Genomic DNA, 60,948 nt, shown 5'->3' with positions numbered 1-60,948 from the left:
ACCACATAATCACAAAATAAGCTGTCCTTGTCATCTTCTTCTGAATCCGAACTTCCTTGTTTCTCCAGGGAGTTCACTATCGCCTTATTGTTCCGGGTATCGTTGCGATCATAGCACACCTTAGAAATGTGACCTTTTTTCCCCACACTTTTCACAGGTAGATTTCCTCTTGGGACATCTAGGTCTGGTATGCCCCTTTTCACCACAACAATAACACGTCAGTTGATTGATCATAGTTGCAGCCTTCTCACGTACCACTCCATCTTGCCGTCGAGCGGCTGACTTAGGTTTAAATTGAACTTTATTCACACTTTGGTTCTGATTCACTTCAGAAGCATATCTCACTGCTGCTTCCACGGAAAGTGCTATCTCAGAAGCCCTGGCCCAGCTCAAATTATCACCTTCTTCAAACTAAAAGAGGATGCCAAACCAAAAGCAATGAAGTTCAGACATCCACCCTATGCGTACAAACCCCTCATTGAAAAAGAAATAGATCTAATGGTAAAACAGAACATCTTAGTGAAAGTAGATAACAGTGAATGGGCTACCCCAATTGTTCCAAGACCTAAGGGAGTGGATAGAGTAAGAATATGTGGGGATTTTAAGGTAACTGTTAACCCAAATTTAGTGGTTCCCCAATATCCATTACCAAGAATAGAGGACATTTTCAGTCATCTTGAGGGTGGGAAGAAGTTTACCAAGTTAGATCTAAACTCAGCATATCATCATCTAAAGATGAACAAGGATTCACAAGAAATTCTAACAATCGCAACCCACAAAGGACTGTATCAGTATACAAGGCTAGCGTTTGGTATTGCTTCTGCTCCTGCCATATGGCAACAATGTATGGATCAGATACTTACAGGGATACCGAATTGTTTCTGTTTTCAAGATGATATATTAATAACTGGTAGTTCCGATTCTGAGCACTTGAAAAATTTAGAGTTACTCTTTCAAAGACTACTAGAAAAGGGATTGACCATAAACAGAAACAAATGTATTTTTATGGCTGAGTCTGTAGAATACTGTGGACACATTATCGATGCCAAGGGGATACACAAAACAAATAAAAGAATCAAATCAGTAACAGATTGTCCTCGACCACAGAATGTATCAGAGGTAAAAGCATTTTGTGGTTTTGTTAACTACTACAATAGATTTCTGCCTAAAATTGCAGACTGTATCCCATGTATAAACTCTTAAAAAAAGGAACCAAATGGCATTGGTCTCATGAATGTGATAAGGCTTTTAAGAAGGCAAAACAATTGGTGGCATCTGACAAAGTTTTAGTACACTACAACCCAAATTTAAATGTAGAATTAGCATGTGATGCCTCAAGTTATGGCATTTCAGGGACATTATCGCATGTATTTGAATCAGGGGACGATAAACCCATCTCTTTTGCATCAAGGTTACTAAGTGACAGTGAAAAAAAATATGCCCACATTCTTAAGGAGGCTTTGGCCATCATATGGGCGATAAAAAAATACGATCGCTACCTCAGAGGTAGGCACTTTACAATTGTAACAGATAGCAAACCGCTTGCTTCTATGTTTAATCCTGCTAAAGCTGCTTCTACCATTGCGGCAGACAGGCTGCAGAGGTGGGCATTGTTTCTAGCCAACTATGATTACAGTGTGAAATACAAACCAACACACAAACACGCCAATGCAGATGGGCCATCGAGGTTACCAGCAATGGATGAGGAGGATGATATTAATTGTGATGTTGAGGACATGTGTAAAGTAAATCTGTTGGAAATGGATTTAAGTCCTGTAACCTGTGAGGAAATTAATAGGGAAACTAAGAAAGACAGGGTATTGTCCAAAATATTCCGTTATGTTATTTCAGGATGGCCTGAGACCATTTCAGAGGAAACTAAACCTTATGCCAGGAATAAGCATAATTACTCAATAATAGATGGTTGTATTACAATGCATGGAAAAACTGTAATTCCAAAAGTATTACAGGGCAAAATTTTGAATGAATTACATGAGGGGCATATGGGGGTAGTGAAAATGAAAGCGGTAGCAAGAGATTTTGTATGGTGGCCTGAGCTTAGAAAAGACTTAGAGAATATTACAAAAACATGCACAGGTTGTCAAATCACGCAAAATTCTCCGAGTTACTCAAAAAAACATCACTGGGAATGGCCAGAATATCCTGGAATAAGATGGCATTTGGATTTTGCAGGTCCTTTCCAGGGTAGTATGTATTTAATTGTCATTGATGCGCATTCCAAGTGGCCTGAAGTGTTTAAGATGAAAAATATAAGAACAGATAGCACAATAGATGTACTGCACACACTCATTGCTAGGTGGGGCATTCCAAAAACTATTGTCACTGATAATGGGCCTCAGCTAACTTCCAGTGAATTTAAGAAATTTTGTCATGAAAATGGTATTCGTCATTTATTTACAGCACCTTATAATCCATCCTCCAATGGATTGGCTGAAAGAGGGGTGCAAACTTTCAAAAAGGCTCTCACTGCAGCAACTAATGATAAAGGGTCAAATAATCAGAAGCTGCAGAGATGGCTTCTCAAGTATCGTTCTACCCCACACTGTTTCACTGGGAAACCACCTGCAGAATTGCAAGTGGGGAGACAACTTCGAACAAAATTAACTATGTTGAAACAAAGTTTCTCTGAGGTATTGAGTAATAAGAAACACACAGATGTATGTACTTATAAAATATATCATCCTGGTGATTTAGTGAACATCTTAAACTATGGAAAAGGGGACAAATGGATAAATGGAGTGGTTGTGAAACCCATTGGTAATAAGATGTATGTAATATGTACTAGTGAAGATGTATATTGTGTTAGGAATTTAAAACAGATCCTCTCCAGAGAGGAAGGTGACGGTAGAACCCCTATGAAGAACTTAATAGACTCAAAGACTGCTCATACTAGTGGAAGTCAGGTTTCAGATCGTGAGAACTATCTAAAAGGGGATGGAGTTATAGATTTAGGTTGTGAACATCTACTCAAATCGGCTGTGAGTCCACAGCCATCAGCTGGTGATAGTGGTTTCAAGGAATGCATGGATACATCAATAACACAGGCTGATTCATGTATGGATTCTGAATGTAAGAGCTCCCAAAGTGATCTAGTGACCCCTAAAACTCCTGAAGGTGGGACTACCCAAATTTCACTCAGACGTAGTCAAAGAGTGAAGAAACCCAAGATAGTGTTTGATTTGTGACTTTAATTTTTGTTTATGCTGGTATTTGTCACCAAATTTTGTTTGAAGGTATGACATTAATGTTTTTCTTTTTTTTGCAAGGAGGGAGGTGTACTATCTCTATGTTGGTAGCACTGCAAATAAGTGAGTAGTACGGTGCGCAATGTAAAATGTAAGAGTGTAAAGTAACATTGTTTAATAAACAGTTATTAAGTACCATGTGACCATGTCTGAACATAACACCTTGGATCCAAGGTCTTGAATAGGAAGAAGGGCGAGTCCATCGGTCTTCCTTTCCTCCATCAACCATCCAGGTTCATTAAATAGTTGCCAATGATTTTGGTAACTTGAGGCTGTTATAACGTATTGATAGCGCAATTTACGAAATCGGTTATCGTAATTTTAGCAGATTACCAAGTCAAAGAAAAATAGAGGGTTTGAAACTAGGGATAAATGATACTAGACTTGAGCATTTATTTTTGCTTTAATTTAAAATATACAAAAAATATGTACAGTAAACATTACGTATAATTGTGCCCACATAATTTGAACCATTTTGAGAGTGCCACACCACCTGCCTCTACTTGCGTCCTTGCCTTGTACCTTGGCGTCCTTGTGTGCGGCAGTAATGAGAATATAAATGGTCGTCTGCATCAGCGGTGGAATATTATCTTGCTAAGTAATACTGGTGAAATGAAATGCACTTAAATGACGGTGGGTGAAGTTGTTGTTTGAGTTGTTGCAAGCACGTAGATGTGTTGATCACTCACGATCTGTTACTTCTCGAATCGAATCACTTGAAATGGATCATCGCCCCGATAGACGTCACGAGGTAAGAGGTGAAAACTTGGCTCTACTTTTCAACGACTGAAGGTAGAGGGGGTGATATTCGTCTCCGCTGGAGACGAGGGATGCGAGGAATGTTTATCCTTTTCCTTTGAAAGTTGTGCGTTTTGAATAGTAAAAAATAATGATAAAAATAGGGAGACCTCTGCAAATTTTCAGGATAGAATGTGCTCACTTTGCAGCCGCTTCGAATGGAAAATAAATCACCCTAGCAAATGTGTAAAAAGGACCCCTCACGCGCCTTGACTGAAATTTAGGAGATAGGCATGCTTCTAAATTTCATTTCAGCAGTTAGCATCTCCACCCTTTGTTGCGTAATTCCTTGAATATATATATATATATATATATATCGATGGCTAAGTTCTAACAACACGTATCTCAAATTCGGCCGGTTTGATACGGGTATCTTAAACAAAGTGAGATAACATTAAAAAATAAAATACAAGCGAAAAACAACTCTTTGTTTGCAAACGAATGCTTCTTTTTCAATTTTATGAACTTTTGGTTTTTAATTTCAGTGCGCAAGTAACAAAAATATTAATCGTTTATTTGCTCTCCTGAAAATCTGCTATTTTGAGATAGGTACGTGTTGTTAGAACTTAGCCATCGATATTTATATAGTGCCTATATTCGAGGGCAACGGTGCCCTCATCCACTTGGTCATAATTAGGAAGCATGTGAAGAGATTTGCGTTCATACCCATTACATTGGCGTCCCACGCATACGCACCGGAACTAATTTTTAAGGTGCCTTTCAACTTTTTCCTTTTACGAGTAAGCGTGCCAATTTCGCCCCATGCCCTATCCCTCTGTGGACAGGGCCCCGTGCCTTGATCGAGGCTCTCATCCCCCCTCTTCCCGCCTCCTCGCCCACAAAAATGTTTGGAACCGAGTGTGGCACTGTGGAGTATCACTGCGCGGTGGTCTCCTCTGGGATTGCGCACGCGTGCCCGTTGACTGCAGCTCCGAAATCGAACACGTCCTGCTCGTCCTGCTGTCCGTCTTCGTCGAGGACGACCATGGGGGACACGCCGTCGTAGAGGCTGGTCCTGGATGCAGACCGTCGGAACATGTCGCGGGAGACGCTGCGTGTGAAACTGAACTGTCGGGTGAGCCTGCGCAGGATTGGCGGTTTGCCGGGCGAGGAGGGCGAGGCGGGCTGCGCGGCGACGGACTCGGCCCTGCGCAGCACGCCCTTGCTCACGACAACACCGCGTGCCTCCAGGAACTCCTGCGTGATGGACGATATGACGGACCAGGCGTGATCTGTGGGGAGAGGTCAGAGATGTGATGAGAGGTCGCTGGATGCCCGCTATCTTTACTTGGAGAGGGTAGGGGAGAATTCTTTCTTGTGTTTTTTGTATCCCTTTGCTCAATTTCCTATTATTTTTTAATTGCCTAAATCGAAAGATTATGACTCCTGGAGTACTATTTTACGCTTTTAGATTTTTAGATGACGATATCTATTATTAGCGTTTAAATGAACAGTGAAAGTTTTCAAGCGCGCGAAAACGCGACGGCTAAGTATGAATGCTGGGAAAAGCCCATATGAGGTCATTCTGGTTCCCTCTGCCGCCATGTAAGGTGACCTTGGGGCGAGGACATGTGCGCTGCTGCTATCCAGGCTGCTAGCAGGTAGCAGAGTACCCTAATATCTGCTAGTGCTTGGCTTAAATAAGGATTATTAATACCTTATCAAGGAAGGAAACTTTCCGACCATAGGCAGTTTTAATAGGTGATTATTAAGACATGTTATCTGAGCTCTGTGCCTCATGCATGCATTGGTAATCTCAGACGATGTAAAACTCCTATCTACTCGTATAGAAACTGGGTCCCTGTGACGTCACGTGGAGTGGCATCTTATGGGCGCCAATCTGGCCTTTTTCAAATGAGGATAAAATTGACCATTGTCATTCGTCTAAACTGGGATTTCTAAAACCAAATAATTTGTATATTATGAATACACTAATGGTGGGTAACGAATCGCAATCAATGCCTTTCGTTTTCTTTGATGAAGGAAACTATTATATAAATTGGGGGCTAAGTAATTCATTTGGGCAAGCGTCAGTTTTTCTGACAGTCGGCTCCCTACGACAATGTATTTGACGCTATGGAATTTACATACGTGACACGCAAGAGACATAAAAAGGTCACGGCATTTTTTTTCGAGGTTTTCTGATAGATGTGATATGCACAATTGGTATTGGTTCCTTTAAAACATGCGTTACCTATTGGATTTATTCTGATTATAAATATGAACAGGATGCATTCTTTACTGAAATTGCCTAAAAGTTTCCTGAAGTGATGATAAAGATAAACTTAGGCATTAGACCGAGGCGTGACTATTTTTAGCGATCAGGAACTGACCCTCCTATCAGGGTCCATTTCAGTGGGCAACTCTACAAGCAAACTAGACGCCATAGATTACATTACTATACGGCGCTCCGCTAGGAAGCAGTAACCTCGGTAACCGCGCATTAAACCGCACTCCAGCTAACGACACTGGTGGCGCAAGGATCGGTAGATGGCAATGCATTTGTCTTTAAATTCTCTTCAAAAATTCAATTTCCGCCGAAAATTTGATTTTTATGCGAGGAAATTTTTTGTTTACATGCGGCATCAAAGGTTTTCCTATCATTTCTCACGGAAGCTACCTATGGATTATTTTATTCCCCCGTCGCAACTCGATGCATTTTTAAGCTGCACAAGTACCTGGTTTCCTTCTATGTTTCAGTGAGGTATATTGGACTCATTCTTACAATTCAAACCTAGTTTTCTAATCGTTGGAAGAGAACCGTTGAAATCCAGTGAGGGCGAGATAGGGAGGGAAAGGCCTTTTCCCCCAGAGTTGGGGACGGTCAACTATCTTTTCAACGAGCGGTCACTCACCTAAATAATCATCAATTCTTATGGTTAAAGCTTGTTTCTTTCCCGTTGTTTCTTTCGTACTCCACAGGGTGTTGAAATTTAAACTAATAACGCATTACGATTCGAAAACCGGGCTTGAATTGTAAGTGTGAGTCCACAATATTATATTGCAACATAAAAGGAAACCAGTTGCATGTGTATCTTAAAAATGCGGCGTGTTTCGATACGGAAATAAAATAATTCAAAGGAAGCTTCCGTGCAAAAAAATGAGAGGACATGAGACGCCGCCCGCCCGCAAAAATATTACCTCTCACAGAAGTGAAATTTTCAGTGAAAATCGTGGAAATAATCGATCTTGATACTTTGACATGCGACTCGACCATCGTCATCACTGGACCACAACAACGCGAACTTATTGTTTTGAAGGGAATACATTTTACTAGTAAATGTACAAATGCGCTTTTCGTTTAAATTATTGGTGATATAACTGAGATTAATTGAATATATATTTACATTAATTTAACGATGACATTCGCCTCGTAGTGTACCTCTTGCGGGCTAATTCGTATGTTAACATGTAGATATCCAAGCGACTGGAGCACCACTATTTTCGGCGACCCGTGTGAATCAATGGAACCGCGGTAGTGGAGAATCCTGAGTACAATATTTATGCAAGAGACTATCTTCACTGACGTTTCGAAGACTGACAGGCTACTAGTTTAGAGAGCCATGGAGACCTGAAGCCTCATGCTTGAAGATGTAATAGTTTAACTCAGTTGATGACCCGATAACATTTGGCATGGTATATTATGGCCGGGTGTCCCAGGAGAAGTTCCTGGTTGGAGGCGTGCGTCATACTCACCGATGTCGTTGTCGGTGGCTGTCTCGGCCACGACGCAGAAGCGAAGGATGTATCTGCCCTTCGACTTGGCTGGGATGATAAAGAGCTTCCCTGAGTCGTTGATGGTGTCCAGCAGGTCCTGGTTGAGCTTGTCCGCCCCTTTCAGCCGGAAGCATACTAGGCCCATCTGTTCGGAGGAGAAGGTCGGTTCCACCGTTACGCTTCAGTGTGCATTTCAAGGCCAAGATTGGAACATTGAGATCCCGCGAGCATATTGCTTCGCAAGGCCTCTAGAAGGGCGGGCAATGAGCGAATATTGATGAGCGAGGCCACGGGTCTCAGCTCTCGTTAAGCATGCACCATTCAACCACTACCTGTGAAAGTACTTATTTAAGTGGACACAGGTGGCCATGACTCACAAACTCTAGGAATACATGAAAATTAGTCTTAGGTTATGTGGTAGAATTTTTTCAATGTATATATTGTTGAATGAAGCGCAAATGTCCACTCATAAAATATTTTTAAGACGACTTCTTTCCATGCATTATCGAGTTTGGACTAGAAAATGGTCCAGTGTGTTGCAATTAACGTCAGTAAATTAACTAAAAGAGTGGAAATTTTAATTTAATTCAACAACGCATGATACAGGAATAGTAGCATGTATATGTTCGATTTTATACCTCTGGGTATAATGTTAGGTTGGTAACATTAAGTTAATAACTAACTAATTGTCAGTAACCAAACTGTCCATGGATGTTTTTATGTTATTCGGACTTTTTATCATTCTCGGGAAGAATGAATGGGCGTTGCTGTTGTATTTCCCTGAGTCTGGGTGCATCAACTGTATTACGGTAGGATCTCTCAAAATATCCTCGGTTCGCCTGCAAACATTGAACTTAAAAGATGGATTACTTCTATTCCTCCCCTATTCCCACTCCTATTCCTTCTTTATATAAAAGACATTGGCGAAGTAGTACACAGTAACCTACGATTATTCGCAGACGACGCTGCAGTTTACAGAGAAATCCGTTCCAGCAAAGATATAGGTGAATTAACGAATGACCTTGCTGCTATCCAAGCGTTGTGCGATGCATATTTAGGAGTTAGTCTCAATAATGATCTATCGTGGGATAAACATATAAAAATAGCCGGTCAAGCTAATCTTAAAATTTTTTTTTAAAGGATATTAGGTAAGTGCGACGACAAAGTGAGAGAAATTAGCTACTTTTCCCTCGTTAGACCACATTTGGAATACGATGCCAGTGTTTGGGACCCTCATGAAAAAGACTTAATTACAGAGTAGGAACGCGTGCAAAGAAGAGCTGCCAGGTATGTGAAAGGTCGTTACGATAGTCTTGTTAGTGTAACTGACCTCTTAGATAAACTCGGATGGAAATCTCTGTCGGACCGTAGATTGAAAAATAGACTAAACACCTTTTAGATAAATTCAAGAGCAGTGTCTTTCCTGACGAAGCTAACCATATCTTACGGACGCCAACATACTACGGAAGACCAGATCATATAAATAAAATAAGAGAGATAGATTGTAGAACAGACAGATTCCGAATGTCATTTTTTCCACGATCAATAAGAGATTATAACGGCAGCAAAAGAACTCGTAAATAGATTGCATGACTTGTAGTGTAGCCTACTAACCTATGTAAAACTTACTGCATGTTTCTGAATTCAATTATTAATTTTAACAGCATATAGTAGTATAGTTTGTTAGTATACGGGACGTTTTTGGACGGTGTGGTGTGCATGTGGGAGTCCAAATGCATGCTGCATGCTGGTGATGGATCACCCCCTGCCAAACACCCTAGAGGTAGCTCGCAGGGTATTATGTAGATGTAGATGAATGTAGTAAAATTTTTGTTTCGATGGAGGACTGAAGCATTGGTAAATACAAATGATGACCATAGAAAAACATTAAGAGTTGATTGGTCGGCGGTCATACTGAGAGCAAGTGTCGAACACCAATTACGGGAATATGATTGCTTGCAAGGCTTGGTGATGAAGGATTTCCAAAATGATGGTCGTGAATTCCTCGATGTTGACAATGCTGCACTGCCTTCGATTTTTGAAGTTGTGACACTTCAACAGGGTGGTTTCCTATTACTTTTTTATTGCCTTTATCGAAAGATTATTACTCCTGGAATGCGTATTTCATGCTTTTAAAAATTTTAAATGACGATATCTATTTTTAGCGATTAAATGAACAGTGATCATTTTCAAGCACGCGAAAACGCGACGGCTAAGTATGAATGCTGGGGAAACACCGTGTGTCGTCATTCTGGTTTCCGCTGTCGCCGTGTGAGGTGACCTTGGGGCGAGGCTTTGAGCGCTGATACGACGCAGGATGCTAGCAGGTAGCAGAGTACCCAGCTAGCTGGTAGCGCTTGGCTTAAAGAAGGATTATTAATACCTTATCAAAAGAAGGAAACTTTCCGACCATAGGCAGTTTTAATAGGTGATTATTAAGACATGTTACCTGAGCTATGTGCCTCATACATGCATTGGTAATCTCAGACGATGTAAAACTCCTATCTACTCGTATAGAAACTAGGTCCCTGTGACGTCACGTGGAGTGGCATCGCATGAGCGCCAATCTGGCCTTTTTCAAATGAGGACCATTCCCATTCGTCTAAACCGGTATTTCTAAAACCAAATAATTTGTATATCATGAACACACTAACGGTGGGTAACGAATCGCAATCAATGCCTTTCGTTTTCTTTGATGTAGAAAACTACCCTATACTTATGAATCCAGCTTGATGAGTATTATACTCTCCCTCAAGCACAGCGGTTATTTCACGCAAGAGACGGATAGGATGTTTTGCTCTCTAGAGGGTTCTTGTGATGGACTAGGTATCGCATATAACGGACCATACAAATCTCACCTCCCTCTTCAACAATCCTAATACTTATGACAAATGCCCTAACGGCCTCTGTGCAGTCTATGGTTCGTAGGAGAAGGCAAACTCCCCCTCCACGCCGTGGAAATGAATTTTATGCTCTGGTGTTTGTAAGGATGCGTTGCCTCCGCAACAATCTACCTTCATAAAATTGAAGCAGGCATTCAAGGGAATCACCGTGAACCTATTCTGGTTTAATTGACTTTGTCTACAAGGTGGATGAGATAGTGAACTCACCTTGACCTCGTTGCAGACCTCGAACCTCGGATCATCCCTGACCAGTTTCTCGAACCTCTTGGCCAGCTTGCAGTGGTTTCGGATGTAGGCCCTGAGGCCCTCGAGGCCGTAACTGCGCATGACGAACCACAGCTTGAGCGCTCGGAACCTCCTGCTGAGGGGGATTCCCCAGTGACGGTAGTCGATGACCTCGCTGGCGTGGCTGTGCTGCAGGTACAGTGGGTCGACGACCATGGCGCGTGTGAACTTGAAGCGGTCGTCCACCCACAGGGTCGAGCAGTCGAAGTTGGTGAGCAGCCACTTGTTGGGGTTGGTGTTGAAGGAGTTGGCGTACTCGATGCCGTCGAACAGCGGCTTGAACTCGGGGCAGATCATGGCGTTCCCGGCGTAGGCGCCGTCCACGTGCATCCAGGCGCCGAAGCGGCGACAGATGGGCCCGAGCGCGGCCAGGGGGTCGAAGGAGCAGGTGCCAGTGGAGCCGAAGGTGGCCGAGAAGAAGAATGGACACAGGCCGTCGTCTGCGTCTTCCTCCATTGCCTGAAATCCAAAGAGGATCATGAGCTCACGAATCATTCAAAGTCTTCTTTCATTCAGGAGAGGGGCAGTCGTTGTAGGATGCATGGTAAGTATAACTTTTTATACCCTCCTGTGACAGACAAATTTAGTTCATGGGTCGCCTATGGGACTAGTTGGACATAAAAAATTTAGAATTCACATTGACCAGTTAAGCATCCAGTTTAGCGCAGAGTTTCGCGTTTTATAATGTGAGCCCTCTCTTCTGGGCCCAGATTTAAGCTAATGGCTTTTTGCTAAACTTTATATATCTGAGTAAATGACCCAAAACCGATTGGAATATGGTATAAAATATGTAACACTGGCTGAATTGGCATTGGCTCCTACCTACGTGGGGAAGTAACTCCTAATGTGCCTAGCAAACGTTTGTCTAAAGTTAGCCAGAAAATAAATATGATTCAGGAACTGCCATAGAGCTGGGTCCAACTCCATTGCCCACAACGTTTCGGCTAAAAACTCGAACATCTAAACGTTTGCAGCGACGAAGTTATGGACCCGGCTGTGAAGGTGAGCCTTTTTCAGTGGTGCCTTGACTGTTGAATACTGTGATCTCGAAGGTGTCCTAAGACTTGCAAGGCACCCCGGGTGTGTGGTACTGACCTTGGACAGCTGTCCGGCGCTGAGCGAGTGTCCGTCCTCCGGTTCGAGGATTCGCAGCTTGACGAGGCAGATCTTGGCGGCCTTCTCGACACACGCGTGCGCCTCCTGCGAGCAGTAGGCAATCAGCTTGGGCAGCAGGTGTCCGTCTTCCGGACCCTCGTCCTCCTCACACTCCTGCTGCACCTTCTGCTGCTCACCGCCCTTCTTCGCCACCTCTTCTTCGCGCAATCGCCTCAGGGCCTCTGCCCTCGCGGCAAGCATCGTCGTCAGAATGCAGTCACTAGCTGAGCCCTGGAATCGGGGCGACACAATAATAATGGCGAGGGGAGTGAGAGCGAACAAGCTATGGGGGGGGGGATATTTTATTTCATTTTAACCCGGAAAGTTTGCTGAGTCATTACACCCGGATATCAAGCAAATCCACCAAGTAAGACCTGACCCATCAAGTTAAGGAATCGAATCCTTTCCTGATCTGTCATGGTCACCCCAAAAAGGCGCCTCGTAAAAATAATGGGCGCTTCTGCTTCCGTCAGAACGACGGCTACAACTGCGGTCAGAACTATGGAACGTGTAGAAACATTTTTAACCACTATGTCAGTGATTCAACCAAGGGAAAGTGAGTTCAAAGCAAGGGAAATGAGTGACATGGGCGCGGAATTCCGAGTGGTTGAATCTCGTATTACAGCCATGGAATCCTTTAGAAAGCACTTACTCGCAATCCCTGCCCAGGTCCGTCTATGAAGGGACAGCATTCATTTTTTAAATTGCATTTGAGGCAAATGACATATTTCAAAAGCTAGAATTGAAATTCTCTGGCGAGATTCGATGCTACCTGTCCACCCGCAACCACCGCTCTCACGCGCACTGCGCAGTGCAACAAGCTTTCGCGGGAGCTGGGTCCTCCGTCCCTCACTCACCTGGATGACACCGCCGCCCTTTGACCCTTCAGCATCGTTGAGAAACTTGTCCGGCAGGCCTATGGCTTGCCCTGGAATTGAAAGGAAGGATTCACAGTTATTATGCGCACTCTTCATGCCGAGGCATTACATTAGAGCCGGAAATTACGTATGATTGTGTGGTGCCCGCGAGAGTTTATTGGCAGCATAAAGTAAACTAGAAACTGTAAAAACCGTCTCCTTATGACGGGTCATATTCAAAAGGCCCGCTCCAATTTGCTGAAATCCCCAGCAACGAAAGGCCCGAGCCAAAATCCGTGCGGCCTTGTGTCCTCAGGGGGTTTTGTCACTGGGCCTTATGTCGGTAACCCCTCCTTGACAATCAACAATGTGCCAACTATGACGTATGATTTTGTAACGCACAAAACTCAGAAATACATCAAGCATAGTACATCGTAATAGAAAATACGCTTTTTAATTTACAGTTCTTGATCGCCTTGTGGAAAAGAATTTTAGCAATGGTAATTGTTTTGTTCTTTGTTTTTTTAAATGCTAGAAATTCCAACAGGTTATCAATACCCCAGAAGATATGTATTAAAATTTTTTCGATCTTCAAGTGAGTGGACTCCAATAATATATGACAGTCGAGATATTCATATTTCGTGAAAGAGCATAAGTCAGTTTGACGGAAATTTCTTCGAGCTGTAGTACTTATTGCCAATATATTGTCCACCAGAGGGGTAACTTTACCAGCTTCTTAAGATGATCTTGCATAAAATGATTGAAGGAGAATAAATGAAGACTCACCGAACCAATCCATGACGATTTGCTCCAGCTCCTGGCAGGCGGGACTCGCGACCTGTTTTCAACGGAAGAATTATAAGAATTAGCGGGTGGCACTACTGCTGCGACATCTTGATGGATACATATCCTGATTTCTGAAAAATATCGAATATGCTCTAATGATCGAATTTTTCTTTCAATTCCAAAAGTTAGAAAATTCATTTATTAGTAAATTGAAAAGGCTAATATCATTTTTGCTAAAATAAAAATTTGTATACTTTATTTCGGATTGGAAACCGTCTAAGTTTAAGAAAAGATGACTGATGTTTCGCAAATGTACACACATCAAAAAGTTACGACTGTGCATTCAAATGAAGATTGGAGCCAGACTGAAAAAAGCACTGGATTTGACCGATTTATTGAAAATTGGAGAGGTTTTTTGAAACTCAATGGTTGTTGTTGATGAAAGAACTGCGCATAATTAAATAATATGACATTTTCATGCTCGCATGGCTTGTGGTGTTTAATGAAGAGTAGCCTCAGGCGAGAAGTAATCAATCACAGTGCTACAGAAACATTACATCTCCCCACTTTTATCCAGACGGCATACGCGAAGAAATACTCTTCGAATGGTATTCTTAATGTAGCACATTTCAGTAAGGTGTACTACCTTACGTCATGTCGCACGCCTCATTTTATGCACCTATTCAGTTTCATTTCAAGTATTTATGCCCTAGTGAAAGCATTCGTGTAATTTAATATTGTATTTAAGGCAATTTTTGGCGTAGTTCGAGAATCATATACAATTATATATACTTCGGCTTACTTTATTGGCCACTTTTTCATTACAGTCTGTACACCGCAGGGTGGTGCACGGGCACGCCAGCTACCTGTGTCGGTTCCATGAGTTTTTTTGGTCGGTCCTTTCCTCCCCTCCTTTGCTCGCGGACCGACTCAGGGAGCTGGCAGCCCCGTTTGCCACCCTACCGTATACAGATTATAAAAAATGTATGCATTATTGTATCCTATGGAAATAATTACAAGAAAATGATGAATAAAAACATTCCGATGGGCCTGTTTCTTTGAACGACGTGGTAATATTGTAGAAAGAATGGTATATAACGCCCATGGAATGATAACTATGATGATTGTCATGGAGACATGTGCCACATTAACCAAATATTTACGATTAAGTTTAATTTATTTTAATTATTTAATAATTAGTACGAATTTCGAACAGATGACAATCGAAATTGGGATGTTCCGTCCACGGAGGCCACTCACCCAGGAGAATCCGATGACGCCAAGCCCATCGGAGAGCATGTCACCCAGGATGGAAGGGTAGGAGTTGCCCGATGGGAAGTAGGCGTGGAAATGTGGGTGCTGCCAGTGGGTCACCTGCGGAGGAAAAGAGAAGCTTATTCACGAAGCCATTCAGCCCAAAAAAAAGAATCACAGTACCTTCAAGGGCGTACCCATGATCATAACTAGGGGGGGGCAAGCCATGGTCTAGGGAGGGTGCAAACCAAGTTGTGACATTTTAGCATGGAAAAGATGAATGAAACCAACATTTGAAGAAAAGTATAACAGCGCTTTATTAGTTTATGAGATTATTTCCTTGAAAAAAATGTTTTATTTTAGCTACATATCTATATACGTATCATTTTTCGTGGGTTTAAAGAAAATTTGTTGAATACTGTCGTTTCAATTCAGTATGATTTTGCTTAAAGACTTTGCGATTTTTGCACCTGCCCTCTGCCAACCTGCCCTTGTGTTGTCAGCAAAAATTAGAGCAAAGTGTACGTGAATTAACGGCGAAATTAGCGTTTGCTCAGGTCGATTTTGAATTAGCTGGGAATAAGCGTGAAACTTTGGACCAAGCAGTGTCGTATTCAAGTGTTTTCATGCGCTTTCATCAGTATTTTGTTATTTATTACTGCGAATCATAAAAGAACCGTTGCACGCCGTTGGAAGTATTTCCTATGTGTATAATGTTCGTTTTGGGGAAAAGTAGTCGTTATATGTTATGTTTGAAAGACTTATTGAAATTGAAACATTTGTGTTTGAAATAGTAAATTAATGAATGTGCAGGGCCGGATGTGGGTGGGCGGGGGCGGTGGGAGGCTCACCCTTTCAAGGTGTTGCAATTTGTATGGCAGTGACAGGAAATGAAAGGAACACAATTTCCAGCAAAGTTTTTTTATCAGCAGCGTTACCAATTTATTAACGTCAATGTTGACAGCTATACGTTAGCCGAAAAACAAACCAGCTTGACTTTGATTCCCCTCATACACTATGTTTTAATTCTCTTTTTGTGAGATTTACCCCCACATGTATTGGCGGGAGGCTCATGCTTGTTGGCTGGCCCTGTGCCAATGGCATAATTGTTCTCTCGTTAGTTACGTTGTATGTCTTGGTGGAGGTTTTTCCTCACGTGTTTACGGGCAGGTGGGAAGAGTTTCTTGTGTGAGGGCTAACGTTTGAAACCAGGACTGTTTTGACGACGTTTCATCACATGGTTTACTCTTTTTTGAAATCGAACAAGCGGTCTTTGAGATATTGATCTTTAAACTCAGGTGACAGAATTTTGCAATGCCACAATAATTGATTGAATCACAAGTGACCTCGCTCTAACCTCTCATTGAGTCAGAGCAATCTTTAATTGAGCTAAGTTAATGGCTAAATCTGTTTACAAACGGAAAGGCCGATTCAAAACCACTATTATAACCCTCCATTTGAAGAATGATGAGGGAGAATTCAGACCAAATATTATGAAAAAATCCAACCAGAGGTTGAAAATTGAGCCGTGCCTCACTCAACGCTATCTGTCGAGCAGCTTGGCGGGTGGTGAAATCCTCCGCCAATAGGAAATGGCATCCGGTCAGCAGGGGCCCTAACACTGGTGATGGAAAATGGGGCCAAGCTTATATAAAGGAATGCTTTTCCGCAAGCGGTATGCATTGTTTTGCTAAATCTCTTGTCGAGTGTTTGGCCGTGAGGAGAGCTGCTCCCGGGAGGAGACCGAAGGCACCTTTTTTTGACCACCACTACCTCTTACTGCCAAGGTAACATCCCTGTTTCCTACCTCGCCTTTTCCCCGAGTCATTAATTGGTATCGTCCCCACCACAGTTCAGTAAGGTGATTTTTTTGTTATTCGACCGCTTTTGCTTGTTATTGAATTTTTCGATACTCTGTTCAACCGTGCCCTTTTAATGTTTTCAGCTTTACACTCCTCCGCACCCCCCGCCCCACGGGCCTCCAAGTACGTTTCAAAATAAAATATGGGTTAAAGTTGGTGGAGGTGATAAAGTATTTCCACTATTTCCGGAAAGAAAAAGGAAATATATTTGATCATAAAAACTCAATATTAAAATTTTAACCCCAGTACGCTTCGTAATCTAATTGTTGCAAAAGTCATCCCGGGATGTCTTGAGCAGTAAACATGAAGTTTTGCAATCGTGGTATTACATATTATCTTATGGGAATTCCTAACGGCTTACGATGCCAAATTAAGACGAGTAAGAACAGTTCGAAGGAAAGCTGTATCGCGACGGTGGCTTAAGTACATATCTTACATTATTCATATCTACATAATACTTGCTAGACAGTCAGTAAGTCGTTGGCGATGCATGAATGAATGGCTCTCCTCACTCACCCCTTGCATGATTTTGGTCTCAATGTCGGACATGATGTTGTCCCAGGCCTCGGGCTCCTCGGGGGCCTCTCTGGGGATCAGGCGCTTGAGGTATCCAGGTTTGACTCCCGGCGTCACCTTCCTCGTGCCCACCGTCTGCATGTAGTCGCAGATGTAGTCCACCATCTCCTTGCCCGCGCGACGGAACTCCTCCGCGTCCATCGTTCCCCTTTATCTGCAAAAGAAACAAACACGCAAAAGATAGAATCTTCCTATGTTGAAGCTCTTCTTGATTCTACGCTAAAAAATAAATTCTCAGTGAAATCTCGCGAAGTACATCTCAAGTTTACATTTGTAGTCAGCTCGGTAATGAAACACCCAGACGCGTAAAACTTAGTAATGGGAACTCAACATGGATTCAGGAAAAGCAGATCGTGCGAAACTCAGAGTCTCAGGGGAAGACAACATTCCAGTAAACGCGATTTTTCTTGATTTCAAAAAGGCATTTGATAAAGTACCCCACGGAAAGTTAATAATAAAACTGAAATCTTACGGTCTAGACGAAGATGTCATTTCCTGGATAAGAGAATTTTTGAGCGACCGTGTCCAAAGAGTAGTATTAGACGGTGCAGTCTCCAATGAGGTTAAAGTCACTTCTGGCGTTCCTCAGGGTAGTGTTATAGGCCCACTCCTATTCCTTCTTTATATAAACGACATTGGGGAAGTAGTAGACAGTAAGTTACGATTATTTGCAGACGACGCTGTAGTTTACAGAGAAATCCGTTCCAGCAAATATATAGATGAACTAACGAAAGACCTTGCTGCTATCCTAGCTTGGTGTGATGCTTGGCAGTTAGAATTAAATTTGAAAAAAAATGCGTCGTAATGAATTTCTGGAGGAAGAACAACTCCCTACAACGTAGCTATATAATTCGGGGTACCCAATTAGAGACTGTTGAATCCGTGAAATATCTAGGAGTTAGACTCAATAATGATCTATCGTGGAATAAACATATTCGAGAAATAACCGATCAAGCTAATCGTAAAATGGGTTTTATTAAAAGAATATTAGGAAAGTGCGACGACAAAGTGAGAGAAATTAGCTACTTTTCCCTCGTTAGACCACATTTGGAATACGATGCCGGTGTTTGGGACCCTCATGAAAAAGACTTAATTACAGAGTTAGAACGCGTGCAAAGAAGAGCTGCCAGGTATGTGAAAGGTCGTTACGATAGTCTTGTTAGTGTAACTGACCTCTTAGATAAACTCGGATGGGAATCTCTGTCGGACCGTAGATTGAAAAATAGACTAAACATTTTAGATAAATTCAAGAGCAGTGTTTTTTCTGACGAAGTTAACCATATCTTACGGACGCCAACATACTACGGAAGATCAGATCATATAAATAAAATAAGAGAGATAGATTGTAGAACAGACAGATTCCGAATGTCATTTTTTCCACGACCAATAAGAGATCTTAACGGCAGCAATAGAACTCGTAAATAGATTGCATGACTTGTAGTGTAGCCTACTAACCTATGTAAAAATTAATGCATGTTTCTTAATTCTATTATTATTTCTAACAGCATATGGTAGTTTAGTTTGTTAGTATACGGGACGTTTTTTGGACGGTGTGGTGTGCATGTGGGAGTTCAAATGCATTCTGCATGCTGGTGATTGATTACCCCCTGCCAAACACCCTAGAGGTGGCTCGCAGGGTATAATGTAGATATAGATGAAATTCATCAACCCCCGGTTTTATTGCTGTTATCGCCACCCAGATTGGAAAGCTATAATTGACGTAAGGCATCATTTTGCAGATTGTAAGTGTACCTATTACTACAGTTATCACTGTGCGCTCCAAGAGTATTGAATAAAATATATTGAATAACTTCGTCAACAAAGCGCAAGTTCTGTGATGTGCAGCCCCTATGTTGTTTAGGGACTAAAGATATATCAGCAAACTGAAGTAATACCAACAAAATAAAATATTGTAATTGCATAATAAAATATTGCAGTTAACACACCAAAATACATAATGTTTAGACGGGAGGTACCCAATCATCATCTTCAAATAATGACTACCATCTGAGACTTACGGTACTGTTGAAACATGTTTTCTGACGAAAGGGTTATTCCAGTAGAAGGCATTTTTACTCGTCCTCCATGAAATGACATTTAATTTGAATTCCTAATTCACTGTCATTTTTTAGAAGATGATGAATCCGTTAAGCATGTAGCTCATGTTTTATATCAACGTAAATCGCCTCTATGATGCACCAATCCCGTTTCTTCAAATGCGTTTAATGTGCTTTGTCGCAGTTTTTGCACAATGACACCAAGCAGGTATAAAATTCAGGGTTTTTACATGCCAATTCGTACGACATCGATAGAAACGATTGAAAATATAATATTGATTCCTGAGAGCACGTATGATGATATTTATTCCACTGGAATTATGTGCATTAACACCTGCGATTATTTAAAGATGTAAATCCGTGTGCTAGGGATATTCACGCTAAAAACTATGAATACGAATTCTCATAACTGAGCAACCGTGGCAGATAATGAGATGAAATTACTTTCTCTATGCGTGAATGTGAATATAAATCCAGTGTCGGCAATCGCTGAGGGCCCGAGCTCAGAGGGCACCCACAGCGTCTGCATCTGGGACGTACTACGTAGGTATATGAAAGGTGCAATAAGAAAGACTCAGATTACACGAAACAATTATTTTGTGCAATTATAATATTCTACGTTTTCATTTGGTGATCATTTACAAAAAACTCACCGTGAAAATAATATATAAATGTAATAAATGAAATAAATGTGTCAGGAGAAGATAAAGTTTTTTTGAAAGGGTTACACGAAAGGGTTATTTTAGTTTTTTATGCTTCAGTGCAATTCCAAGGAAAAAATTCAATTAATAGATAATAAAAATAATATTCATTATTAAATATCATAAACTGCAAAATTCTCACTTTTCATCGTATTGTTTCTAACGAAAACATTATTTTTAAAATTAATTATGATCTAGTTTGTAAGAGCTAGAAAAATGTCGAAATCTGTTTCCGGGAATGCAATTTCCTAAAAATTTCCGGGGGAGGAGCCCTGTAAGGAAGATATGCCTCCAATACCGCCCCCTTATAATTCCCATCTCATCTAGTTAACCACATTTATTTCAAACCGGTATGCTGGTCATTACCGATTGGCTGACTATAGTAAATGGCTCTAACAGCGTGGTCTTCCCAGGGCTACCACCTTGCCTCTCCCAGGGCTACCACCTTATCGTGGTGGAGAGGTTTGAGTGCCCCAATGACCCGGAGAGCTAAGCTGGCGGGAGCGTATGCTCCTGGTAGGGCCACCCAAGCCAGACAGGTCGAAGGGTAGGGGACTGACTAAGTGTAGCCCACTGGTCCTCCAGGTTGGGGGTTGTGCGACAGGCCGGTAACCTGCCCATGTAAAACCCTCTTTAACTCATAAGCTTCACAGAGAGCCTCGGAATAGGTTAGGATTCAACAGACGACTAGGCAAAAGTAAGGACATGAATACGGGTATAACGGATATATTAAACATAGCCACATGGAATGTACAAGGCTTAGGCAATCACGAGTTAGAACTTAACAACACCCTTAAAGAATACAAAGTGAATATGGCGGTCATCACTGAAACAAAGAAGAAACTCAAAGGGACAAAAGACTTGGAAGATTACGTAATGATATACAGTGGAGTTGATCAGAATATAAGAGCACGTTGTGGAGTGAGTGTTTTAATAGACAAAAAATGGAAAAATAATATCAGGGAATACACTTTCATGAACGAAAGAATAATAACGGTGCGACTCAAATTTGATAGGGGTTATTTAACAATACTTGGAACATATGCACCTGAAGATGGGAAAAAGGAAGAAACGGAGATTTTCTATGAGCAACTGCAAAAAGAAATAGGGAAGTTAAATAACAGGGACTACTTAATAATAGCTGGTGATCTTAACGCTAGAATTGGGAAAGAGCCAATTCCACAATTGATTGGAGTACATGGAGAAGACCATCTGAACCAAAATGGAAGTAAATTAAGAGAATTTATAACTTTCAACGAATTAAAAGTAACAAACACATTTTTCAAGAAAAAAGATATCAATAAATTCACCTGGTCAGCCAGGGGTCACCGATCCCTAATTGATTACATAATTGTTAACCGAAAATTAGCCTTGAGGATAACTGATACACATGTATATAGAGGAGCAAATATATGCACCGATCATTTCCTTGTTAAGGCAAAAATACAACTAAGGGCAAGGTGGAAAAAGCATAATACGGAAAATAAACAATGTCAAGTAAAGAAAATCTTCAAAACATACCTTTTGAAAGAGAGTAGTATTCGAAAACTGTACCAACACAGGATTACACAACTGCTCGAACAGATAAAACCAGAACATGACATCAATAAGGAATGGGAAAATCTTAAGAAAGCTATTTTACAAATAGCTAATGAAGTTTTGGGCACCAGAAATAAAAAGAAACGGAAAAGAGGCTTAAAAATCTGGAGCGAAGAGATAGCACAGGCCATCGAAAATAAAAACAAAGCATACAGAGAATACCTACAGAGAAAAACAGAGGAAACGAAAGAAAAATATCACAGGGTCAGAAACCGCACGAAAGCAATAATAAGGAATGCACATATGATATCATGGGATAGATTTACAAGTGGAGTAGAGGAGGATATTCATGGTAGGCAAGAAATAGCATATAAACTGATGAAACAACTTAACAAATCAGAGAAAGAACTGCCCAACTAAATGTTATACCGAAGCAGGGGCGGCTCCAGCCGGGGGGCGCGGGGGGCGCGCGCCCCCCCCTGGGCGGTCACTGAAGGATTTTTTTTGCTGCTTGCAATCTCCTCTTACCTACCTACCGAAGCGCATGTGGCCAAAGTCACCCCCAGCGCAGCGGATGTGGCCAAATTCCACAGTACATACATTCTTCCTTCCTATAGCCAGAAAGAGTTTTTCTCGAAGTTGAGATGTTCCGAATAATTTGTTTCACTATCGGCAGGCAAGTTTATTTTCTTTGTAGAAAATTTCTGCAACTATATATTCCTTAGATCTTGCCAGATCTATGATTCGAATTTGAAAGTCTGCAACTCCGACAAGAGATTCATCGATCGTTTCCACTCGTGTGCACGGTCAAGTAGCACAAAGGTGGAGCGCAGGTATGTTTTGCTGGCCTGCTGTTTGAAGTTGGAGCTCTGTACAATTACGAGCAAAATTGTTGAAGATTTCCTCTGACCACACATTCTAAAGACTTTCTCTCTGAAACGGTTGGAGTAATTCATCAATCACACGTGAGCTTGGACAGTTTCATTCGTGTTGGGGTTGTATTCTTTTTTTATGTCATCAAACTGATTTCTCTTTCTTTGTGTACGCGTAGATTTAAGTTTATTTGCATAGATATGCAAAATGGATAGGTGGCTAATAAGGAAGAAGCCTCGGCTAGAAAATGATTCAAAGGAACAAGATTCTATATCTCTTCCCGCGACTTTTTAAAGCATCAAGTAAACGTAATAAAACCGTTGTTGATATCTTAGGTCATCAAATGACTGGTAACTGCGATACTAGATGGGTAGAAAGGCATAAAGCTATTGTAACTTTTAGAGACGACTTACCTGATATTGCCAAAGCTCTCGAAAAAGTGTCAAAGTGGGATGATTATAAAACGGCAACTAAAGGAAAATATTTATTGTTATCAATTTGTAATTGTGAATTCATTATAACTGTATATAGTCTGAGTGATGTTTTGAGTGCAACTTATATCTTAAGCAGATATTTGCAAAATGAGACTGTAGATGTTTTTCGAGCTAAAAAAAAGTTGACCAAACTTTTGAAGTACTAAAGGATAAGCGGACGAACTCTTATAAAATTTTCTCTGGAATTTTTGCAAAGGCTAAGACAATTATGGAGGAAATGGACACTCAAATCCACATTCCACGTGCAGCCAATCGGTAAAAGAACCGAGCAAATTACCCGGCTACCAATGATGAATATGATATAAGCGCGTATTGGGAAAAAAATCATCTATATTCCCATCTTAGATTACGTAAATACGGATATCAAGGACAGATTTGCTGGAGAGTCAATAGTGCTTCAAGTTGAATATACTAAGCCTGCTGCCTGAATCCCAGCTATTTTCATGGAAATAAAAAATTCGGACTCGTTAGAAAGCATGCTTGAAAAAATATGAGATAAATATGCGCCGTTATTGAACAAAGAGTACAATGTTAACGGAATTTGATAATGAGATCACTTTTTTGAAAAAAAAGTCCGGAATTTAATGACATGAAATCAATGAAAACTGCCATGGAACTTTACATGAAATGTGATGAAAATGATTATCCTCTGTTGAAAATCCTGTATCAAACTTTGGTGACCCTACCCATTTCTGCTGCTACGGCTGAACGGAGCTTTTCAGATTTGAGAAGACTGAAAACTTGGCTCAGAACAAGGATGAATGAAGATCGATTGACTGGGTTGGCGTTGTTATATATTCACAGAAACATAAACATTAATTCTGACAATGTAATCAATCGGTTTGCTAGTCAGAAAAATAGAAGATGTGAATTCTTATTATGATGCATAAAATTTTATCGAAGCTTCTCATACTGATAAGTATCATGATTGAAAGTGCATAAATAATACATGAGCCGTAAATTATATTCACAATTTTCCCATAAGATTGCACGGCGTTTTTTTTCTCGCCCTGTTTCCCTCAACTCTCCATCGAAATCTACGATTCGAACGTCTATTCAAAGCTTGTGTCTCCCGCTTGGAACGAAAAATATGCATATCGTTTGAAATTCCATACGTAAATCGGAAATTACTTCTACAACTTTTTCCATAAAATAACACGGGTTTTTGCAATTTTCTCGGTGTATTCGGTGTAATTCGCTCATTAAAATCAAACAATTTGTACCAATTGCTTCATTCTTTATCAACTATAATGCCGAAACTCCTATCTTAATTTGACACTTGTATGCCACATCATCTGGTTAATGATTATTTTTTACCTTTGATTACTTTTTACCTTTGAACGAAACTCGTAGTACTTTTAATGCTACTTCCATTGTTGTCCGAGAGTCGTTCCCAATGTAAACACGAACGTCTCATCACCGTCGTCACACCGATTTCTGGCTTTTTTCCATCTACCACAGCACCGTTGTCCTCGTCCTTTTTCCATTATATGTTCCTATCCCTTTCTCTCCTTACCTCTGAATTTATTTGTATGTTTGCGCTTAAGGCACCGTGTGAATGAATGGAGTAGTATATACATATATACAAATAAATTCACAGGTAAGGAAAGAAAGGGATAGGAACATGTAATAGAAAAAGGACGAGGACAACGGTGCTGTGGCAGATGGAAGAAAGCCAGAAATAAGAGGGTAAAAATGCGGCCTGACTGGGACTCGAACCCAGAACCTCATGGTTGCCGGCCAGGTGCTCTACCAGTTGCGCTTTTATATATATATACAGAGAGAGAGGGAGAGAGTGGGGGGAGGGGGGAGGGGTAAGCAGCCCGTCGCGCCCCCCCCTCAAGGAAATCCTAGAGCCGCCCCAGTACCGAAGGAAGAATGGATAGAACACTATAGGAGATTATGGTATGATCCAACATTAGATGATACGATCAACACTCCAGAGGAAACAATAGGAGTAGACCCTATTGACTTGAAAGAACTAGAATGTGCTCTGAAGAAGACAAAAAATAGGAAAGCTGCTGGCATAGATGGAATTGAATCAGAGCTGATAAAATATGGAGGTACATCCCTACAAATGAGAATCCTCAATCTATACAACATGTGTTGGAAAAAGCTTGAAATCCCAAAGGATTGGAATGTGGCGAAGGTTGTTTCATTGTTTAAAAAAGGAAAAAGAAATAATCCAGAGAATTACAGAGGTATAAGCCTACTAAATACTGCATACAAAATTTACAGTAGAATAATCAATGCTAGACTACAAGCTATCTCTGATACCATTTTATTAGAAGAACAGGCTGGATTTAGGAAAGGAAGATCTTGCATCGACGATGTTTTTACTTTAAAACAAATAATTCAAAAACGAAGAGAGTTCAATCTGGAAACGCATCTGGCATTCATAGATTTTGAAAAAGCATTCGATCGTGTAAATAGAGAAACGTTATGGTCAGTTATGCAGAAAAGAGGGTTTCCTAGACATCTGATAAAAGCTTCCCAGAGTCTATACAGAGACACCAGAATTGTAATTGACACAGGGAAACAGATCACCCAAGAAATTATCATTAACCGAGGAGTTAGACAGGGTTGCAGCCTATCCCCAACCTTGTTTAATCTATACATAGATGACGTTCTAAGAATGTGGAAAGAGAATAATGTATCACCAGGCATAGAAATAGGACCATCTCAATACTTAAATACGATGCTGTTTGCTGACGATCAGGTTATAATACAAGATAAAGAGGACAAACTCCAGATGGCAGTACACAGACTACACGAGTTGAGCAAGCTATACAACCTGAGAATTTCAAAAAACAAAACAAAGACTATGGCATTTTTAGGAAGCAACCCGATAAGAACAAAAATTGTTATTGAGGATCAAGTCCTGGAGCAAGTGTCGCACTTCCAGTACTTAGGATGCGACATAACATATGACGAGGAAAAAGATATTATGAATAAGGTTAACACTTTCCAGAGAATATGTGGCACTATCAGAAGAACTCTGAAGAACAAAACAAGAAAAGAAACACAAATAAAATTTTACAAAGTGATGGCAGTCCCTACTGTACTCTACGGATCAGAATGTTGGGTAACAAAAAAGAAGGAATTAAGGCAGATAGAATCGTCTGAAATGAAATTTTTAAGATCAGTTAAAGGTTGCACAATATTGGATAAAATAAGAAACACTCAAATAAGAGATGAACTGGGTGTCCAAGCGGTCACTGACAAATTAAAAGAATACAAACATAGATGGAAAGAACATTTACTTCGAATGCCAAATGAAAGACTTCCAAAGCAAGCAATGGAATATCAACCATTTGGCAAGAGAAGTATAGGAAGACCAAGGAAAAGATGGTGATGTGGAGCCGGAACAGGCTTAGTAGCCTAATCCTGGAAGGAAGAAGAAGAAGAAGCGTGGTCTTCCATCTAATGGCTAGATCATCCATAGTGTCCTACCCCGTTTACACTACGATCGTATCGACGTTGATCCAGTGGCGGATACAGATGGGGGGCGCAGGGGGCGCGCGCCCCCCCCTTGCGGGTCCGCCTGTATTGCCGAACATTGCAAAACCACAATTGTAACTTTTTATATCATAAGATGGCTTTGTCTTTTACATGTTTATTATCACTTTAAATAAATTTTCATATACTTTGCCTGTGACTTGATCATCTTTTATTACGATAAAAGTAAAGACAACTCGAGATATGTTGCGCCCCCCCCTTGAGTTTTTTCTGTATCCGCCACTGCGTTGATCCGTACGCGCGTAACCTCAAAACGTCGTGTAAACGCGCAGAGTTACCATCGTAGGCCTTAGTACCTAACACTGCCGAACTTACGATGGTTAGCGCTAGTGCGCCAAGAAAAAAGAGGAAATGAAGATCGATGTATGTACGATTCTTTCGCGCCGTTGCAATCTTGATACGATAATTTGTGTTTCATAAATAACTCTAATAGGGTATATCAAATATATATGGCAACGATTGAAGACATTATTAGGCAGGTAATGGAAGACGTAAGGGGAAAGTTTTTTCGGATGTTCTATTTAGCAAATGATATCGGATATTCTATTACTATACCAATTTTACGTATTTCTTTATTTACAGGTTAACCCATAACCATGCATCCTTACATTTTACTTCACAAATGATGGAAAATAACAAACACACACAAAATATTAACCGATTAAAATCTTTGTATACAGGATTTCACGATAAAATTCGCAACAAATAACTATAACATTTAGATGAAGACATGGAGAAATCAATACTTGTGCCGAATTAAGCCGAAATCGAAGCCTTTTCTAGTTAAATAATAAGAGCAATATGTACTGTCTTTAATGCGTGAATATTCTTAAATTTTTTGACATATTCACTCGAAGAATCTAGATTCTCAAAAGGCTTCACGGACTGTTACGACTAGTTTTAGTTATACCTCATCATTCTGGATAGCTGGGAGTTTAAGACATAATTTGCTGTATGGTAATTAAAAACAAGCAGGTGAGGATTTGATTAGTTATGACGGGATCCATCAAAATTTACTAATAAAGGTGATAGGAACAACCTAAATACGAATTGATAATTTTGTAGAGGAATAGGGCATTGTTGGAGGATCGTGTGTCGTGCAAGGGTTTTCAAATTGACAAGGGATTGAAAATATAAAGTGTTGCAATCAGACAAAGACATTCCTAAATCGTAATTATTTAATTTGAGAAATTTATTTTGGACGCGTTCAAGCCGGATTAAGTCGATATTATAATAAGGTGACCAGTTAACAATAAATTCTAGTTTGGGACGTAGCAAAGCGATAAATCTACTGTCCTTATCGCATGAATATTGTTAAATTTTGGACAGATTCTCATTATGAATCCTACATTCTTTAAATTTTTACCAACAGCTCGGTGTAGCTTTAGTTTTAGCATATGAAAACATTGAAATTATTTTGCCTCTTAATTTCCAGGATTTCAATTTTCTCACGCAGTCCCGTCGTCAGTTGTTATTTGACACAATTCCACAACTAGGGCAGCACTGAGTTACGATGGTAACTTTTACACGTGTAAACGTGCCGTAGTTCCGATCAACGTCGATGCGATCGTTGTGTAAACGTGGTATCACGCGAGTCACGTCTCGTGATTAGTTGCCCAAGTCTCTCACGAGAGGGCTTTTCCCGGCCCCGCCTCCCTGCGACCGACCGTCAAACTACCCGAGTCGCTCCTTCGACGGGGAATCCCACTCTTTTGCCCCGTTTACACAACGATCGTCGGGACGTTGATCCGTACGATCGTAACCTCAAAACGTCGTGTAGACGCGCAGAGTTACCATCGTAGGCCTTAGTACCTAACACTGCCGAACTTACGATGGTTAGCGCTAGTGTGCCAAGAAAAAAGAGATCGAAATGAAGATCGATGCATATACGATTCTTTCGCGCCGTTGCAATCTTGATACAGTAATTGATATTTCATAAATAACTCTAATATATCAAAGATATATGGCAACGAATGAAGACATTATTGAGCAGGTAATGGAAGGACGTGATGGGAAAGTTTTTTCTGATGTTCTATTTACCAAATGATATCGGATATTCTATACTATACCAGTTTTATGCATTTCTTTATTTACAGGTTAACCCATACCCATGTATCCTTACATTATACTTCACAGATGATGGAAAATAACAAACATACACAAAATGTTAACCAATTAAATCATTGTATAAAGGACTTCACAATAAAATTCGCCAGAAATAACCATAACATTTAGATGAGGACGTGGAGATATCAATACTTGTGCCGAATCAAAGCCTTTTCTAGTTAAATTATAACAGCAATATGTACTGTCTTTAATACGTGAACATTCTTGAATGTTTTGACATATTCTCTCGAAGAATATAGTTTCCTAAAGACTTCACGGACTGTTATGACTAGTTTTAGTTTTATCTCATCATAGCTGGGAGTTGAAGGAATAATTTGCTCTATGGTAATTAAAAACAAGCAGGTGGGGATTTATATAGCTATGACGGGATCCATTTAAAGTTACTAATAAAGGAGATAGGAACAATCTAAATATTAATTGATAATTTTGTAGAGGAATATGCCTTTGTTGGAGGATCCTTGGTCGTGCAAGAAATTTCAAACTAACTAGGGAAAGAATATATGAAGTGTTGTAATCAGACAAAGAGATTAATAAATCGTAATTATTTAATTTGAAAAAATTATTTTGGACACGTTAAATCCGGATTGAGTCGATATTATAATAAAGTGACCAGTTAGCAAAATATTACAATTTGGAACGTAGCAAGGAGACATATCTACCGTATTAACCGCATGAATAATGCTAAACTTTGGACAGATTCCCATAAAGAAACCTACATTCTTTAACGTTTTACCGACAGTTCGGTCTAGCTTCAGTTTTAAAACATGAAAACATTAATATTCTTTTGCTTCTTAATTTCCAGGATTTCTATTTTCTCACGCAGTGTCGTCGTCAGTTGTTATCTGACACAATTCCACAACGAGGGCAGCACTGAGTTACGATGGTAACTTTTAGACGTGTAAACGTGCAGTAGTAGCGATCAACGTCGCGACGATCGTGGTGTAAACGGGGCATTTCTCTCTCTCTGAAACGGAAGAAGAGGAGGCATGGTTTGTGGGGATGGGGAAGAGTCACTTCCGCCCCACAGCACTCCACTACGGGCGATAACGCCGGGAAAGCAACAGTAGCAGTTGCAACACTTCAATCCGCCTCGATTTCGGAACGGGAAGGTTTTCAACCTGCAGAAAAGATACATTCAGACTAAAAACTGATGCATCTACTTCTAAACTATAGCCTTAATCAATTCCTCGCCTGCTTAACAAATTATTGTCATGAGACCACCATCATTGGCGTTTCTACAGTGGTTGCCATAGCACCCACACTAGATCTTCAATCGGCACAAAAATAACCTTGGAAACCCGAAAAATCTAGTATTAAATGTAATTTTTATTTTGGAAACCCAGAGTGAGAAATTGGCAAAAGCTATCTATTTTAACAAATTAATTTTCATATTTTTATTTTACACTCATTCATTTTACGGGATTTTTCTTCGTGTTAATTCGTGTTGGAGACTAAATTCATTGGTAGGAAACGTATCGCACACATAACCTCCCTCATCAGGGATGCCTACTTACGAAAAAAATTGGGGGGGCCCAACCGGGGATCTTCGCCCGGGAAGTTTTATAGGTAGTGAGTTTTAAGTTTTGTAAGCATTTCAGAAGAGTCATATGATCAACATTAGAACCCTGTTAACTCGAATCGCAATATCTGGACATTCCAGGGAAAATCTACAAGCCTGACACATTTTTTCCTCGCAACCATAACGAATTTTTGAGGGGGCTCGGGCCCCCTCAAGCCCCATGGAGTCGGCGCCACTGTCCCTCATGGTTTATCATTCTCGTAATGTGTAGCGTAAAATGAGAGAGATATTTTGCCCGATGAAGTGGCATCTCAACAATTATAGTGTCTTATAGATGAAGTACGAGAACCATCCATTACAATCAAATTGTAGGAAGTAATTGATTCTGAAGCTATGAATTTTCAAATTTCAATCATAATGAATTTGATTCACGTGTAGTATGTATACCAGAGAGAAATTTATAAAAAAGGAGTGCCGCGATTACTACGAGTAGATAATCGTATAGCGTTACCTAAATATTCGGTAATAATTTAATAAATAATGCAATAGATGGGACTCACAGTCAGCATTAAGGATCTCTCCAATCATAACGTAGTTTTCTTGTCATACCCTCTCCCATTCCCCGCTATACGCCTATTGAGGCAACTTGCATTTGGGTAGATTTAGGAGAAAAGCTTTTTCACCCGAGGTTAGTAGAGAAATGTTTTCCCGTGTTTGATTAGGATAATATTTCGATTAAACTTTTTCTATGTTTTTACGAAAGGTTAATCAAAAATCCCTCCTGTGAGGCGATGGTGCAAGGATTAAAAAAGGTGGCTCTGATAAAAGAAAGAAACCGTTCGAACAGCTATTTGCATCGGGATGACCTCTATGGACAGGGGCGGATCCAGGATTGCTTTCTGGGGGGGGGGGGGGGGGGGGACACAACCAAGGCCGTGTCCAGGATTTTGTTCTTGGGGAGGGGCACAAGGTTACCTCGTAATACAAAACAAACGTAATGATAATGGGACTTTATTAAAATCTTCCGTATTTTTTAAGGTTCTGGGGGGGGGGGGCACGTGCCCCCGTCCCCCCCCCCCAAAATCCGCCTATGCCTATGGAGGGGGAGGGAAGTCTTTTCTCGAGGGAAATGACGGTTTTAAGGTCAAAGTAATTCACAAGATTAATATTCTCATTGGTAATTGCGAAATTCTTCATCGTGGGGATTGCCTTGGGGATGGGAGGTGAAATTGGTCGTGACTTAAGTGGGTTAAGACCGAATTACTGGCTAATGATGCACGCGATAGCTTTGATAGCATTCTCCAATTAATGGCTATAGTTATTAATTAAGCGTGGCCTTCGTTTTTTCTTCGAATGCCATTCTACGAAATTAACTGCTCCAGCGTGCGGAATAGGAAACTCCTCTCAGCGCTCTGCCCTTGTTCGTTTTCCTCGAATAGTTCTTCCACGAATATTAAGATAAGGATTCTCCATTCTCATACCAAGTGTGCCATCACCCACCAACATTTAGATTGGTTTAAAAATGTCACCACTCGCGTCGCTTACGGCAGAGCGATCCTAATTTCGCAGGATAATTTAAGATTTAATTAGGTCTGTTTACCGATTTTTAAAATGTTGATATAAACTATTCAAACCATCACTTTCCAATGCTATTCATCGCGAGTGAAAATGCTATGCTGCATAAATTGGGGAAACACGTATCGCTTCATCGCACCTATCATCAGGGTGAGTGAATGAGTAACCTGATTGTAGTGACTGTTTATACAGTGCTACATTTACACGTTTTTCGGTTACTGAAACCTTATTTTTTCACCCTGATGACGATGAACGAGTCGTCCGTTGTAGTAGCGCAGCGAGGGGGGAGTTTTGGGGGATAAAACCCCCCTCCTGAGCTCAGAGAAATTTTCAAGTTTAATCCATTTTACTTGATTGGATTAATATTACTAATAGAATAATTTCAGGATTATAAAAATACCCCTCAGAAGGCCGTAAAACTCCCCATTTTGAACCATTTATGTTAATTTTTACTGGGGAGGGCCCCGCACCTCCAGCTTTCCCTGGCGGGTATGCTATACTCCCAAACGCCCCAGTATTAGTTGTGCCCCCCCTAGCCTTAATTCCTAGCTGCGCCCCTGGTCCGTTAAAGCGTCGCTGACGTGTAACGATCGAAAGCGGTTGTGACGAGGTGCGGAGCACTTGTAACTTACCGACGGCGCAATGCCCTCGTTCGAGGCCTCGAACTCACGCGGAATCTTGTGCATCGAAGGCGCGGTCGTTAATCAAGGTTAGCGTGCGCGGCAGTTAGCGCCGTGAATTAGCGTCTCGCGATTCGGCGGTGCGTTAGGCGTTCGGGCAACCCACTTCCTAGTCGAGAGCGTTTGTCATGCACTCTTCGTGGAAGTAACTGGGATGAAAAGTATTCGCGCGCTCCTCGTTCTGTTGCAATCGAAATAAAAGTCCTCCAACGGTGTATGGCAGAGTCACCTACTTAGACATTTTAAAAAGAATTCCAGTTAAGTAGATATTTTGGACATTGCGCCATCATTTGGGTGACCTACTACCAATCGAAATGATTTTACTTGTGGTCCCAAAACACTAGAGTGTTAGCAACTGAATGCTGTTCCATAATCGTACCCAGCGAGGGGCAGGGGAGGGGGGGCAGCTTCCCCCCCTAGAAGCTCTTTAAGCAAAATCAGTACTGAATTGAAACGAAAGCATTCAAAAAAAAATTCTTTAAACGCACAAAAAATGTATTAGTATAAGATAGGTAACTAAAATAAAACTTTTTTTCAAGGAAATATTCACATAAACTAATGTCACAACTTGGTTTGCCCCCCCCCACTCCTAGACCATGGCTTGCCTCCCCCCCTAGACCATGGCTTGCCCCTCCCCCTAGTTATGATCCTGGGTACGCCCTTATGCTGTTACCTCTGCCTGCCCAAGTGAGGAGAAGAAATCGCTCATCTTGAGAAGAATCTCCGGTTGAACAAATCCCGGATTTATAATCGAAGTGACCCATTTATAAAACGTTCGAGCATGATTTCGATGGAATCTGTGGATTATAAGAAGAATTTGGATGAATGTTTTTTGAAAGAGGTGAAATATTCTAGCGGATATTTCGCATTGTTGCCTGTATACGGTCAAAAGTATGTGTTAGCTTGGTGTATGAAAGGAGGTTTCATCGTCCAAAATCGAAGTCAAATTAATTGTTTTTTTTTCTGTAAAATTATAAATCTTATTAATTATTTCTTTGTGGTGTAAGTATAAATAAAATTATGTATTAAAATTGTATTTTTGCAGTAATTTTACATATTTTTCAAAAAAGTTTATCGTGCGCCGACCAGGGGGTCCAACTACGCCGAATCTCCATAAATTAAATGAACGCATTTCATTAGATGACGCAATTACAATGAATTTCTCATCGGATGAGGTTGCGTCTCGGTAGAAGGATTAGGTGCATCGCACACGGCTCTTTTTATTCCTCATGCCACTCCCCCTACCACTATCCTCACGCACTAATTTAGAGTACGTTGCCATTTCAGATGATGCTTGGGAGTCAGCCATGGCGGAACTGGCATCAACAGCTCCCGTGCGAAGCGGTTACTTAGCAACCGACATTCCATTGTTTTAAGCTTCGCGCTCGAAAAGTGAAGTGGAGATATCGAAGTGTGGTGTAAGGCGCTGAAATCAATTCCACGGAATGGCGTTCGCTATGAGAGCAGTTGAAGCCGAAGTGACTCAACCAGAAGGTCAGTTTGGATGGGTGAGGGTAGTGCCGCAGGCGAGTGGTTATCACACATAGTAGTAGAAGTGGGGAGAGCCTCTCCCTTATTTGCCACCTCGCTATTCGAGGATTTTGCTTTGAAATGTCCGAAGGCTTGAACCGGTATTCGAACCAGGGACCCCTCAGCAGCCAGGTGCTCTACCCAATTTGTTACCATGCTCCCCTAAAATAATTGAAATTTGAAAATTGAAATAAATTGATAACAACTTATGATACCCGATTTCAAGGCTGGAAGTTTTCGGAATGTGGTGATGCAGATCAAATGGATAGATAATGCGAGTTATGCGGAAGTTTAGAAGAGGAGTTATTAGTAAACATTGGGTGGGACAATTGAATCGGTCACTTCATGAGACTCCAGGGTGTAATGAAAATCGCCGTTGAAGGAAAGAATGGCCACGGATGAAATAGTCCATGGGGCATGCAGGTGATCACAAGGTGAGCGAAAGCAGACGAATGTTGTTGGATTGGAGGGAGGGGAGCTTAGGATTGATGATGAGCACTCGCTAATGGCACATGTCTCCTAAATTTAAGATTTCTAGAAAATCCGTGATCGACTTCAAACCCGGAACGTGCAGCCGACAAACTTCAAGACCATCTCGACGACTACGAGGATTGGGCAAAACTATGGAAACTGTCCGTCAATGCAACAAAATGTACTCACATTGTTTTCTCCAGACGCACAGTGAGCGAAATGCCCAAAAAGGTGGCCAAAATAGGAAAATATGAACTTAGTATATAAGGTTGTTGAAACTTTGTATTGGCTAAAGGAAGAATGGAAGCGTCCGAAAATACAATTTTAAAGGCTTGTGAATATGTTTACGCGTTGATAAACCACTGTGATAGTGATCTCCACGTGAGTAAGAACGGCCACTGAGCAGCGCAAGAATAAGTGCTTGTACTTCATAATAACGCTACTGCTGGTGTAACTGGGCGATTTTCGTTCTGTATAATGGATTTAGCCAAGCAATATAAGTGCAATCTAAATAAATTTTAAAAAAATTGCTATAGGTTAATAAATTGGCAGTAATAACGTTTTTTTTGACTAAAATTAATACAATATTATTCGAAAAATTATTTAAAAATTTAGTCATAAGTTTAGCATTCTGTCGTATTCTGCGTACTAACAAACATATAATCAATCTTATACATTTAATAGTTGTTATGAAACAAAAATTTGCTGCCCCAAACTGCCCCTCGCGAAGTTTAAGCCATTTAATTAAGATAATCACATGGCCACGCGCCGGGTTCCAGAGTCGGTACTCTACACGCTCATTATGTTTCCGTTAAAAACATGAATATTTTTATGCGAATAAGTTTAGTTATGAAATTCAACTAAGAATATTTATTTTCAAGTTTCAAAAATTGTTAATACGTTTTGTTATTAACTATTAAAATTTTCTACGAGCCACCGAAAGACGCTTTAAATTTCACTTGTGATTTCAATACTCTCGATCCATATATTTCGACGATTCCGATAATCTTCCGGTGAAAAGTACAATTTGTAGTTTCATATTTTTTAGGAGGAATATGGGCTTGGTTTGGAGACGATTGGGGGAAGAGTCTAATTGGTTTTCAGCGCGGTGAATCGGCTGTTTGGTTTACGGGGAAGGAGTCGGTTGATGGTGTGCTGGGACGGGGAGGGTGCACCATGCATGCACCCTTCTCCCAACTTGTTTGTGGGCTCATGTCCGTGATTTACAATGTTTCTTCCTTCACTGTACAAATGACACATTGTATCTTTCTATTGTATTTAATGCTGTCAACCGTTAGGCGGATCGGGGGATATATGCACATGCCATATTACTAGTACGTATAGTAGGATTCGATGCTTTGAATGTTTCATACATCTGTCCAACGGACTGCACATAAAAAGTTGGTAAGTCTGAGAGCCTGGTTTAAAGCCAGCAATGGAGATTAGGAAGATATATTTTCAGGAGGGATTTAGGTCTCACCTTGGCCTCATTGTTGACAGGCTAAAGCAAAGTTTTGGGAGTAGCAATGACGGAAACACAGCTCGTCGTTTCTTTGAAAATAGCAGCGTTTTTGCGTCCATTACTGGCTTGGACTTAAATTTGATTAAACGTATGCATACCATTTTGCAAGTCATATCCTGCGGCCATCAAATAGATGTAGACAGTATGCAATTGAAACTGCCCGTTTATTCGTGCGCTTATATCCCTGGTTCAACATGCCAACAAAGGTGCATAAACTACTTGTACATGGAAAGGAATTAATTATAAAATCCTTATTGCCCATTGGGCAGATGTCAGAAGAAGCCCAAGAGGCGTGCAATAAATATTTTAAGACGCTTCATGAAGATTTTGCACGGTAATGTTCACGCCGAAAAAATATGCAAGATGTTTTTTCCAGGCTGTTGGTTTTTTCAGATCCGTTAATAAGCAGCCAAAGGCCATTGCCAAAAAAGAAATTGCAATGCTTAAGCAACGAGGCGTTGCTTCTGACAGTTCCACCGAGTGTTACAATGTCTGAAGCTTCATGCTCATCCTCATCGACCTCTCCTGGAGTATATTCCGACAACTCTTCAGACGCCTGTGACTGATTTCCACCTAAACTCATTGCTTACAAAGATGATGTCAGTGCAATAATTAACATTTGTTTGTATCATGAATTTAATTGCTACGCATTTAACTACCCTTTCATCTTTATTCATAAAACACTGCCAGATAAATTTTTTGTTCATCTATGTTATTCCATTATTCATTCATATTTTTGCAAACTTAAAACTACTTACTTTGCCTATATTTCATAGTTTATGTCTTATTTATTTTGAACTTTAATTAATTTATTTATCATAATTCATCTTTTGTTAACTTCTTCAATTCTATAACGTAATTAATATGCCACATTATTTAACCTTTATTCTTACAATGAACGAGTCAAGATCCGCTCACTTGAATTATTAAGTCCACCATTTTGGATCAGTTGTTGCTTTTTTTTTAATTGTGACTTCAGAATCGCACTCAGCAACCTCAAAAACATATAAAACGTCATCTTTTAGGCCATATAGCAATGATTTTTAGTTTTGACCACCTTTTGGGGCATTTCGCCCACTGTGAGACGTCCCAAAGCTGGCGAGGGCCCCTCATTGTTCTTCGGAAAAACAAAAATTCCAAAACAGCAAATAGTAAAATATCTCGGCGTCCACATGGACAAAAAGTTAACCTGGACACATCACATCACAAAACCCAAATAGGCAAAAGGAGTAAGAATGAGCTAAATACCACTTATAAAAGCTTCTTCCCCGCTCTCGCTCAAGACAAAACTTATACTTTACTCCAGTACCATCAAGCCTTTAGTCACTTCTGCATCTCCAGTTTGGCTCCACGCTGCAGCTTCCCACTTAAAACTTCTACAAGCCACTGAAAATGTCATCATCCGAAGAATCGTCAGCGCTCCGTGGTTCATCAGCAACCGGAGCCTACGAAAGGACCTGAAGATCACCCCATTGCTGCACTGTTTAAAGAGCTCACTTTATAAATTTGCTAAGTCGCTGCCATTACAAACAACGAACTAATCGCTCATCTTTGGGATTATAACCTTCCTGACAAAACCAAACATAAACTCCCAAAAACAGCCTTCCTTCCCTCTCATATCCCTTCCCCTTAATTAACCAATTTAAAGAACTGCCATGACTCACATCTAGTCGGAACCATAAAAATTGAAAAAAAGTAGTAGACAGCCTTTGGCTGGGAACTCCTGACACCACAAAGAAAGTGAAATACGTTGCGTGCGTGCTTGCGTGATCGACTCATACGCGTTTCAAATGGGAAAATTAGCATAAAACAATATTGAGTGCGATGGAAGATGAAGTGGTGCTCGTGCGAAGTGGTGACGAATCCATGAAATCACTCTTCCAAATCGCAGTTTCATCCGAATCATAAAAATTAAGGGAAGATCAAAGTTGCGCGATATCGCACGCATTAAAACGGAGTAGAATCTTAGAGGACATTCTCAGGATGGCCAAACGCACGATTGCGCAACAGCTGCTGATGTTGCTAGACGCCCAAACATCCTGTGTACAAATGTCTTCGCTTTTTTGACGAGCGGAAGTGGCAAAGCATCGTTCTTTGCTGGATGGCCTTGATTCGGTAGGGGATGGCTCCAAAAAGTCTTCACTCTCTCAAAAATCGATCTCAGGAGCTGCAATCGCATATCGCAACATAATTTTAAATCCCTCTTCTTCAGCTTCATCCTAATCGAAAATTTTTGCTCATTAAGCTGTAATCTGGAGTAGCATCTTCTAATGGAACAACTGTTTTCGTCACAGTGATTTTACTTGAGCTTACGTTGAATATTCGTGCCTTTTAGCACAATCACCATGTGATCAATGTTTTAAATAAGTTTAGCAATATGACCAATACATGAGAACTATGGCCATGTTTTAAATACAATTTCGTTTTCACTCTGAGCTATTTAAAAAAAAAGGCGGAAATGTTCGGAGAGTTTCGAGCAAATATTTCCATCGTGAGTGAGGGTAGCGCTCTGTAGCAGATCAATTTGTATATATATATACACACCAGTGGCAACGTTGAGACGTGATTTTGTTGCACTTAGACCTCGAGGCTCTATAGACGACCGAGTTTGTTTCGAGAAAAATTAATTTGACCTCCTGTTGTTGCTTTACTTATGGCGCCATTGAGTCAAAAGAGGCATTTCTTGATTACCAATTCCCAACCAAATTTCGAGAAATGTACTTTTCATTTGGATTATTCTTTGAGTATAAGTTGAAGCACATGTGTGGACACAATGTCTGTTAGTGAGAGCAATGCAGCGAACGATCTGTGAGCTAGCTTGCTGCGTCTCGGAAAATCGCCTGCGTGGTGCACCACAGCCTCTCACGCATTCCCAGAAGTAAACAGATGACGTTCACCTCGCGCTTTCCAAACTATTTCTGTCGATGGGAAGAAAACTGACCACTGGTCGCCTATTTTCACCTCGTGCATTCATCTCTGAGCTGACCGATCTTACGTCAAACGCATAGCATCAAGGCTAGATGCGAATCAAAATTCCTTAACTCGAGACCTTTGACCTTGGCATCAAGCTCCTCATGCTCCATTGCGATATTTGTAATGATAAAATTACCAAACTGAGAAATTGAGATTCTCAAATAACTCTTCCGCTGTTTTTTTATCGGCGCAACTCATTTCGACTCACAAGAGTAACGAGCACATTTATTTTTCAGTCTTTCGGATGTTTATGTTGTTTTGGGAAGTACCCTGCATTGCATTCTGATTCGGCTATTGATCTAAGTACGTTTCGTGGTCGTTAATTTAAGTTGTTGATTTTTAAATCGTGGTTTTACTAGTATATTTTGTCAAATAACTGCGAATGCAGATAAAAAGATTTATGATAGATATTTTAGTTGTAGTCTGAGGTTTCAGGTGAGAAGGAGTGGAAACGTGACATAATGAAAAATGAAAAAGCAGGAGCAATTTCCACAATTTTACATTTATTAATATGTACTACCGGTTCCAATTTTCAGCATCATCAGACCTGATGATGCTGAAAAGCGAAACCGGTTGTATTAATAAATGTAAAATTGTGGAAATTGCTCTTGCTTTTTCATTTTTCGATATTTTAGTTATATATAGATTTAGATAATGCAGGTAAATTTCCCAGATGTCTACTTACAGGTCGGAAAACATGGAAAAACTTTTTCAAGAACGGCGTTTTTCAATTTTCTTGGGAAATCTTTCAGAATTAGTACCTGCTGACTCTTTGGCAATGGGATAAAAAATAGTATCATCTATTGAAGCGATACTTTCTCTTTTTTTAAACTTTGTTCTATTGAGTTGAGGCTAATATTTTTAAACTTAGTTTGGGAGTCCTTACGTTACATAATGGCGGACGGAAAATTGTAAGCCATTTTTCAGATAAAACGGAGCAAAACCAGCGTGTATAAATGTGTGCGTCGAATTATTTTGTAAAGTCATCAAATGAAATGTTATGAAGATTTATCCGTGAAAAAATAAAAATCGCTTGCCATACTCAAAGGTACGATAATTTTTTGAACACTTGGCTGTGGCTGGGCTGCGCGCGCATCCTGGCGGGCGTTCGAAACTTAAGACTAGTTTAACGTTTTCTGGCGATGACTTTTTTTCGTCAAATTTTCTATATTTTGTGCATTTTAAGTAATATATTTGGTATTTAAGGATCATATAGAGACGCTTGAGCGAAAAACAAAAAAACCACCAACTGGTGTCCTGATGAAATTTTTCGAACCATCACAATTCATTTAAAAATGTCGAGTTAGCCTTTTCTATTTCGTAGTGAATCCATGCGTCAGGTGGGCGTTTTCATAATATTACGGCGTAAGCCATTGGAAAGGTTGGTGGACAGTTATGTGACGCAGATGAGTAATGTATTGTAAAGGGATGGTGCGCAGGGACGCACTCTGGGTCCACTTGGGTGCTGTCTTTGGGAATTGACACTCTTTGGAGTGGGGGAGGGATCAGTGGAAACATAAAGAAATGAATAGGAGAAATCTCTCACTTGAGTTGGAGAAATTCAATGAAATAAACAACGTATTGTATCCACTATTGTCATGGCCGTCCTCCTTCTCACCAATAAATGCCAAAGATAATCGAGAAAACCGTTTCGTACACATGTTTTCCTACCAACTTTAATGGGCATTTGGATTTTCTTTCCTCAGACATATTGCAAAGTGACTGTAGAGAAATATCAGTTTTTTTCCCGAGTTTTGTAAAACTTCACTGCGACCAATATTTCGATGGTTTACACGTATTATTCATACATATCATGTTAGGGTGATGTATAAATCTCACTTTGCCGTAATTAAGCATGTTTAGCGAAAATTTAGCAGCAAATTGCTTCTACTAATTCAACAACATTGCTTCGAAATTCACTTACCGATTTTCGTAGTGAAAACACTGCCTGTACTTGTAAATGGCTTTAACGCAATCGACTTAATAATTACACTCCCACCAATTCACCTGCTGTCTCCTGGATTGGGCCGACGTCACTGGGGCTAGAATAATTAGAGTGCATCTTTCAGAGGAATACGGAGAACATCGTCTTCGAACGCCAATATATTTCTTGGCTCGAAAGAAACGATAAAATCAGAGATATTAGTTTTGCCGAACGGACACGATTAGGAGTTCTTTATTTCCACGTTTGGTGGGACTCAGATATCAAATATTTCCCACAAGCATCGACTTCAATTAAACGGCTTTCATCTACATCTATATAATACCCTGCGAGCCACCTCTAGGGTGTTTGGCAGGGGATAATCAATCACCAGCATGCAGCATGCAATTGGACTCCCACATGCACACCACACCGTCCAAAAAACGTCCCGTATATTATCAAACTATACTACTATATGCTGTTGGAAATAATAATTGAATTAAGTAACATTCATTAAGTTTTACATAGGTTAGTAGGCTACACTACAAGTCATGCAATCTATTAACGAGTTCTATTGCTGCCGTTATAATCCCTTATTGATCGTGTAAAAAATGACATTCTGAATCTGTCTGTTCTACAATCTATCTCTCTTATTTTATTTATATGATCTGATCTTCCGTAGTATGTTGGCGTCCGTAAGATATGGTTAACTTCGTCAGAAAAGACACTGCTCTTGAATTTATCTGAAAGGTGTTTAGTCTATTTTTCAATCTACGGTCCGACAGAGATTCCCATCCGAGTTTATCTAAGAGTTTATCAATTACACTAACAAGACTGTCGTAACGACCTTTCACATACGTGGCAGCTCTTCTTTGCACGCGTTCTAACTCTTTTATTAAGCCTTTTTCATGAGGGTCCCAAACACTGGCAGCGTATTCCAAATGTGGTCTAACGAGGGAAAAGTAGCTAATTTCTCTCACTTAGTCGTCGCACTTTCCTAATATTCTTTTAACAAAACCCATTTTACGATTAGCTTGACCGGTTATTTCTAGAATATGTTTATTCCACGATAGATCATTATTGAAGATAATTATTATTTCGTGGTGTCCTCCTTTGTTCTTGCTCCCTGAGCAGCAGTCATACTGTGTGAGACGGCTTGCGACGCATTTCAGATGCCGTCTGGAAAATCTTGCCGTAGTTTTGGAGAGAATACCAGCCCCACTATTCGGAAAGGAATGGAACCTGCTGTCATTGGAAATTTCAGGAATTCAGGGGAACGCGATTTTATCCTGACCAGTCTTTACTGGGACTTCCTAGAACACTTTGGACCCAAGGGCCCTCGCTTCGATACCCGAGGCGGGCACTTGCACCGAGGGTCGTGAGCGGAGGATGCGATTATTCCGCGGAAAAAAAGAATTTGTCTAGAGAGGAATTCGAACCCAGGCATCCCGAATGCGTGTTTGTTTCCTCTTGGGCCGCTCCTTCGGACAACCCAAAACACAATCCTTGAAGTGCGAGGGGGCAAACGAGGGGAAGGAACCCCCCCAAAAACTCACGCTACTCTGAATCTGCGGTATTCAGTCGCCTGAGGCTTAAGTCTAAGGTGAGATCTATCCGCACCTATCCAAGCCAACCTTAGGGTTGAATCACTGGGTGAGTGTGTTCATCACCTGCCACGAACGCGGGCCATTGGGGTTCGAATCCCGGTATAGGCAGATGATGGAATTTTCGAACTTCAACGAGCACTTTCGGATGACTCCACGACGGTAATCTCCTTGGGAAGAGATGTTGAGAATAAATGAATGTGTCCACTCACTGAACGGGTCCTTTTCGTCCGCTCGTCCTTCAGCCGCTCACTCACTGGGATCACACTCGCACTTCACGCTTTTCAGCCGTCAGTAGTTGCGGTCTTTCCCTCCTGGCTGCAGCACCGGCGTCCGTCCGCACTCCGCGAAGAAGCGTCACTCTCCACCGACCCTCGTCTTTATATATCCACCTCCCTCCCTCGCTTCCCCCCTTCCGCCCCTCCCCTCCTCTTTCGGCGTCGGAATCATTCGGGGAATCCACTCTTCGCTGCTGCGGTACTTCCCGGAGCGCCCTCACAAGAGGGGGGGGGGGCGTGACCTTGGTTACCCCTCTCCTTCTCCATCTTCCCCCTCCCCCCTTCCCAAACACACACCGCTCCTACGTGGACCACCGCCGCTGCTCCCTAACTAGTTTCGCCACGAGGCGACGATGCAAACTGATTTCTACAAATGTGGCCTTCCTGACGTAATTATTATTTGCTCTTTTCCTAAATAAACCTTGCTCCCCCTCCTAAAGTACAGTGCATCGAAAGCCTTAATCGCCAGGCAAGCAGTTCACTCCTTGCGCTCCCAATCCTCTCCACTGCCGCTCACATCCAGGAGTCCGTTTGTATGCTTTGTACCTTCCCTTCTCTACGACTGCGAAATCTTCTCACATAGGTGATAAAAACATCAGGAAAAACTTGAATCCTTCCTAAATAAATCCCTCCGCCTCGTTCTCAATCTCCCCAAACTCACCAATACGAATGACGTCCGCTGTTCTCACATCCATCATTCAATTCATTAATAAGTCCAGGCTCAGCGAAACTAATAATATAGGTACGTACTTCTTACAGACATCTGGAACTACGATCCTACAGTTCCCACTACATACATCCATTCTGTCTCACCAAGTAACTCTTCCAAGATTCTTTCCAAAGTCTTTCCTTCTTCTAGTTTTTGCAAATGTACTGACTGTACTTGTTGTCTATTGTCCGCGATAAATGAAAAAAAACAATAACTATCAAAAAGTAAAAAATTTGTGACCACCTTAAGGTTTTACGATAAACTTGCTAAAATTTCGTCTAGCGGGGTAGAAGCAAAAATTTCTTGCTCCTAGAAATCTACTTGGCGATAACAATGAGACACTTCAGCGCAGAATAAGATAAAAAAGAATGTATTATCTAATGGTAAAATGTACCATAAGTGATTCTAATGATTGTATTGAGGTAGTAACCTGTAAATGAAATACACATTATAATGCACACAGGGAGATGTTTTACGTAAAAGGTAACATAGAAGGATAAAAAAACATTTATGGCTGTAAGTAGTTTATGGCACAAATTCCCTAAACCTTTTATTCGTTAAAAATTGAGAAAATGGTAATAAATTTCTTTCTGTAGTCTTCCGATGAATGTTCGTCATCACTGCTTGTTGCATTGAATATTTCTCTATCTACTCCATCCACTGCTAATAATGCTTACGTTTCTTGTGGCAATCTCATTCTTTCTTCGCTGATAAATGTTTAAAGGAGGAAAGAGGTGGGTCGAGTGTTAGCAAAAGCCTTTTGAAATGGTCCTCGTTAGTGGCCACCCTGAATGCTTCCTGGTAAATCGCTCGCGGAATTTTCTGCTGTATTTACGTCTGCCACTTATCAGTGCCTCTTCCGAAAGCCCACCTAACGGGGATATCTCCTTTTTTTTGAAATCTCACTTCCGTGCAGGAGGGCTTATGCACCGTGTTAGGCATGTAATACTATAATACTACTCCACGCATAGTTCGGCAGTCCTCTGAAAATATTGATAAAATTTCTCGACGTGGAGCAGCAGGCCGCTGGATATTGATTTGAAGATAATTGCGAATCTAGTTTTGAGATATTCGTTAACTCCTAGAATTAACAATCAAAGCAATTGATACAAACAATGCAGCCCTTATGTGTCAAATGATCGAAATCCATATCGATTCCTTAAAAAAACATCCCTGGTGGAGCATTCTTGCAATTAATTTTGGTAGTGGCAAGCTGGCTTCGTGGTGGGTAAGCAGACTAGGATTAGCGATGCAGTGTGGTTCACTCAGGGTGGACCTTTTCACTTGTCCTCCATTTGGAAAGAACTCTCTTGTCCCATCAGGGGTCACCGTTGTTATTTATTTAACAAGCTGTGCTGTTGCAGTATCTCCCTTCTCTTTAAATCTCACAGATGCCGCGAGAGGAAACTGAGCAGTAGACGGAGAAGTTTTCAGTTTTTCTTCTACGTGATCCAACACTTGAGGTGAGCAATTCTTTTTATGCCTCAGGGGAGTGCCTGGAAAAGGAAATATGAATTTTGTAACATAGGTAAGGCTAAATGTTGGGGTAGTATTGAATAAATCAGTTTTAAAATAATACAATTTTACAAAAATACAAACCCGTTCCTGTAGAAGTAATGGGGTAGTAATGAATGACAGATTCCGGAAATTTTATAGATTCTGCGAGCCATTTTTTGTAGCGACACAAAATACTTCATTGTTTCGGGAAATCTCTATTTCTTATGGTATGGTCATAAGATGAGTTTTGTCAGGAAAGCACAAAGAGATTTCAGAGCGTCAGGTTTGTGTCTTAAATTCAGCCCCCGATATAAGAATCCAGCAATTTTTCTCGGGGTGAATGATTTTCTTCCGATTTCAATATTATATGGACATCAAGTCGTATAACCAAGTGAGGAGGCATTTGCCATACAATGATTTAAGTACCCTATGTAAGATTAAAAATAGACTTCAAATTGATAGTACCCGAGGTTACCCAGTATCCTAATGAGTTCACGAGGAAGGACGCGGGGTAAATGTATCACAGGCATAAGGTATCTAATAAATGTCTTTCATAGCAAGAGCAGAAGTAGTGGTGAAAGTTTTCGAAGAAAACTAAATTAACTCCAATGAAAAGTGCGCTTGCCTCGTCTGAAAATCTTCCGTTTTTTACGCTATAGACCCTTTGAGAATCGATTTATTGAAGTACGGCTTAAAAACGGTGAATGCTGAGCGTTAAAATCCATGCAGTTCCAATAACCTTACCGCGTCGCGGCTTATCCAGCTCCCGACGCGCGGAGACGAACCCTGCCGCGCGATCGAAAAACAATGCCATATTCGGCGTCGCAAACTTATTTCCAAGTTAACTAAAAAACCTATTTGAAACCCTTACTAAATGTAAAATTTTGTTGAAAAACAGTGCTTGCTATTTTGTAACTGCAGGGTAAGAATTTATCGAAGATATTCCTTAAGATTACGGAAATTAAAAGTAAAAAACCATAATAAACCATAGTATAGTTTTTATTCTGTAAAAATCATCATTTAACTTCACCATCTACTTCATTTTGAAGATTTTTAGAGAAAATTGAAGAAGGGTATTTTTACGAAAACTTGCTTATGTTTGAACCTCTGTATTTCGCAAATGGGTAAGAATAATGTCAAATAAACTACATTTCCATAAATTTCAATCATGTTCGAGCTTACATGCGGAATTTCTAATATCTAACTTTAAAAAAAGCCATTTTTACATTTTTTCCGGCTTTTTTCGATTTCCGCCCACCGTGCGAAGGCTATCCGAGCGATGTGAAACAATTTGGTCAAAAAGACGCGTAATTTTACGTTTTTCGTTCCGTCGCCTACAAAATATCAGCACCATTTCGCAGATGAGCTGTTGATGTCACAAGCTCACGCCGAGAGATTCATCACTTCTCGGCTTATCCTGAGCCTCGATCAAGGTTACCTCGTGGTTTGTCGTCGTTTACGCTCTTTCCTGTTCTACTCTTCTGGCTGTTTTCCGCGTTCATTGAAAATTTCTCCACTGCTTCCTCCCTCAGAATAGGAAGTCTTCCTCTCCGGCCCATCTTCATGATCGATAGATCGATAGGCTCCTTCCTGTCGATTCCTCCTTCCGCTTTTGTCGCGTTCAAATTAGTTTTCGAAAACGTCCGCAGCGCAGCGCGGTGCCTGAGGAGAAAACCGTTTGTTCTCAATATTTGCAGTGAAGTTTTGCACTCGCGAGGAATAACTTTGGAAAATGAGCTATTTAATGAGAGATCACATCATCACAAATATAATTTTCGGATAATTGCGGCCCTCATTTCTCCGTAAAATTTGCATGCCCGTCAGCGACTCGTAAGAGCCCGTTAGATTGCTTGGTTGGGGGCATCACTTCCAGAGGGCGACTGCACAATCAACAATCTGCCATCGTGCTCACGAATGATGTTTTTGGTGCCGGATCGTCGACGAAAGCCGCGCCTCCGCTTCGGCTGCTCTCCTCTTGTTTTGCCACGTCGTGATGTGGCGTGCCCTCGCCGAATACGATGAACCAGCCATCCGTGACTTCTTTTGTGCCACATCGAAATCGAGGAGTTATTGCCTGACCATTACAGTTTCGCTCTTGGACGTAAAAACAGCCTGCCAATCATTGAAAGTTTTTTATGTCGGTTGCATGAGGGAGGGCCTGGTACATACTGTCCGAGGCGAATGTGTCATTTGCTTATATAAGGTGACTAGGTGCCCCGGCAAACTTCGCACCGCCTTACAATCAAATCAAACAGGTTAGTTACACCAATTATAAATCAAGAGCGGCTGTACCGTTTTTAGTAATTTTCGACTTATTATAATAAAATAAGGAAACGAATTCAATAAAACTGCGAATATAAGTATCAAAATTGCTTGTCAGAAAGACATTTTCTTTATTGAATCTACATAGAGTGGGTCGGAGCACGTTTACGTGGATTTTTTTCAATGAATATTCTAATTTTGACGTTTTTATTTAAGAAATGTTGGATATGGTGGTTTTATAAAGCAGTTAATAAAGTCAAAATGACATGCATTCAGTTGTTGGCTAATTGTGTTATTCCCGGTAAAAAAAATAATTTTTAGGTCTAAGTCTGTTGCGTAAACTTGGCCTGTTCACGGGGCAAGTTAACGGAACGTTGGACGGACGCTTCACTGATGCTCAAAGTCGTGTAAGAAAAGGCCCTCGGAAGCAACATTTGCAACAAACAAACAACAAAAACAATTTTATCTCAGCATTTTCGCAAATGTATGTTTTGAGGAACACCCATATTTCGACTTTGGTCCTCTCTCTACATTTGTGCTAGAAAGGTGCGTAAGTAATGAAAGAGTAAACATAGTCTATCTACTCTGGAATCTTCAAGATGGTTTTGAGTTAGTACTAGGTCACAGCAAAAGAGGGAACATGTCGATGACGCGAAGGAGAAATTGGTCGTATTGAGACCGACAGTGAAAGAAAATGTCACGGCGCTCCAATCATATACAAAAGATTCTATTTTCAATTCCAGGATTCTATATTACAAGATGCGTTTCACCATCATATAAAATACCTGGTTGGGTGTTTCTTATTTTTTCTCGGATTTTTATTTCTACCTCTTATAATATGCTATGGGGTGCGGATTGGGTATTTTAAAAATTTCGGCTCGATTGTTCAACAGTTAGAGGTTGCTCAAAGAGCATAGATGCAATACCATTTAATTTTCCCGATTAAAAGAAATAACATCAGTTATATGGGTAACTCACAATTTTATCTTCCCAAAATTCGTTTTACGTCCGCTCAACAGTTTTCCAGGAATACAATACTTTTCCGCCAGTTACAGCCGCGCGTCACACCCCTGACGGGCGCTGGTCGCTGGCAGGCCGCATTAAAGGTCGGCTGAAAGGTCCTGCGCTACTCACTGCCTTAGGCCGCCTTCACACTACGCCGCTATTAGACTCCCCTCGCGCCTTCCCTAACGAGAGTCGGCGAAAGAAGGGAGGAGTTACTTAAACACTTGCATTGTTTTACGTTGCTATAAATTCAGGAGACTGCTTCGTTGCGATTAACTAGAATAGATGGAACCATTAAGAATGAAGTTTAGATGTGTAAGTTTTCTTACCCAAGTTAGCGCGTTTCCCACGTCCTTTAACCCCATCGGATTTCGAATGGCGTAGAGTAAATTTTCTAAATTGAAACGCTATTGATAAAAATAATGCCGTTTATCGCGCGAAAGTCTAGTGAAGTATTCCTAATCGGCGTCCCAGGAAATATAGCCGATTGTTTCGCGAAAAATAAGCTCCCTTTGATTCGCGAAGTGCTGTCTGTGTTCTATCACCCCCACTTTACCCTGAAATAAGGAGTGTATGTAAATACGAGACTAACGATGAGGTTCGTGGTTCCATTCCGGACTATTATGTCGAGAATTCAAATTATTCAAGAAATATGTGGAATATATAAAAATAGAGGCACTGTGCAGTGAGCTATTTAAATTCAAGATATTTTTTTACGGCGACCTACGCGACAACTAAAGAGTAATGTGGAATTGTAGGAAAAATTGGATCTGTTGTTTGATATTGCCGCGTTAAATGCTCCAGAAGTTATTCAAAATGATGTGAATAAAGTGTTCTTGAAAACACTGAGGCGACCGGGACGTAAAAAGTAGTATAAGTAGCTACTTCAAAGGATCCTGAGCCATGCGGCCTGCGACCGACCAGCTCGCCGTCAGGGGTGTGTGACGCGCGGCTGTAACTGGCGGAAAAGAGTTGTATTCCTGGAAAACTGTCGAGTGGATGTAAAAATGGAGCGAATTTTTGTCCTAAAGAATTGCAAAGGCCTGTTTACTTGGTACATTAACACGTACGGGTTAATGCCTAAATGTATGAACGCGAGAATGAACGCCAAAATTCACCGTGTAACCACCCAACTTGTGCGAATGCATGCACAGAAAATAGAACCTGTTTCAATATGGTTCATGCATTCGTACATGTTCCGTTCCGGTCCACAAAAATCATTCATGCAAGCAGACATTAACTCGTACGATTTAATATATCTCGTAAGCAGCCCTTAAAATCGTGCGTTACCCGCGAAAACGATGTTATTTAAAAAAAAATTGGGAAAATTAAATGCTATTGCATTTATGTTCTTTGAGCAACTTCTAAATGTTGCAAAATCGAGCCGAAATTTTTAGCATTTCCAATCTGCACCCCAAAGCATGTTTTAAGAGGTAGAAATCAAAAATCCGAGAAAAAAATAAAAAATAAGCAACACCCTGATTACCGTGGCATCTCATCCTCTCCACGATTCGTACCACGTAAATGCCAAGACATTCTAAGGGAAAGTGATTGATTCATTAGGGAAAAGGATCTAGTGCTTTACCGGCGAATCCACTTCAGAAAGTTTTCCTGGGCCTCCCACCGGGTCCTGACGTCCATTTCTGCCGACGTTTCGATCCTAGAGCAGAGGATCATTTTCCAGGCGAAATGAATGTAATGCAAAGATGAGTTAACAGTTAGAGAAAGAATTCATCTCACTTTGAAAATGACCCAAGTCCAGGATCGAAACGTCGGCCCAAATGCACGTGCTGACCCCGTGGACGACCGGAGAAAATCTCTCATTGAAACATTAATTAGAGTAAAAAACACGTGTATGTTAGAAGGCCACTAGAACGGCCTGGGCGTGTCTCGCAGCTTAGCTGAACTCATATCACCTCGCTAATTACACAAATGGACTTTTCGACTCTGTTTAGCACCTTCCCACCGCTAAAGTAGCGGAATCACACCATCATTTTCCGTACTTGTCCATTAATCGCTCCAATCATAAATGACCGTTTTTTAATTTTCCACGAAGACTCCAGCGATGGGAATCCCATCCTTTTTACGTCACTCGGCACGTCTCCGAAATCGTCGCTGTCGTCATCATGTTTCAGCCAATCAGAACGCTCGGCTGCAAACAGCGACTGCAACGCCACGTTTGCCTATCGATGGAATGACGGTTGTAAATATACGGAATGATATAGACGCTGGGAATGACCGTGTGATTGAGAAAATGATGCGTGGAGCGATCCTTGAATGGGTATCGCTGGAGAAATCACTCTGGGGACCGGAATAGGGTAGTTTCCTTCATCAAAGAAAACGGAAGGCATTGATTGCGATTCCTTACCCACCATTAGTGTATTCATGACATACAAATTATTTGGTTTTAGAAATCCCATTTTAGACGAATGGCAATGGTCAATTTTAACGTCATTTTAAAAAGGCCACATTGGCGCCCATGCGATGCCACTGCACGTGACGTCACAGGGACCTTTTTTCTATACGAGTAGATAGGAGTTTTACATTGTCTGAGATTAATAATGCGTGCATGATGCACAGAGCACAGGGTCTCTTAATAATCACCTATTAAAACTGCCTAAGGTCGGAAAGTTTCCTTCGTTTGGTAGGGTATTAATAATCCTTATTTATGCCAAGCGCTACCTGCTAGCAGGGTTATCTGCTACCTGCTAGCATCCTGCGTCGTATCAGCGCTCAAAGGAGCGTTTTCGCGCGCTTGAAAATGTTCACTCTTCAATTAATCGCGAAAAATAGTTATCATCATTTAAAAAATCTGAAAGAGTGAAATGCGTACTCCAGGAGTAATAATCTTACGATTTAGGCTATAAAAAATAATAGGAAACCACCCTATTAATGATCAAAGTGTGATACAGGGTTAAACAATATTGTGACGGAAATCGGAAGGATTATTTTCCTCCGGAGGCACATGACAAAAATTAGATTAAAAACGAAAGTATGATGAGATGAGTGTTCGATGACCATGGTTCATCTGTTCAATGTACGGGAAAATGCATCAGGCAGCCAACCAAAGAGTGGTATCTGCGTGAATGACGTGGATCTTGTTCATCGTGAGGAAGATGTTTACGATGACGCCAGCGATTAATATGTGCCCGTGATTGTTTGTGGGACGAATACGTTTTAGGCGATGGAGGTCCGCAGGTAAAGCAAACACGAATGACGCATAAGGGCAGAGCAGCCAACATTACGCGTCGTTAGTATTTTGTTCGGAGATTAAAGTAGGGAGCGGCGAGAGAAAGCGGGAATGTGTGTCAGATGAGTCGGAATGAAATCATTGAATCATATTGCTCCTACTCTTTGAGGGAATAATTTTGGAGACTCGCTCACTCAGTCTTAACATTCATTAAAAGAATTTAAAAAAACTCGTTGAAGTTGTTTCGGGCTTCCCACCGGATGAGGTTCTCCATCTTTGCCGACGTTTTGATGGTCGTGTCGTCCATCGTCATCAGGGCTTCATGACGATGGACGACACGGCCATTGAAATGTCGGCGGAGTTGGAGAAACGGTGGGAAACTCGAAACAACCTCAACATCATCATACGCCGGGAAAATCTCAGATCTTTCTAATTAAAAAACTCGTTGAATAGAAAGAGTAGATAAGGTATCACCAAGTAGGAAGTCGAGTTAATTTAGTCCTTCTGTAAATTTGGAATACAAAAATTGCCGAGGTTACCGCCTTATTTTCATGAGTTGGCGACGTCTTTAGAGTTTCGGCTGAATAACTCGTTTAGAGTTCATTGCAGGGAGAAATCGCTTAACAGAGTGTACCATCACGCGAGGCCAGTGTGGTTTTGGAGTGATTAACCCGCTCTGCACAAGTCGGTGGCTTCATCAATTTATCTGTGAAAGTCCCATTTCCCGTGTATAACATTTCTAGGTTACCCATCCTCATTGCGCTACATCGGGATGTAATTGGCTGCCCTTATCCTTTTCCACTGTGAACTTGATGGACAACCAAGCCGTCAATATTGTTGACTCCGATCGCCCAAACCACCAACCTTAGATGCACTTAGGTTTTGATTGAGCTGTTTCCAGGGCCTACTCTTCGAAATCCTCCTTAAAGAAATTGTCCTCGGCTGGAGAGGAAGGCGATCCCATTGGCTTTCCTTCCGTTTGAGCACGGAATCAACCTTTCGAGAGGAACTACTCGGAGGCCAATAGAACATGGCGGAGAAGGTCATTGTGCGCGTCGTGTAAAAAAAAAACTCGGCTGAATTTCTGAGAAACATACGCAGGGGCCCCGCAGATGTCTCTCTGAGCCTGGATGTTATTTAGCCGCGTCATCGTTTGTATCTCGTTTTAAAAAGGCAACGAAACCGATTCTCCGGTCGATAGAGAAAAAAACGAATGGAGAGGGCCAATCAGAGAACAGCGTGGGAAAACCGCTCGGTGACTCGCAACTGTATACATATAATGCGAGCACTTCCGCGCGCCACAACAAATACAGTGAGCTGTGTATCGCGTGCATACATCTACATCTACATAATACCCTGCGAGCCACCTCTAGGGTGTTTAGCAGGGGGTGATCAATCACCAGCATGCAGCATGCATTTGGACTCCCACCTGCACACCACACCGTCCAAAAAACGTCCCGTATATTATCAAACTATACTACTATATGCTGTTGGAAATAATAATTGAATTAAGTAACATTCATTAAGTTTTACAAAGGTTAGTAGGCTACACTACAAGTCATGCAATCTATTTACGAGTTCTATTGCTGCCGTTATAATCCCTTATTGATCGTGGAAAAAATGACATTCGGAATCTGTCTGTTCTACTATCTATCTCTCTTATTTTATTTATATGATCTGATCTTCCGTAGTATGTTGGCGTCCGTAAGATATGGTTAACTACGTCAGAAAAGACACTGCTCTTGAATTTATCTAAAAGGTGTTTAGTCTATTTTTCAATCTACGGTCGGACAGAGATTCCCATCCGAGTTTATCTAAGAGGTCAGTTACACTAACAAGACTATCGTAACGACCTTTCACATACGTGGTAGCTCTTCTTTGCACGCGTTCTAACTCTGTTATTAAGCCTTTTTATGAGGGTCCCAAACACCGGCAGCGTATTCCAAATGTGGTCTAACGACGGAAAAGTAGCTAATTTCTCTCACTTTGTCGTGGCACTTTCCTAATATTCTTTCAACAAAACCCATTTTACGATTAGCTTGATCGGTTATTTCTCGAACATGTTTATTCCACGATAGATCATTATTGAGTCTAACTCCTAGATATTTCACGGATTCAACAGTCTCTAATTGGGTACCCCGAATTATATACGAGTGAGACGTCTGCATTATTTCCTCAACCCTGAAAACGGGGAAAGTGTGAGCTGACGAAATGTTGGAGATTCACTCGACTTACAACCCGAGAAGAATGTATGATTTTTCCTCCGCATTAAAAAAAACTCGAGCAGCCACTTTATGATTTCGTCGAGGTCCTAAGGCACGGCCTGACTTTAATTACGGCAATAAAACGAATCGCCTTCAATGAGTGAGCAATGCGGTGACCCATATTCGAGGTAGACCTATAATGATGTTAAACATTTCACGTGCAGCGCACCGATTAAAGGCGCGCCAAAGGGCCGCTGTCGTCGTCCCATAGCGACTGTCATCAAATTGGACACACGCATCCCTTCGCTCATCTTTTTTAACTCGAGAGCCCCAGTCCTCAAAGTAAGTAATAAGGATAAATTATTTATTTTATTCAACTTTTTGCAATGGCTCGAAACGATGTTAATCGATTGCGTAAAAAAATGATCAATCGAATGGAGTAGGTAATACGAGGAAATTCGATTTGAAATTTTCAGGGGTAAAAGTAAGGCTGAAAATAAAATATCCAATTTAATGTTGCAATAAAATGCATCGATTCATCATACAGGGTGTTTATAAATGAATATCGGGGTGTTTATAAATGAATATCGAGTCTTTGCAAACTGTAAAACAAAACGCTTTCTGTTCACTAGTCGCCATTTTTGTCTACTACCGCTTTCTAGCGGATCGCGGCGGAAACATTTAACACACATGTGCATTGTTGCTAAAAAACAAAACTGTTTGAGTTGCTCTTTCATTTGACATATAATTTATAACTGTAAGTGTAATGTAATAAATATTACAAAGCTTTAAAACCCCGATATTCATTTATAAACACCCTGTATATTGATCAAAGTTATTTGAACTAAGTACTTGTATGCAAGTATTTTCGAATGCGATGGTGGTTGGCGTAATATGGTGAAACTCCTTCATGATGCACAAAGGTTAAGAAAAGACTTAGCTGTTTCACAAAATAAAATATATTTGCGACCGGTTTCGATACAGCGTATCATCACCTGGCCAGATGATGATACGCTGTATCGAAATCGGTCGCAAATATATTTTATACTGTGAAACAGCTAAGTCTTTTCTTAACCTTTGTGCATCAAGTATTTTCGAGTTATCGGGTTAACATGAAAAATGTATGAAAAGCACAAATTATAACACCGCCGTAACTAGGCAACGGACAATTTGGGAAAAAATGGATGTGGGAAGTGCAAGATGGTCAAGTATGGTGAATGGTGTGATATTGGTCCTAATCCGTGAAGCAGACCGAAGGATGGAATGACCACAAAATGATAGGGAAGGCATTCAGTGTGAGAGAGTCAGAGACGAATTCGGTGATGGATGCGGGAATCCCTGCTCCACAGAATTCTTCCATCAAAACTCGGAGGCAAATCATGGATTGGATCGTTCAACAATTGTGTTCTATTGTCGATTGTGGCAGAATTGGAAAATTGAACATACCCGCATTTTTCCGTTTTTCCATCCGTCGCCTAATCCTCGAGCCATTCGAGACGACAACGGCCTTAACCTTTTAGCTGCTAAGTCGATGACGTCACGAACCCAGCGAGTCACCTATTCTCAGTTACTCCTCGGCCTTATACAGGCGCCTTCGTTGTTGTTTACATTCTCGCGGGTGATCCATTCCCTCTACCCGGAACGGTTAAATGACACAAATGTCTAATGACGTCACAAACTCTGGAAAAATAGGCGGCAACTTTCGCAATTTATAGTTTTTCCCTTACGAGTGAACGGAGGCATGAGGAAGGGTTATATTTTTTCGTCATGACTTAATTTTCCTCTCTCTTAACAGAATTCTTTCGATGAATTAATTGTGACTGCTGGTGCGACAGGAGGACCCCGTGAAGTATGAGGAGGAAAGCATGCGAGTGGACACAAACCCAATGCCCAGTGAGCCAGCCATCTCTTCAGGCTTTGACGGCGGAGACTCATCAACATATTGCAATTCATTTTCCGCGTGAGCACTACGTGTCCATAAAAATGCACATACAATTACGAGAACAGCATTTACATATTATTTGGGATCGGGTTGGTGTGGTGGATATGGCTTTGGTGCCTCACCCCGTCGACCGGCTTCAAATCCCAGTGGTGGTACAGAATTTATATGTGGCGTTTTTTTTAACGTCTGGCTCTCTCCAGCCTTCCTAGGCGCCATTGACCTTTTTTAGGCATCGGTCATAGTTTAAAACTACTAAGTCCAAAGATTTTATGCGAAAAAAAGGCTTTGAAGAAAAATCTGTGGTGAGACTACCTTCCCAATGAAAAAAGAACTTGTTTATTTATGGGATCCATCATCATCGCTGGTCTACAGTTCAGTGGCGCCTGCACTCCATGGGGCCTGAGGGGGCCCGAGCCCCCTCAAAAATTCGTTATGGGTGTGAGAAAAAAATGTGTCAGGCTTTTCGATTTTCCTCGGAATGTCCAGATATCGAGATTCGAGTTATCAGGGTTCTAATGTTGATCATATGACTCTTCTAAAATGCTTAAAAAGCTTAAAACTCACTACTTCTAAAATTTCCCGGAGCAAGATCCCTGGTTAGGGTCCCCCCAATATTTTTTGTTAGTCGGCATCCCTGCTACAATTCTAATGTAAGACTGGTGTGACACAGCTCTCATAACTGAGAATGGATATCTTTAAGAGCGACACAGAGAACATAATATTAGAGCCACACTATATTTCCAGGTGCGACAGAAGCGATTCATTAAGAGAGATGTTTTGCCGAACGGATAGATTTGGGAATTCGTTTTTCACCCGAACCATAAAGGACTTAAAAAAATGTTAGTCGTAATTTCCTTATAGCACTTCCTTTTTATTTATAAACGGCTGATGTCCTAACACTCACTGCCACACGCCTTTTAGGTGGCTTGTGGGGTATTATGTATACGTAGATGCAGATTGATTTGACGCAGCTCTCCACTCAATTCTCCTATTATTTAATCTTATCACACCTACGTATTTCTTCTCCTTAACATCCTTTTTTACTTGTTCCATATATTTTGTTCGAGGTCTTCCTTTTCCGTTCTTGCCTTCCACCTGACCCACGGCGATTGTCTTCATCAGGCCATCATGTCTCAAGCAGTGGCGGCTCGTGGGTCAAATGCTAGGGGGGGCGCACTCCACCGGGGGGTCATAAATTTTTAATATTTCGTGTATTTTATCAAGTTTTTACGGAAATCTAGGAATTAAATTTTGTGATGCCATATGTTCCGTTTTTTTCAGCAAAAATACCTAGTTTTCCTAAGAAAGCTTGATTAATAAATAATAAATGCAGTATACTCTCGGTCATACAGATCGGCTTAGTCCGGACTCTCGATTATACTGATCAATGATCTTGAAGAATGAATATATATTTGCTGCGATATTTTGTAAATACAAACGAAAATACGTAACTTTAGGTTTTAGCGCCTACATTCTTCGTGCGGATATGCCCGCAATATACTTCCGTTGTTCGTTTTGCAATCATAATGCGTTATTTGTCAAATCTATACAACATTTGCTATGATTTAGGTATCAATGACACTTGTAACACCTGAGGAGGGAGGGAAGTGTCACTGACTTCCACTACGCAACAAACACTACTAGAATGCGCGCGCTTTGCTATTGCAGATGTAAACTTTGACGGCGGTGTTCGCGTTGCTTCTTGAATACAGTATGATTTAAAATCAATAATTAAACTTTTCTCACACATTTTTAACAAAATCCGAAATACTCACATGCCTTTAGTTATATTGCAGAAGTCCATCCTTCTTTCCTTTTGTCCAGCAAAGTGATCAATAACACGTTCGTTGAAATCAGCGCCGGACAATAATTTCTTTCCTATTGAACACATGGCAAGGGCACTAGTCTATAAATAAACAAGGGACGACACAAAATAGGCCGACGAAAAATACGACCAAAATGAACAAGGTGCCTGGACACAGAATTGGGGACAATTTTTCCCTATATTTCCCTAAAAAACGAGCACTGTTGATTAATTCAAAATTGTCTTCTTGAATGTACACACAGCACGAAGAAACTTCTTAATCGGCAATTACGCACAGTTAACTCCTTGAAAATGATGTCTGAACTCATTTCACTCCGTTCTTTCCGAGAGTCTTGCCGTTACTATAAGGACGACTCCAGGGAGATAGAAGTCGTGGTCCACTAATGCTGATTCGGCTGAGGGACGAATTTAAGGTCAGCAAAGGCATTCAAGCAAACAAAGTACGCCACGGACCATCTCCTTGAGTCTAAGATTCATATGTGGTAAACACACGAGACGACAACGGGTCGCTTTTGGAATAACCATTTCTTCGAAATCATTGCCATGATATAATAGAATATAAATTCTAGATCGTAAAAGAAGACGACTCTGAGCCACAGATAGGAGCTGTAAGGATCTCCGCACTGATATGAACTCTTCAAAGCCACTTAAATCAGACCCAAGTGGACATTTTCCGTCAGACAGCTACCGCTCTGCCGCTGAGGAATTAGGTGAACATGAAGTAATACAACAATGACGGCTAGAAAAATGATGAACCTACACACAAAAGGTGCATTGTACGCGGCTTTTCTTGACATTCATTGAATGACTCGACTATTTAAAGTTACGTTTTACGGTTTAAATCATGTTTAATCCTTCACCCTATCGCGCACGCACCTATTTCTTAAATTATAAATCAGTAGGAGATGTTAAATGATTTTTCCTAATACCGCAGGTCTTTTGATAAATTTATCTGAAAAATAAATACCGCATTTCTAATCATCGGGAAGATATTAATACATTGTTAAGGGCTAAATATTATAATATTAGTTTCCCCAAGGTTCTTGAAATTCGTAATCATAACAGAACTTTGGCAAATACCTACTCGAGAATAGTTTTCCTTCCTCAATACGGCCTTTAACTGGTTGGATTTTATGTGTTCCGGAATTCAAACACCAAAAAACGCAAGCATAATGGGATAGTTTATTTTATGTAGCAATACCTACCAGTAATTAAAAATTAAAATCGTATAACTACACCCAGTACAGTGACCATTCTGATTCCGTAGGTCCCTTTTCTGTGGCAGCACCAAGTAGACGCCAGATTATACGCCCGCCCGCCTGCGCAGTGATGTCAACTCACTCGTCGCTCTGCGCAATCTCGGACGACGTCCCAAGACTTCCGTAAGACACAATGTTAGACGCGTCATAGCACCAGCAGCCCCCACCACTACCACTCTCCATATAACTGCATGGGGATGGATTGGGACGTTCTGGCCAGCGCCCCACGGCTACAAATACGAACTTCTCGCGCTGTTTCTTTTCGTGTTTTTCCAACACTTTCGATGTATGGAACTGAAAAAACACTTTGATAATCAGATGTATAATTATAAATTAATGGATATTTATTTTTTTTACTTTTTCAAATATTTGGGAGGGGCGGCGTCCGAGAGTCCTTATGGGCAAGCCGCCACTGGTCTCAAGATGTGGCCTTTAAGGTTGTTCCGTCTTCTTATTAAGGTTTTCACTAGGCTTCTCTTCTCTCCTACTCTTCTTAGGACTTTTTCGTTACTAACTCGGTCGATCCATTTGATCGTCAACATTCTTCTGTAGCACCATATTTCGAAGGCCTCTATCCTTGCTTTCTCCGCTGCGGTCATTGTCCATGCCTCACTTCCGTACTCCAAATGCAGATTCTGATAAATTGTTTCTTTACTTCAATATTTAAGTTTCCCGCTGTAAGCAGGTCTCTCTTTTGGTGGAATGCTCTATTCGCCTGGTCTATTCTGCTGATGAATTCTTTATTGCTTCTCCCATTGCTGGTGATACTGCTTCTCAAATAACAGAATTCATTCACCTCGACCAGTTTTCTTCCCTATTTTTATGCTAGTCTTGGCTTCTTTTCTTCTGCTGCATACCTATACCTTCATTATCTTTGTGTCTATTTTCAGTTGATATTTTCTCATTACCTTACCCACATTAACCTGAATATTTTGCAAATCCTTCTCTTTATCTGCTATGACGGCTATGTCATCGGCAGATCTTAGCACCTGCAAATTATAGCAATGGAAAAATTATAGCATAAAATAATAATGAAAGTTATAATGGACCAAATAAGAACACCAAAAGTACAATATAATTTATAGAGTGCTATATTGAATAAATGACCAACACTTCGCTGAGTAATTACACATTCCACCATCATTTGAAGGAATTTGTTTTTGGTATTGTAATTAATTACGGTGCCATGTACACTGTCGGGCCAGGTAAGCACCGTCTTTAAAAGAGGGATTTTTTTGTTTACTTGAATGTACCTAGGATGTGTTTCTTAGATTATGCAACCCGAGACTAAATCATAAATATACTTACATAGAATTATAAAATTTCTAAACGGTTTATAATTACAGTGAGATTGGGGAGTGTAAGGCTGGGTCGTAGTCGTGGTTGGCAGCTGCAGCTTCTTCCTCATCAAAACTCCTTCCGAAGGTGCACTATTATAATTCATTTTCGGGAATACTAAAGGATTTAAGAACATCAGAGAATGATATTCTGGTCAGTTTTGACGTTGTGAGTCTTTTTACTAAAGTTCCGGTTAATGATTCAGTTCTGATTTTAAGGGAACTAACTCAGAAAGGGCTCCCTAATTATGTACCCGATCTCGCAGAATTATGCCTCAAAAACAGCTATCTTCGCTACGACGGAGAAATATATTCCCAAGTAGAGGGAGCTGCTATGGGATCCCCTCTCTCTCCGGTCATAGCTAACCTCTTCATGGAGAAGTTTGAAGCCGATGCTCTTTCATCAAGTGAATATCAACCGGTATGCTGGCTCCGATACGTTGATGACACTTTTGTTATTTGGCCACACGGGAAAGAGGCTCTTGAATATTTCCATGAACACCTGAATAATATTCATGATAACATCAAGTTCACCAAAGAAATCGAAGAAGATGGCTCCTTACCGTTTCTTGATGTTCTAGTAAGGAAAAGGCAAGTCGGAAGCTTGGGACATTCGGTCTTTAGGAAGAAGACCCACACAGATAGGTACTTAAACGCGGCATCACACCATCACCCGCGTCAGAAGTCCTGCGTTATCAAGACCTTAAGACATAGAGCCCTTGCCGTTTCTGATGAAGATAGCGTAGAAAGTGAAATGGAACATCTTATTTCTATTTTAAAAGGAAACGGATATGCTAATTCATTCATTAGGAGAGCTTTAAGGGAAGTCAAGGCCCCGATGGAGAAAACAAAACCAAGTGCTTTTGCAGTTCTGCC

General features: G+C 40.9%; 1 protein-coding gene across 1 annotated transcript; it reads right to left on the bottom strand.

Annotated features, from left to right (window-relative positions):
- Positions 1-4,613: 4,613 nt before the first annotated feature.
- On the bottom strand, positions 4,614-42,915 carry LOC124159576 (aromatic-L-amino-acid decarboxylase-like). The gene is made up of 9 exons (XM_046535474.1): positions 42,777-42,915; positions 17,400-17,613; positions 15,028-15,141; positions 13,768-13,819; positions 12,982-13,052; positions 12,065-12,355; positions 10,892-11,428; positions 7,761-7,926; positions 4,614-5,296 (listed from the first exon to the last, which is right to left on the bottom strand). Exons 2-9 carry the CDS (start codon positions 17,598-17,600, stop codon positions 4,941-4,943), a joined length of 1,788 nt encoding a protein of 595 aa, XP_046391430.1. The 5' UTR covers positions 17,601-17,613; positions 42,777-42,915; the 3' UTR covers positions 4,614-4,940.
- Positions 42,916-60,948: the final 18,033 nt, after the last annotated feature.

Source organism: Ischnura elegans, chromosome 5 (assembly GCF_921293095.1).
Source record: "Ischnura elegans chromosome 5, ioIscEleg1.1, whole genome shotgun sequence".
Lineage (NCBI taxonomy): Eukaryota > Metazoa > Arthropoda > Insecta > Odonata > Coenagrionidae > Ischnura > Ischnura elegans.
This window is presented reverse-complemented; position numbering and strand designations above follow the sequence as displayed.

Bases quoted from the DNA above. Each gene is read 5' to 3' on its own strand.
- LOC124159576 (XM_046535474.1), bottom strand. From the start codon at position 17,600: ATGGACGCGGAGGAGTTCCGTCGCGCGGGCAAGGAGATGGTGGACTAC. The intron at 13,820-15,027 runs GTGAGTGGCCTC...CGTTGAAAACAG, and splicing joins GCGTCATCGGATTCTCCTGG to GTCGCGAGTCCCGCCTGCCA. The intron at 13,053-13,767 runs GTGAGTCTTCAT...TTTCAATTCCAG, and splicing joins AATCGTCATGGATTGGTTCG to GGCAAGCCATAGGCCTGCCG.